Below are 72,089 nucleotides of genomic sequence, written 5' to 3' on the forward strand. Positions count from 1 at the left end.
AAGTCCTGAACCTACAGGTCTCCAGAAATCTTTAAACGGTTCCTGTGACAGCAATTTTTGACTTAGACACTTCAAATTTTAAATTTAGGCTTTTTATATGTCTTCATGACATATTACAATTTCATAAAATCCGTTGCTGTTTACCTGCCGACCGCCAGTTTGAGGCTGGCAGCTGCCAAGAACTGCTGCCCCCGCCAAAATTTATGTTTTGAGATTTCTCTTGATAAACATATTCAAAAAAATACTAGAAAAATTTAAAAAAAAGAAAAACTTTCAGATTTCCCCTGCTTTACCAGTTTACCCTCCAAAAATACCATTAAATCAAGGCTTAAATCCTTGCTATTTTTGTTAATAGAACGTTTTTGGTTGATCAGTTTATTGAAAAGTGCTTAGAAAATGTTAAGATTTGATAATATAATGAGAAATTTTTACATTTTAATTTAACAATAGTTATTTCTTGCATCATATTATAAACAGCTCTCCATGGATATAAAAAGTATCATTATAAGATTCAAACCAGTTTTTTAGCCTGAGATGTCAAAGGCATGGGATAACAAAACTGGTTTTAATCTTATAATTGTTCATTTTTATATTTGTAGAAAACTATGCTAGACATAATTTTTTGGTATGGCTAAGAACTGGTTCTATTCCACAATATCTTCTTTTATAGCCAGCTGAATGTCAGAAAATGTGCTTTGATTGAATTGACTGACGCAAACACCATCATACATGTATATAAGGAGCACACACAAAAAAATTATGGTTAAAATTTCATTAGAGGTGGGGATGGACCATCTTAAGACCAGTCATTTTTTGTAACATATAATGTATGTCTTGTTGAATATCTCAATTACATTAAGGGACAGAGTGTCTACTATACATGGTATTTGGAGCAAATTGGCATGAATTTTGTCTAAGTAATAAGAAATTGATATTTAATCCATTAGTAACGAACCGGGTATTAAAACCCGGTTCTGAAAAATGGAAAAAAAAACGGTTTCCAGTCTTCAAATTTCATCATCCTTTTGTGAGCCTCCCCTTTACTCCGTTCTTTATTGTCCCTGGAGAGAAGTCTCAGATATGGATCTATGATATGGATAATATGGATCTGCCGCGAAAAAAATGTGCTTTAGAAAAACGTTAATAACTTTTTTGTTTTTATAGTTAAGTTGCTGATTTTTTTTGTGAAATCTAATGTTTATTGACAAGTTCATCTATTTGTGAATTCATTTAATTCAAATTATTATTTTTTATATGATTTTTTTATTGTTTTTTTACGCCCTATTAGGACCCGGCTCGGTTTTGGTTTTATTACCCGGTTTTAATTAACTTTTCAACCATTAAATATTTTTTTATGATTTATTATTTTTGAGCCACCCTAATCAGTATACCCTAGTAATCTCTATATGTGTCCTCCAATAGTTTTATGCACTTTTTCTGACATGTATCATCCAATTTTTATATGTTCTTTTTTTGTGTATGTCAGGTTTTAAAACTTCGACAAACAGGCTTTTTTACCCAAAACAGCAGCCGAAACCGGCCGAAACACTAAATTTGAAATAAATTGCTTTGTATATTACTTGTAGCCCTATAGATTACATGAGGTTGTGTAGTTTTCAATTACGGATCGTATCAAAGTTCTAAAAAGTGTTCATCTCACTTAGGCCTTCAAAAATTACATTTTTCATTTTTTTGTCGAAATAACCGGGTTTTTAGGAAAAAGCGGCTTTTAATGCCGGCAAAAAACCACCCAAAACGGGTCAAAATACCCGTTGTGCATTTATGGTCATGCAGAACCGGGTTTTTTTGCAACTTTCCTGTGCATGTCACTAAAGCAAAACAAAAAAATTGGAATTCCATTTTGACCATTATAAAGCTTCCCTGAGATTTTCAGCTCAATCGGCCCATAAAGGTAGCGCTCGGCACTAATGGGTTAAGATAAAATTTGGTCCAGTTTACTAACAAAATAATCTATATTTTTGGGTATTAGAAAATATTGGGTATTAGGATCCAAACATAAGATATTTAAAAAAAAGAAATAATTAGTATTTAATTGTTGAAAATGGAGGTTTAGGAATACCAAAAGTAATAGATTTTTTACGCTCTTTAGATATTTTAATGTATAAAAAATCCTTATCTATAGTAGATACTTGGGCTTTAGAAATAAAAAATACTAGATGTCAAGCAAATGATCCATTTTATTTCAATGAAAAATTAGATAAGAATATTAATCCTATTTTATCTAGAATTATTGAATCATATATAATATTTTCAAATTCATTTTGGCTAAACCATGATAACATAAAAGATATGAGAATTTTTAAAAATAATTTCTTTTGTAATAGTGAAAAACAAATTGTAAGCAGGGCAATTTTTACAGAAACAACATGGGTACGCTATGAAAATGATATTAAGTCAATTTGTTTTGGAGACCTGTTAAATATTGATAATATATGTCTAGATTATAGAAACTTTAACATCAAATCAAAGGTCAACTTCAATTACATGGAATTTTTAAGACTTCGAGGATTTGTTCAGCACAATATTGCTTTATATAGGTGTAAACTTTCAAAACCCCAAACTAAAATCAGTTCACTTTTTTTAAAGCCAAAAGTAAAGTCAAAACATTTTCGTTACTTCTTATCAAATGATGATCAGAGGATAGAAAAGTGTAAGTCTTACTTAAATAGGTATAACTGGGCGAAAATAAGAGAATTTGACATAGAGAGAGAGCGTAAATGGCAAAAAGTATGGACTTTTTCCTTCTTACCAATAAAAATCCGAGAATTCGCATTTAGGTCCATAAACAATTATAACTATTTTAACGCTAATATCTCAAATTTTAGGCTAGAATCTCCAGAATGTACACTTTGTAAGCTGGACCGGAATCTACCCGCACCGAGAGAAACAACACAACACTTTTTTCTGGACTGTCCCGTCACCACAAACTTTACAACAAACTACTTCACAGAATTTCTACAGAATATGGAATTTAATTTCGACTCAAGCTGGCTGTTAGTAGGAGTCCCAAAAACGCTCACCAGTAATATTATTAATGTAGTTAATATTGAAATTACACTTGTGTTATTTTTTATCTTTCAGTCAAGACTGAAAAAAAAGCTTCCATTAAATTCAAATCTACTTGAATTTATTTCCTTTCAAAGAAAATTTTTGTTTAAAAACAAAAATTATAAATTAGGATATGAAAAATTAACAACATTTCAATTTGACCCGGGATAAATGTCATGTTTCGAGTATAGAAAGAAAACTACCTGCAAATGAGGGCATTTTTAAAAAGTGTTTGTTTATTTAAATTCGTATGTAATATATATATACTATACTCTACACTTACAACAAACACACCAAATCTTTAGACACACTTAAGTATTTCACCTCAACTTCATCTCACCTGTAAAATCTACAGGTGGGTATTGATAAATAAAGTGTAGTAAAAAAAGAATGATCCCGAGGATAATTATTTCTTGTGATTCTTAACTTTAACCATATGAATATAAGCCTGTTTTTCATATGGTGACGTTTAGACCTTCAAGAAAAATTACCTCATCCAATAGAGGGTCAGTATACAACCTAAACAATAATCTTGAGGTGGAGCTTTTGGTGATCTGCCCATTAAAGCATTCTGCAGTTTTCATTTAACAGGCCACACTTATTTATCCCTCCTTAACAATTTTAAGTTCAGCTGTGTATCCATTATACACATTTTTATATTAAGGATTAGTACCTATTGACCTAATATTTTTATCATGAATATTATATTTTACTTCTCGATGACGATTATTTTTCTTTCTGGAACTTACTGAAGTTTTATTTTTTTTGTATAAATTGGACATATTTTGAGAAGATATTATGTTGAATTAGTATTGACCTAATTTAAATGTACACTTTTTATGTTAAATGGCAAAATTTCTTTCTTTGTATTGCTTACTTCTGCTTTACAATGAACTTACACTTTTTATAAGAGAATATCTTGGATTAGTCCTTATTTAATATTGTTATAATAACTCTTATAATTCATATGTTAACTTTTTATGTATATAGTTAAGACAAATAAAGAATCAAATAATAATAATAGTATTTAATTAATAATTTTGTATTTTCAAGATTCTGCCAGTTTGATTTATTATCTGTTGAATATATACTTTGTAACATGGAAAGAAAACAAAGTAGCTGGGTTCGTTGTGACTTCACATTAACTTTTCTCCTATGTCTAGCCCCTGGGGGGCTCAAACCATCTGAGGCTCATTTCTTAACCCAGCAGGACAATTATTAACATTAACTTAACCTAATAAACCCAAAATAACCTAATTAAAAAAAGATGAAACTCGCTACTTCGTTTTCTCCTATGATCCTATATATTGAACAGTATCATGTTGTATTTTTCTATATTTTCTATATTATTATATATACTTATACTGATTTTTGAAATAAAAATATTGCAAATATAATTAAACCCAACCCAACATATTTAGTTTTAAGATTCCAGTTTCTATCCAAATCTCTTACATGAATACATTTGCATTTTTTTATACTAAAACCTGATCTAAACATAAAGTATCTTTAGCTGTACTAATCTTATTTTATATATAAAAAAACTATCAAATTGCCAGGATATTTTAATTTTTTCCCCTTATTTCCAAAAATATATTGACTCCTGTGTATTACTTATGAGATTTTTTTATATATTATATATATTAGCTTGTTATATACAGATATATTAATCATTATAACATATTGATTTAGTTTGTTAATTTGTATCAATTCAAATCTATAAATTTTCTTTTTTTAAATTTTTAAAAAGTGATTTTTTGATACAAGGTTAATCTAAAGCAATATTTTAAAAAATTATAGATTTGGATACCTTAAACCTTATGATTATTAACATTTATTACAATGGATAAATTGTCCTTGAAATATATCCAATAAAATTATTAGCATTCACTGCTTTCATTATATGATCTTAATTATCTTTTAATTTTATTTACTTTGTATGTCTGTAATGAGTTTATAATTTTTTTTTACTAGCTACTTATTTATTATTCTGGTAATGTTATAAAAAGTTTTTTGCTTCCTCTTTATTTTATATGATATTTAAAAAAAAAGCGTTTTTAATTTCAAGAAAGTTTTTACTTTTATCTTACATGAGTTTTGTCTTCTATTTTTACTTTTGACCTTTTATTGATAAAAATAAAAATAATCAACCTGGCATGAGTTGTTTGTTTTAGAATATTACAATTCTTACAGATACACAAAATGTCCTTTCAAATCTGAGTAAAATTAACATTAAAAATCACTAAACTTCTAAATAAAATAAAATATATATACCAAGAAATATTATGAAATTTATCAGAGGGAGAGGGGACAATGGGCTGTTTGTTACTCTAGTCCACAAAGTTTTACAATAGCATTTTCATATTAATTTATTTAATATTTCTGGGGAATGCATTACTGAATCTTTTATTTGTTGGTTTATTGAGTTGAGTGTTCAAACTTTTCAACCACTAATTTTAAACTAAAGAAGGGGTAATTTTGTGTGCTTTTATTGGGGATGTACAACAATATATTGGCCATAGTCTTATCCCTTTAGATCCCTGGAAATTTACTCTTGATTATTCATTGAATAATGGTTAACAGGGTAACAAAAAAGTAAGTTTGTCATTAAAATAAAAAAAAATTAATAATAAATATTTTAATTTATATTTATTTATATGTATAAATTTTTGAGGCCATATTTATTTTGATGGGTGGGTGAATAAAAGTAACATTATCATTATATGGTTTCCCAGGATATTAAAATAGAAAAATTAAAAGTTTAAAACAATTTTGTTAGCCCCAAATGGCTGAAGGCCCTGTCATTGTCTTATCCCTTTGGATTCCTACACTTACAGAAACAGACACACAAATAGACACACACACAAGGATTTGTACAAGGTCATATAGGGTAATGTCCTTAACCCTTACAGATCGGGCCCCTATTCCCACCTTAATAGATCGGGGGGGGGGGGGGGGGGGGTCATATTGACCCCCCCCCTCTATCTCGGCTTCTGTTACAGATAAAGACGTAAAATTTTTTTCTGGTGGTTCATGTGTATTTTTAGAGAAAATTACTTTTTCTAGTCATAGCAGTCAGGCCGCTCCTTAGCCGCTTGTTAGCGGCCAGCCGCTAAATTTTAAAACAGCTGTAGAGCGGCCAATTTTGCAGCTAGGATGACCAAATTTTAGGACGAACTTTTATTTTTCATAACAAAAAAATTACTTTTTCTGATCATCGCCAAAAAACGGCAAATAGCGGAAACCGCCATTTTCGGCGGTTACGGTGGTAAAACGGCGGTTGGCGGCGCCAATTAATATTTTTATCTGTTTATTATTGCTCAAGGACTTAACAAAAAAATTTATAGGTCTCTAGCTGTAATAGAAGCCATGATATTCATGATAAATGTCTGTAGTAAAAGCCGGACAAAAATCGGTCATAAAGTCGGTCAGGGTGCGGTCAAACGGTCATAACACCACTTTTCTCATAAGGTCATTGATATCTCAGTATTCAACAAAAAAATTTTAGGTTTCTATCTTATATACAAAGTCATAATGTAGAAATTAAGAATTATTTAGAATTTGTTTTTAATTTTGGTGCTACCCAACCGACTTTGACCGGGCACCACGACCGACACAGACCAGATATCCTAATAAAATCAACTCTTGCCTACGTATAATTACTAAACTTAAAAAGTCACAAAGTCACAACTCTCTATCTTAACTACAAAAAAAATGACATTGAAAAAATAGAGGGGGGGGGGGCAATATGAACCCCCCCCCCCGATCTGTAAGGGTTAAGAGAAAGGGGACAATAAGCTCTATATTACACTGGTCTCCAAAGTTTTATAGTTCTTATTCATTGGCTTAACAACTTTGGGGGCTTTATTAAGTTGAGTGTTTAAACATTTCAACCACTAATCTAACACTACAGAAGGGATAATGTATGCTACATATACATAATCCTATAATTTAAAGTAGTAAGGATATTTTTGTCTTAAGCTAAAGATCTCTAATATTGCTTGTCCAGAGTAATTTTGCTTTTCAAAGAAGCTCCTTTTTTTGGGGTGGGGTTATTTTTTTTCTAGGGGCGATTTTTCTAAGGAGGGTGCTGATAAAAAAACATCCTTTTACTTTATATTTGGATTACTTTTCTTTAAGTCTAACAGTTCAATGGAGGAAGGGGACATTGGACTATAAATTATGGTAGAACTCACAGATTTATAAAAATGCTTTTTCATTCATTAGCATTATGTATTTAATCAAAGGCAAGAAAAGGTTGGCAGTAATTAGACATCCTACTACTTTTATATCAGGATAAATTAGAATATGTGAATTCCAAAACTTGAAATACAAGTAAAACAAAGGAAGTATATAAAAAGACATGCTTGCAAAAATACCCAGGGAGAGTGGGGACATACAAAAGAAAATTTTGTCATTTGATGCCTTGAAAACTTTGGGTGCCCTTATTCAATTTTTCTGCCAATACCTATTCATTGACAAATGTCTTATCCCCTAAAATCCCTGAAAAATACTAGTACACATACACACACATACATGAACACAACAAATCATATTCATAAAGCAATGCATAATTTAAAAATAGTTGGTAGATTGATTTCAGTGATTACAGAGACATGTCTTGTCTTATATATAAATGTGAACCTATTAGATATTTAAAAATTTAGTAGAGCAGCTAATACAATAAAATTAGAGCATGTTAGGTTTATATGTCTGTTTGTCTACATTTCTCAAGCATTCTTTATGGTTTTTTAATTTGATGATTTTAAATTCTGGTAAAGCCTATAGGGGGGAAGGTACATTAGAATATACCTTCATTAGTAAGTATCCAAAGCTCTATAGGCTCACTTTGGGTACTTTTATTAAAAATAAATAAATTAGTTATATAAAACTATCTTTTCAACCAATAATTTTAATTTGAAAAATGATAATTTTGTTATTCATCATTGGGGATGAACAACATTTTATTGTCCATTATCTTATCCCTTAAGATCCCTGATTTAAAGTAAAGGTCAAGATCAAGTGAGAAAGTTGTTTTTCATGTTCTCAACATGCAGTTGTTTCCAGGGAGGGAGGGGACATCAAGCTGTTTATTACATCAGTCCTCAAAGTTATAAAATAAGGTTTTCTTTTTTGAAGCTTAAGAAATTTGGGGACTAATTGAATATTAATTGGCTGGTTCATTAAATTGGGTGTCAAAGCATTTCAATTATTAATTGTAATCTACAGAATTGGCAATTTTGTGTATTATCATTGGGGATATACGTTTTTTGGCTATTATCTTCCCCTTTACATTCCTGAGTTGTTTCACATACAGATACTTCCTATATCCTAAAGTAACAGGATGTTTGTGTATGTATCTCAAGTAAGAACCTGTAATTTTTGGGGAAGTTAATCTTTGAACAATGGCATGTTTTAAGCCATTTTTTGTTGGGAATTTATTGTCACAAACTAATGAATTATGTAACTTATGTTAAGATTGAAATATGAATCTTAAAAATTGATTAATTTTTCAGAAATAATTATCATAAAAATAAAAATGAACAGATTACGATTAAGTGTTCTGTGCTTATGCAGCTTTTTTAGCTGTGCATTTTCAGCTTCTTTTGCCACAGAAGGTATTTGATTAGTTACTTTATAGAAGAAAAAAATAAAATTTATTACCAGTTTTAGTTTTTAAAAACGTGCAATCCCTCCCCCTTCCAACTAATATTAAACTTTTAAAGAAAAATGTTTCCAGTATGGTTTGAAACCAATTAATATGTGCTGGTTCTAAGACATACTGAAAAATCATGTATCATTTCATATTATGACCAGTTTTCTACTAAATTTAAATGTATAATCATTACCAGTTTAGTTAGTCCATGCCTTAACAAAACTGGTTTTAATCTTATAATTTTACATTTTATAATATTTGGGAGGTTAGATTAGAAACATATGGTTTATATGATTTAGCTACTCTATAACTATAACAGGAAAACTCTTTTATTATTTAGTCAAATATTTGCATTTATTTATGTTTCATTTGAAAGTCTGATTTTAAAAGTTTTTATGAATTATTATTTCAATGCCTAGGCATAATTACTTAATTACAGCTAAACATTGCATTGGCTTTTTATCTGTTAATATTTAGATGAAGATAAACAAAACCAGAATGCAGAAGAGCAACAGGAAATTTCCTTATTCTGAAAGTGGACCACAATCAAAACTATATGAACAATAAAATTCTATTTTTGGTTAGGTTAGGAAGATAATGAGTACTGTAAAAATAGGCACCTGCAGGAATAGAGTTTATTCAGAGGGTTATAAAGCTTTATTATTGAATTATAGTGTGTTTTGTTAAAGGAAACTGCTGAAAGACTGCCAAGAGTAGACCCAATATCCAAAATTTGAAGCCTCCAGCTTCAAAAACAAAAAAGTTATAGACATTTCAAAATCACATTTTTAGTAGGGTAGGGCCGGATATCCGGCCGGATACCGGATATTGAAACTATCCGGCAATAAAATTTTTTATATTTTACAACAAAAATCTCTGTTTTTTTTAATCTTCAATGGTTTTCATTTTCTTATAATTGAAGCTAGAAGAACAATTTTTTCTGAATATGTTTATCTTTATGTAAATTTTATATTAGAAATCACAAAACATAAATTTTGGCGGTGGCAGCAGTACTTGGCAGCTGCCAGCCGCAAACTGACGGTTGGCAGGTAAACGGCAACGGATTTTATAAAATTGTAATATGTCATGAAGATATATTAAAAAGCCTAAGTTTAAAATTTGAAATCTTTAAATAAAAATTTGAGGTCACAGGAACTGTTTAAAGATTTCTGGAGACCTGGAGGTTCAGGACTTGCAGGATTATACATGGAACCTGAAATCGACTTGAACACCTATATTACATATGAGGATGTACGACTATAGGATATTTTAGTATTAGAAAACATGAAATGCTTTGTTTAAGTAAAAAAATATTTTTACTTTTTACCTGAATGACCTTACCAGATTTGCTGGCATCCTGTGCCCGCCAGGAAGGAGGTATTAAAAAAATTTCAACTTTCAGTTATGTGTTATACCCATATTTTATACACAGAAAATAGGATAGAAAAAAAAACAGAGGGGGGGGGGGGCAGGCATTCAACGCAACCTCCCCGCCCATCCTCCAACCATTAGGGGTTGATATTGCAGATTGAGGGTAGTAATAGTTAATTAGATTTATTTGCTAAGAAGAAAGATCATTAAATAGTTACTTAATTTTTAAGTTTTAACCTTAATTTTATCCTATTATATAAAGTAGTAAGCTTTTTTTGTCTGTAGCAAAGGATCTTGCTAACCGCTGAACCGATATGGTTCACTTTAGAGTGAAGCTTCTTAAAGGTCCTAGGATGGTTTTAGGCTGTTTAATTTTTATGAAAAAGTCGTTGTAAGGTTTTAAGTTATTTTTCTGCACTTTCATGTCCCTTCTAATAGCCCTAGAAACTACGGACGCAGCCGCTAGTGTATAATATAAAACACCAGTTTATGAAGAAATTTTTTTTAGCGGGTATAGTCCCTTTCGTGGCAACGCCCCTTAAGGAGCGATTATTCGTATTTTTACAGTAGCTTTCCTCCTCGCGGGAAACTCTAACCTTGCTGGGCCAATAACCTATTAAAAGCAATTTTAAAAATACAACGAATCGCTCCTTAAGGTGCGTTGCCACGAAAGGGACTATATCCTTTTTTGATACTTATATATGTAGTAATTTGGCCGGTTATCCGGCCGGATATCCGGTAATTTGGCCGGATAGCTGGATATTTGCCGGATATCCGGCCGGTTACCGGATATCCGGCATTTGAAATCAGCCGGATACCCGGTATCCGGTATCCAGCCAAAAAAATATCCGGCCCAACCCTAATTTTTAGTACTATGAAAATTTTGAAAGTTTTTGATTGCTAATAATAGAATTTTCATTATTAAAATGCGTCGCCTAGAAAGCAAATTATAAGCTTATTTTTGGCAGAAACTTAGGATACCAGTAACTGATAACGTTTATCCAATAAAAACACTCTTCTTTATAGTCAAAATCATTCAAAAAAATTCAGTTTATATTGCATTGTATTAAGAATACTGTAGCGTGAGAATGCCAGCCTCTAGGATTTCCAGCCAATCAGAAGCCTGAGTCTACGCTAAGTCTGCTGAACAACCAATCACAGCTGAGCATCTGTATTACTTTCATTAGTTTAATTTTTTCCCGCTATGATTTTACACTTTCAAACGCAATTCAAACCGAATTTTTAAAAGACATTTTGACTATAAAAAGGGGCGTTTTTTTGCAATAATGTTATCAGTTACTGGCAGTCTAAAATTCAGACAAAGATAAGCTTTTAATTTTGCTTCCAGACGGCGTAATTTAATATTGAAATTTTCTTTTAGTACATTGAAAACCTTTCAAAATTTCCATTGTACTAAAAGAATCATTTTGAAATGTCTGTAACTTTTATGTTATTGAAGCTGGAGGCGTCAAATTTTGGGTATTGGGTCTACTCGTGGCAGGCTTTAAGCAGTTAAAGCGTGGTATTTCTTGTAGGGTTCCTTTAAGATGTTTATGGTTATCCAAACTACTAAATTATCTGCTTTCTTAAACAACCAGAATATGTTTAAATGTATTGCAACTGAGAAAATTCAAGTTACCAAAAGGTGAACTTGAACTTCTAACAAATTTAATGTTAATACTGAGTTGAACGTCTAAAAATTTTAATGTTAATACTGAGTTATGACACCTTCTAAAATTATGGGGTTGGGATCTCTGGCTCACTCATCAGTTCAAGTGAAATTACCTATCAACAGAGTAGCCTCTGGATAACCTCATCCTTTGAAGATTCAAGGAAATTGAATTCGACTCAAACAGAATTGCATAAATAACAATTATCTATAATACAAAGTAGAACAATGTCTGTCTGTCTGTTTATTTGTACCAAAGGATCTTGTTAATGCTGAACTGATTGGGTTCTCCTTTACAGGGTAGCATATCATAGGTCCTGGGAAGGTTTATAACTCTTTTCTTTGAGGATGGGACACCCCAACCCCCGCAAAAATATGAAAAATGGCCATCCCCCCCCAAAAAAAAATTTCTTTTTAAAACTAAAACTAAAATAGTGGGGTCGTCTAACTCCTCACCAAAAAAATAATTTTTTTTTTCATTTTTCTTTTAAATCTAAAATACAAAATATTACCCGCGACCATGGCTCAACACGTAGCACATCCGCTCGTCATCTGGAAGGTGATAGGTTTGAATCTCGGGCTGACACTGCGTCATAACTAAAGACGTTAAGAATGGTTCCTACTCCTGGTATGTCAGATGCGCGACATAAATAATTAGAGTAGGGGGAATGCCTTGGCCCAAAACAGGCGCAACTCGTTACCATGCACAGTTGGGACTTCTCAGACAAAGGTTGTGCATCACAGAGAGTTGGTTGTCTGTTGGATGTTACTTAACCTAATACCCTTGGGTGTTTGGACAGAGAAGGGTGAGCAACAGTCATCCTTAGTTCTCCTGGATTGCTGGACCAGGACCTAGACAGTACACCAAGTTGACAAGGTCCTGGACTTTAATCCCGCCCGTACGAGGTAATCTAGGTAAATACAAAAAATTAGGTTGATCAAACCACTTGGGGCAAAGCTCCTAGAGGCTAGTGGCGAAGCGGCTAGTCCTTAAAATAACAGGATGTCTGTTTGTCTGTTCCAAAAAATATTGCTAACCGCTGAACTGATTGGGTTCTCCTTAACAGGGTATCTTCTCATAGGTCCTGGGAAGGTTTATAACTATTTTGGGGGAAGGTACTATCACCCTTCCAAGAGAAGTTAGGTTAGTCCAATATATTGGTTAGATAAGAGCAAAGTGTTAATCTCCTGAAGGGGAAAATACAATCCTGTTTTACAATATTACAATGTAACCAGGAATGCAGTTACAATAGAATGGGACCCTGTCAGTCAATCAGCAATCTACAGACTCAAGATTATTCCAGTGGGTCATGGCAAAAATGAGAAAGAAATAATTTTTGTAATAAGGTAAAAATTTAATTTTTTGTGACATTTTTTTCTTGTTAACCACTATGTTGATGTAAAGTCTTCTGGTATCCTTATAATAATGTAACAGGATGTCTGTCTGTCTGTGTGTACCAAAGGATCTCGCTAACCACTGAACAGTTTGGGCTCTCCTTAACAGGGTAGCTTCTCATAGGTCAAGATTTATAACTATTTTGGGGGAGGGTAACACCACCCTCCCAAGAGAAATCACAAAAGATTTTTTTTTATGTTTCTCAATTTTAAGAAGAGAGTTCAGCGCAACATAAACGTCAAACGTCAAACGCCATAGACTAATTTGAAATATAAAAAATTATCTAAGATGCCATTAGAGGCCTCTAGGGGCATAGCCACTAGTGTTCAAATAAAGTAATGTTATGTTATAAATCAATCTATGTTATATTTTATGTTATCCTCTGCAACTGTTGGGATCAATAACCCAGAAAGTTTCATAATTCTTATAACCCTAACCAAAACTAGAATAGCTATATAGTAAATCTATTTCAATTAGGTACCTAAAGTTTGATTTTTCAGGGAAACACGCCACACAGTGTATGACCTGACACCTGGAAATACCTATGATATACAAGTTTATAGTATCTTTGCTGGGAAAGAAACACAGGTTAGAATATCTGAAATTACTTATGATGTCCAAATGTATCTTTGCTGGAAGAGTATTACATGCACGTTTATCTCTTAATGGGTACCTATGATGTAAAGTAGTAAAATGCAAGGAGAGCAACATAGTTTGTTTGCTGAATGAACCTATGATCTACAAGGGTACAGTATCTTTATTGTGAGAGAATTAAAAGTTCATATATCTGTAGGCAACTATTATGTTAAAGTTCATGTAGGAAGATCACAGTTTATATACCCAAAATAATCATAGTACAATATATTTTTTAAAAATTTTCTCATGAAAATAACTAGGAATGAAAAGAAATACCTTTATTTTTGTATATTTTGATAAATAACAAATCTCCTTTCTTTCTTACATAGTGTACATAACTTGTATTTTGTCAATAGGTGAGACAGATGGTATGGACATATTTTAAATCTACTGAGGAATCCAACAGTCAGAATAGAATACCTGCAAAATTTATAGTTTTGTTTAGGTAATATAAATATGTATAACAATGTATCTACTCTATAACTAGGCTTTTCATACTGTGTCTCATGATTTTCTCACCTGCTAAAGTAATAAAGATTGTCTTTTAAAAACAAAGCAATAAAAATGTCAATAATCTTAATTTTATTTGAAATGTTAGGGGTAGTTTATTCATTGCCATTTTTGAAAATATAGTACTTATTGTTCTCTTTATGTTTCTAAGCAGTAACCTGGGAAGTTTTGTATTACAAAAACTTTCTTCATATGTATTAAATAAATGATCTTTTTATTTATAGAAATGAAACAACTTTAAATGTTGTATGGCAACCTCCTTTCCAATCTGATGTCTATTGCAACTATAAAGTATGAAGCTTTTAAATTAATTAAAGAATATGTATTGCAAGTTGTTAAGTAATAATTATTCTAGATGAATGTTAAAATTTGTTAAAATAATTTTTTCAAAATTTAAAACTCCTGCACAATATATGTAAAATGTGTCCAGGTATCAATCTATCCAGCAGATGCAGAACATTCCACCTTTGTTGTAATGAAGGAAGGAAACCAGAAACATTTAAACCCAGATGTGGTATCCTTTACTGGATTGGTTCCAGGCAGACTTTATAATATCAGGAAATATTTTCTTTGTCATACATTCAATAGATTTTATATTGCTTGATTTACTCATATGCAATATGCGATTGATAGTGAGTTAACTTTGCTTGAATTATATGTTACAATGTTAACCCTTAACGGTTGGGGGGGGGGCGTTGAACGCCCCCCCATCCGGTTTTTTCTATCTCATTTTCTGTGTGTGAAAGATAAAGAGCCCAAACTGCTTGACTTTTTAAGTATGGGTATGACACATAACTGAGAGTTGGAATTTTTTGAATATCTCCATCCTGGCGGGCACAGGATGCCAGCAAACCTGGCAGGGTCATCCAGGTAAAGAGCAAAAATATTTTTTTGACTAAAACAAAGCATTTTATCATACCAAAATATTAAAAAATCCTCTAGTAGTACATCCTTATATAAAATAAAGGTGTTCAAGTCACTTTCAGGTTCCAGGTATGATCCTGCAGGTCCTGATCCTCCAGGTCTCCAGAAATCTTTAAAAGGCTCCTGTGGCCGCAATTTTTGACTTAGAGACTTCAAATTTTAAACTTAAGCTTTTCTTACATGTCTACATAACGTATTAAAATTTCATGAAGATCCGCCGCCGTTTTCCCGCCGCCCGCCGACTACGGCGGCTGGCAGCTGCCAAGTACAGCTGCGGCCGCTGAAATTTATATTTTGATATTTCTAATGTAAAATTTACATAAAGATAAACATTTTCTGGAAAAAAAAATTTCTTCTAGCTTCAAAAATAAGAAAATTACAGCCGTTTGAAATTTTTAAGTAAAAAAGACCTAAACACAAAGGTTATTAAATAAAAGGGTGAAGGAAGCGAAAATTGACTTAGACTTATAAAAGGTCGGAAATTCATTATCAAACAGGGAACTTGCACAAAAAAATTTAGCCCTCTAGCTCTAATAGGAACTGAGATAATAAGGGGGGGCGTTGAACGCCCCCCCCCGACCGATTAAGGTGCGGCAAGGGGCCCGACTGTAAAGGGTTAAAGTAGACAATTGCTTTTTATATTGGGTTGAGAAAGATTTGTAGCTTAACATTTTTCTAACAGATATAAATCTTTTAAAGTTACACCTACTGCTGCTAAATAATGATAAGAAAAAAAAATTACCATTGTTCCTGATTTATTTATAGCATTAATATTTTGTAATTGCATTTGTTAATGCATGTAATAGCAATTTTAATAAAAGTAAAGTAAAACTGCTAAAGAATAATTTTGAAGGTTAATTTAGGTTAGGTAAAACCAAGTTAGGTCATAAAAATAATTTATGAAAATTCTGTTCTTCCTTATTGCTTAATACTATCATTACATTTTAGTAAGCAAACAATATCAGAAAATTGTTCATCTGAGTCAACAACTGAACTACACAGAACTGTACCACTGAGACCCAGCAATGTTACCTTCCATCCTGATAAGATAACGTCATACAGCTTTGAGGTTATGTGGGATGTTCCTGACGAAGTGACTGAGTTTGATAGGTTTTCTGTTTCTATCATTAATGCAGGGAAAGCTTTTAAAGTTATAGGTACAAAAAATGTTTGTATATTTAAAATTTATTCATCATAATGACTTATAACTAAGTAACATAAATCAATTTTGATAAGTTGTGTCAGCAATTTCATAGGCATGTTAATATATTCAAAAAGTATATTTTTTAAGTATATTATCTATTGGTGCTGCATTGTTTAATTTATTTTAAGTTTTTAAGTTTGTTTAAATTTATATAAATGTTCTAAAATGCAAACATCTAAATTTAAAGTTCAACTAAATCAAAAACACATAATAAAATAATAGATAAAAAAAGTTATTATTTAAGAAAACCAAGAGCCTTTGGTAGCCAAATTTGAAACCTTACAACCAAACCAAACCTATGAGGTAAGAATTATGTTTTAAATAATAAAACTTAGTAAATATTTAGGATTTTTGTCTTGATTTTGCAGCATTTGAGAGAAGTTGTTTTAAGAAAGATTTTTTTAAAAAGAGAAAATCAGTTCATTTTTTATTTATTTTAATGAACCCTATGATACAATCTTAGTCAAGTAGTACATTCTATTAGTTGTTTCTACTAGAGTTCCATATATTTATATCTAGGTCGAGTACAGACCCACTCAGGACAAATGGTATCCTTACCAACATTTGGAAGTGTCACCACTAGAACTTACATATTTATATCTAGATTGTAGTCCAGACACACTCAGGACAAATGGTATCCTTACCAACATTTGGAAGTGTTACCACAAATACTTTGACAAATGGACAGAATCAGATTAGTTAAATAAAAAACAACAATTTAGTTGATGAAAATTCATTTATAATAATTTTTTTGTAGGTTATAAATACCACTATTAAACTATAATTACCAAAAAACTGTAACAATCAAATTGTCTTTAATAAATTCTGTAAAGAACAGCTTTTATTTAAATAAAATCAATGAACTTTTTTTATACATATCCAATGTATTGCATATTGTGACAAAGGTAAATATTTTGTTCTTGATCCTATAGTACCAAATTATGTTCTATTTCAACAAATCTGTTGTTTTATTTCAGAATAATGGAAAAGAAAATCTTTAAAAAAATATTTTTTACATCAATAACAAATAGTGTTTTAATGAATGTTAATTTTCAATGTTTATATTTCTTATTTATTTTTTAGCACATACATATATAAACTATACTAACTACATAAATATTTTCTTATTCATTGCCTTTAACTTTAACTTTAACAGGAGTTTTATTGAATTTTGAAGACAATGGCAGTGATTGATGCTGGCGGCGATTTTATTGAATAATCTAATAGTCATATAGCTAGTTTGCTTCCCAGTTTTTGAAATTCAATAAAATCTTCGAAATTGACGATTTTATGTTAATTTTTTTAAAAATAAGAAAAAGTCCGGATTTATGTGGCGCACCCTGTATTTAAGTCAGAGATTTAATATTAATTTAAGATAAGAATTTCTTTTATAATTCTTTAACTATTTTATCTAGATTTTATGAATTTCAATGTAGATCAGAAAATTTGTCCACTATAGTTATGGATCTTTGCAAGATTAATGTTGAAAGTGAAAAAGGTATGCAAAAAATAATTTATGATTAAATACATATTATTCTATTATTTAGTTGAAGTCAAACTAAATAAATTTGATCTTTGAATGGATTTCTGTCAGAATGGAGATATTCCAAAATTTTTGAGTTTATTACATTGTACATATTCATCAATTGTAAAAAGTAAGTCAGTTAACCCTCTATCTTTGGATAGTAAAGCCGTTTTGGGTTAAAGAAGCAAATATCTCTACATTAGCATCTAATTAATAATAAGATTTATGAATAATTTTTTGCACATGTTTTAGTAGGTGTTGCAAGATTAATACTTTCAAATATTACTCATAAGGAAAATCTTTATCATTAAATGTTTTTAAATAAATTTTTAAAATTTTTACACAGTGAGGTTGGGAGGTGGTGCTGTTATAAGGAAGGAAGAAGGAAGAAATTGATAAAATTATGCAGTTTTTTCAAAAGAGTTTTATAGATGTTAAAAATATCTGGGGTAAAGTTTTTCTTTAAATATTCAAAAATTTATATTGTAAAAAATTAAAGCCAATGGTTAAATTCTTTACTATTATAGCTGAGATATGTGTAAAGGCCTTATTGTCTTGTGTCAAATTAAAATCATTCTACTTTTAGAATTTTCTCTAAAATTTGAACACTCTAAATTTGGGTTTCATTTTTTTTCAAATTAATATTATGAGAAGATTGACTAATATTTTTCTAATAAGATTTGAACTTTTATAGGAAGATATCATTAATAAAACATTAACCCAAAATTCATGTGAGATAGGTACTATCTTCTTTTATCAAAGGATATAAACTTTCTATATTACTGTAGTTTACAAATATTGTATCCAAGTCAAAATCAGGTAAAAAAATATTTCTTTTGGGAAAAATTTTAAATAAGACAATGATAATTGTGATATTTGTATTTTTTTTATTTTAAACACTATTTTCCAAGTATTTCATTTTTTTCAGTTCAACTTGAAATTTTATTGGAAACAGGAGCTGAAACTCAACTATATGCAGGACCAATAGCTTCATCTTTTTTAAGGTTTTACTTAATTACTACTATATTAATATTAAGTCAGCTTTGCCTACATGTTTCATTAAAATTTTCAAAAACAAATATTTGTTTTTATTGTAGATATTGTTTTACTTTGACAATAGATACTTTTAGAAAAATTCTTAAGATAGAAAAAAGTTGAGAAGGTTGCACCTAATCACAAAGTAAAATTATTGCTGGACCAATAAAATATAAATAAATAGTTTCTTAGATTAGGAAGATAGTTCAAGTATTGGGGGTTAGTTGTTAAAATAGTCAAGGATTTGAATTCTATATCTGTGATTGTTTTGGCTAATTAAATTGTATATATAGTAGTTAATAAATACAGATTTTGTTTTTTAGAGGTTTCTCTGGAGGTTATAACACAGACTTCAACCTTGCTACTTCTGACCCTTTTGCTAAACAATGTCCTGTTTCTAAGCCATGCAATGTTAATGGTAATTAGTAACACATTTTTTTTCAATTTCAAATATTCATCCTATTATTTGTCACCTATTTGTAAATGATTTTCTGTGAAGCTATTTATGATAGATTAATGATTTAATGTGAAGATTCCCTAAACTAATAAGGAGCAGTATACAATTTACTTGGTGCATTGGTCTGTCAGTCCCGCTAAAATATATAATATGTATTTATATTTTAACATATGTGAAAAGTTTTTTGATTTTGTTTTATATGTTCATAAGTTCATAAAATTGCTTCGTCACTATGTTCATCTATGACTCGTTTTGGGCTTTGCTACAAATATTGTAATTATTTTTATTTCCAGGTAAATGTTGTAAATATGTGAGGAGAGGAAGAAGATTAGTTTGCCCCAAAGATTGTGATTAACAAATTCTGTATCAGCATATTATAAAGCATAATGATAAATATTATGATTGTGTATATAATATCAATAAAAATATTTGTATGCATATATATTTTTGTATGTTCACAGATGTTAGATAAAATGTAAGTATATTGGTTGCTTTTTTTTTGTATTTCAAAGTCATGATATTTTGAAAAAACTAAAGCCAATATACAAAATTATATGTATTAGATAATCATATTACCACCATTCCAAAACAAGCAATTACTTAATAAAGGTTATTTCTCATGGATCTTGATAAATAAGACAATGGACAATAAATTGATGTACATCCCAAATGATGCTGAACAAAATTACCCATTCTGTTGTTAAAAAATCTGATGGAAAAGTTTGGACAATAACCTTTGGAGCTTCATCAAAAAAACTCTCTAATAAGACGACATTTATTAATATTTACACTTACAAATATGAAGTTATCTCCTTTTTTCATTAATTTTAAAGTTTTGCTTTCTGGGACAATTAGGTCTAATAATTAAACAATTTTGATGTTGTCATTTGTGTCCAACCTAGCATTTACAAGATAAAAGGGAGGGGAGATTATCTTGACTTCCCATTTTTAAAAGCGTAGCTTTTGTATAATTAGGGTCAGTCAGTCCGTCCAAGACAGACAACTTTTTTCGTTAATTTAGGCAAGTTAGAATTGTCCTATCTATTTTAAACTTTGCATGCTGATTACTGTAGTAGTTAGGTACGATTTAGAAAGCGTAGCAACTCTATAATCATTACCAGAATTTCCTTACGTCCATTTTAAACATGTTGATTCTCTACTTTTTTAACAACAAATTTTTGTGTGATCTAACTATCCGATTGATATGATTTTTGGTATATTGATTCCTGGGACAAAAAATTACAATATTATAAGCAAAGCAACTCTATAATCAAGTCCTAAAAATGTAAGTATGTCCATAAACATTATCCTGTATTAAGCAGTTAACAAATTTACTTACAATTTTGCTTCGACTCTTATACATTATATTCTGATTATTTAGTTCTGACACTACAGAAGTGTTAATGTCCGTTTTGCCTACAGTTTCACTGCTTCGCTTTTATGGATGTTGTCATCCTTGTTGAGAAAAAAATCCTTATATATAAGAAACAGGAAGACTTTCTCTGTGTCTGTAACTCTATTATCGTTACTATTCTTTACTAATGATATCTTTTTCAATGCTGAAAGAACAAAAAAACAATAAAAAACATCAATATTTTTAATTGAATAGATAAAAAGATCTTTTATGGTGTGTACTAGCGGCTAGTATAGATTATAGATGCATAGATTAGAGGCTGTTTTTCTTCAATAGCAGCTGAGAAAGAAAAAAAATAAATAACTCTCGAAAACAACTAAAATATGTAAAAGAAGAAAAGGATTAGATACAAGAAAGACAAAGAGATTATATGCTGGGAAATAGGGATAGGACAAGGACATTGGAAAGTTTATATTTAGTCCCCAAAGTTTTATAATAATTTTTCATAGTTGTTTGCTTAGCAACTTTTTACGATTGTTTTGTTCATTTAGGTCCAAACGTTCAACCACTAATTGTAGAGGATAATTTTGTGTATTATCATTGGGGATGAATATAAATTTATCGGCCATTGTCTTATCCCTTTAGATCCCTGGGACATGAACACAGTCCATGAAAGTTTGTTGTCTTGTGTCTGGTGTGCAAATTAAAATTGATGGAGACCAAAAGGGGGTTATTTTGTATATCAACATTGGGGATGTACATAAATCTAATTAGCGTTGTACAGCAAAATTAATCATTTTTTTATCTATTGTCCCTTCCCTATATCCCTGAATAATATGTCAGTGTCTTGACTTGCAGAGAGAGGTGGGAACATTGGGTTGCTTATTACACAAGTCTCCAAAGTTTTATAATATAATACAGTATGACCCACGAAAAAGTATTTTAGGGTTTACAGCCCTTATTTCTCAATGTATCATCAAAAATAGCATATATCCGTGTTCTCTATACATTTCCACACAAGCATATATAAAAAATTTAATTTTACCTCCATTAACACTAGAGATTTTTAGAGCTAGAGTTTTGAAAAAGTGACTGAGAAAAAGGTTTTTTTTTTGTTTCTCATAATTTTTGGATGGTTATATTATGTCTTTATGATAACTGAAGAATGACATACAAAGAAAAAAAAGTTAACTAATTATTTCTTATTTATTCCACCAAAAAATATCAATTTCTAATGGCAAAAAATACTACTGAATAAATTGATTATTTGCAAATTTCAGGCTATTTACTTACCCTTATTTATGAAAAGGATTAATTATGACAGTTGCTCCGCCCCCTTTTCTGACATCTAAATCACTTGATAGGGGGTTAATTAAGCTTTTTAGACTAAAAAATCATTATGTTGTAATTTTATTTTCTTCATAACTTTTTTGTTATTTAATTTAGGATAATAAAACAAGAACAATTTTAAAGCTATATTCATGACAATTTATTTGGTTTTTTATTCTAAAAAAAATTTGCCTGATAAGTAAGTTTTTAAAAATATCATTAAACTAAAAAGAATAAAAAAATATGTGTAAAAAAATGCTTTTAACTTAAAATCTAAATTTTTTATTTCATTTTTGTATAAAGTTTCTGCTAGTAACTAAAATAATAGGATTTCTATCTTAATTTAGCTGAAAAAGTAATTTCATGTTAAAAGTTACTTTTTGCTCAGTCACTTTTTCAAAACTTCAGCTCTACAAATCTCTGGTGTTAATGGAGGTAAAATTAAATTTTTATATATGCTTGTATGGAAATGTACAGAGATCACGGATATAGGCTTTTTTTGATGATACATTGAGAAATAAGGGCTGTAAACCCTAAAAGATACTTTTTCGTGGGTCATACTGTACATATTCTTATTCGTTGGCTGAACAAATTTGGGGACTTTTATTAAATTTTGATTGGTTGGTTCATTTAGTTGAGTGTCCAAACGTTTCAACCAATAATTGTAATCTACAGAAGCAGTAATTTTGTGTAACATAATTGGAGGTGTACATCAATTGATCGGCTATTGTCTTATCCCTTTAGATTTCTGGTACATGAACACAGTCCAAGAAAGTTTATTGTCTTGTGTCTGGTGCAAATTATAATTGACGAAGACCAAAAGAGGATATTTATGTGTATCATCAATTGGGGATGTACATCAATTTATCAGCCATTGTCTTATCCCTTTGGATCCCTGAGATATGTTACAGTCCAAGAAAGTTTGTTGTCTTGTGTCTGGTGCAAATTAAAATTGATGGAGACCAAAATTAGATTATGTTGCACCAAGGATCTAAAGGGATAAGACAATGGCCAATAAAAAGATGTACATCTCTAATAACGATATACATAATTACCCTTGTATAGATCTCGATTATTGGTTGAAACGTTTGAACACTCAACTTAATAAACCAACCAATCAGCATTAAATAAAAGTCCCCAAAGCCGACGAATAGGAAAACAGTTATAATAAAACTTTGGTGACTAGTGTAATAAACAGCCCAATGTTATCTCCCTTCATGGCTTAAACCCCTAGAATGACGTAAGAAGCTTCCCATGCAGCCATTCGTATTAGTCCAACTGTTACAAAGATCTTTAATTCAATAAAAGACAACAGGGAGGGAGGGGGCATTGGGCTGTTTATTACACTAGTCCCCAAAGATTTATAATAATGTTTTCTTATTCGTTAACTTTTACCATGGTGACTTTAAAAAAATTATTATTGGTTGATTTATGAAGTTGAGTGCCCAAAAGTTTCTATCAATAGTTGTGTTCTAAAAGGGGCAATTTTGTGTATTATCATTAAGGATGTACATAAATTGATCGGCTCTTGTCCTATCCCTTTAGATCCCTGGTTTTTATCAGTACATTTTATAAAAAAAAATCACCAAACCTATACAAATTCTAAATAAAACTAATATATAGTCAATACATTCTACTTTATAAAAGATTTACATGGATATAACAATGATAGATTTGGTAGTCTGACTCCCAAGACTGTAATATAAAAATAAAATAGCCAAAATCAATATACATTATATACTTTACACCATCCCCTGCCATGACAATGAAGGAATGCATTGACCAATAGCTGATGTCTATATTTTCAACCTAAACAACAAATATTCTCCTATCACAATTCCATGTATAATCAAAGATTTCCTGAAAATTTAATACCAATTGTTTCAATAGTTACAGAAGAACAAACAAACTAACGGAAAATTATATGATTGAGATGCTACGCGGTATCTAATGAATTTTACACCCCACATTAATCCCATCCAGGAATCTAATGGGATAAGACAATGGCTGGTAGATTGATGTACATCCCCAATAATGATGCACAAAAAGTATCCCTTCTGTAGATTACATTTAGGGGTTAAAACATTTGGACGCTTAAAGAACCAACCAATCAAATTCAATTAACGTCCACAGTGGTGTTAAGCCAACGAATAAGAAAATATTATTATAATTCTTTGAGGACTAGTGTAAAAAACAGTCCAATGTCCCCTCCCTCCATGACATTAATTTTCACCCCTATTTGATCACTGTTCTCTCTAGCTGTGTATATAAAAAGCCCTTAGAATTAATTGATACCATTTTAATGGTGATTAAAGAGACCCTTTTTAGCTGATCCAGTAAGTATTTTTATAATGTTCTTTTTATGGTATTTTATCAAACCAGTTAAAAATTAACTATTTAGTTCTTATAATCGTAAACCCAGGAATCTAAAGGGATATGACAATGGCCAATAAATTGATGTACATTCCCAATTATGAAACAAAAAATTAACTCTTCTAGTGATTAAAATAAGTAGTTAAAACAATTGAACACTCAACTTAATAAAACAACCAATCAAAATTCATTGACGTTTCTAAAGTTGTTAAGCCACATCGAATAGGAAAACGAATAGGACTAGTGTAATAAACAGCTCCTCATTCCCTCTGTCATTAACTTAGTAAAATTGCTCTTTTAATAGCTTAAATAATCTGCAATTTTAAAAATGTTTTTCTTTGTAGAAATGCAACAACACCTTTAGAAAACCTTTAAAAAAACCCTTTCAGAAAGGTTTGTTTTTAAGGAGTCTTTTGTTTCAAATTTAGAAATATTATTTACCGCAATATATTTAAAAAGTTTTCTGCTGATATTAAAATTAGAAAATATAAGATTTTTGTTTTGATGTTTGTGGAAAATTGTCTGCAATATGATAATATACATGATTTTCAACATGGCAGATTAGGGATCTAAACCAGCAGATAATATTTAGTTTTGAAGCCAAAGTTATTGAGATACCATTCTTCCTTAATTGTAACTAATGGTTATATGAATCAAAGTTTGAAATCAATAGGGCATTTCTAACAAAGAACTAATTATTATGGATGTATGGGCAGATGGACAGGCCAACCCTAATTATGGAAAAGCTTTGCTTAAAGATTAATAGAACACAACTTATAAAAATATGTTCAAAGGGGAGCAAAAGGTAAAATTGATTGATTATATTAGAAACCAAGTTTGCTTCACAGTTTGTTAATCATTGGATGTATTCCCATTTATAACAAGGTTGAGAACATCCATAAAAGCGAAGCTGTGAAACGGTATGACAGATGAAATTAACTCCTTTAGAGTGCAAAACTTTTAAAATACAGAATACTGTTTAAGGACATACTGATATTTTTATTACTTGATGCTTAGCTTTAAACATTGTATCTTATTGTAATAGGAATCAGTACACAAAAAATCAGATCAATGGGATGATTAAATCACATAAAAATTGTTGTTAAAAATTAAAATTAACATGTTTAAAATGGACGTACCGATGTTCTGGTAACATTTATAGAGTTGCTACGCTTACTAAATCATACCTATTTACTACAGGAATCATCATGCAAAGTTTGAAATGAATAGGACGATTCTAACATGCCTAAATAAATGGAAAAGCTATCTGTTATGTATAGACAAAACGACCCTAATTATAGAAAAGCTTTGCTTTTATTAATTTCCCCTCTCCCTGACAAAACAATTAAATATGTATAAACAAGATCAATACAGCGCTGCTAACGTAAAATCAATTCCACAAAAAAAGTTCTCATTCTAATAAGTAAAACACTTTCTTGTATTCATTTGAAACTGATTATTTTCCGGTGGATTAGAACCGGTTCTTATCCATAAGAAAAACTATGTCTAGCATTGTATTATATCCAGTTCACTATGAATATAAAAATGTACAATTGAAAGATAAAAACCAGTTTTTTGGCCTGTTCCTTTGGCATCTTGGGGTTTAATCTGGTTTTAATCTTATAATTGTACTCCATGAAAAGCTGTTTATAATACAATGCAAGAAATAACTATTCCATTATGACTTTGAAAAAACATGTATTGTTTTGTATTATTGACAATTTTCTATAAATAAAAAAATGAAATTTTATACAAGAAATTTAGAACTTCATTATGAGATGTTTATCTAATTAAAAGTTCATGCTTTAACAAATAAACAATGCAATAACAAAGTAAACTAAGATGAAAATTAAGAGTAAATTTATAAACAGTAATAGTGTTAACTCATACAAATCTCTTTAAACAAAAAATGGTTTAGAATCAAAATAGTTTGTAGAAATACAATGTTTACTATCAATATTATATTTAAAAGCCACTTTTTTGTATCATTGGATTATGAACAGTTCTGACCCATACTAAAAATCATGTATTGTATCCTTTTAATGACTACTTTCTATGAATACAAAACAGGAATCATTGATATTTTTTTTTTATTTCAACATCATGAATACTATGGAAAAAATGTATTTTATTCATTTATTTTAATTAGTTGCATTGTATAAATATCAATCCTACAATATCAAAGTGCGAAAGTTTTTTAACAATATTGTATTCAATATTGATCAAACTATATAAATAATTATCATGTAAATTAATAATTAACAAGAACATTTATCAAGAAATCTAGATTTATTATTATTTGTAAATACTAATGTGTTAGCAAAAAAAATAAAAGCATATATAATGAAAAAAAACATTAAGAAAAAATCAAATGATCAAATCTTAGATTGTTTTTAAAAATATTCCTGATTTTTTATTATAGTAGTTATTCTATACTTTTGGTAAGTAAGTATACCCATTCATCTTTATTTTTAAGGATTATCTGTTTTTTTTTCATAAAATCTAAGATTTCTGTCTTAGGTAACCTTTTGTATCGTTTCTTATGGTTTAATATTTTTTGTTTCATCATAATATATTTATAGTACAAATTAAATAGCTAAATTTCAGAGATCTTATGGTATTAGACAATGGACAAAAAATTTATTTACAATCCCAATAAACCCTTACATAAAATTTTGGTTGGCAGTGTTAGTTTGTACCAAACAATCACTCTTTTTAGGACATTGATTGTGAAAATATGCTTATTACTTAACTTACTAATATAATTTACAGTCTAATACCTAACCTCTCTGATTTTGAGAAATTATAGCTAGATAAAAAACTCCATTTTTAACAAACCTTCCCGATATCTTTTTAACAATTTAGGTGTGGATTTTTGAAATATTTCGGGATCTATGTATATATATATATGTATATATAACAAGTTATATAAATTAGGGATCTAAAAGGATAAGACAATGGCCGAATTATAGATGTATATCCCCAATGATGATACTCTTTCTGTAGATTATAATTAGTGGTTGAAACATTTGGACACTCAATTTAAATGATAGTTACCAAAGTTATGAAGCCAACGAATAAGAAAACTTTGTTTTGAAATATTTGGGATTAGTGTAATATATAAATACACAGTATGCCTATTTTAAAAGCAAAGCTTATTTACATTTCAGAAAAATATAGAATTCTCTAAAGATAATTTATTGTGTGTTTTAAAAAATAAAATTGAAGATTAATTAATAGCAGGGCAGGGCAGCCGCACATAAGCCTTAACTTTAAACCTGCTTGCATTCAAAAAATGAAATTCTGAAAAGATAAAAAGGTTTAAACATTCAGCTGAATTTCAATTGTATCTTATGACGATTTTAAAAAGCGCGGCTGCCGAGCCCTGGTTTCTGGGTCTATCCTCCCCCCTCCTTTTTTTCTGTGATGTCCTGAGAGATTATACATATACAAAATATATGCTATTCTATGTCAATCTACACTAAAACCTCTTTTAGAATTATAGAGTAGCTTCGCTACTAAAAAGATACGTTGTTATATGTCTACTCTAAAACATCTTTTATTTGATTAACCCGAGGTTTATATATAGAATTATGTTGTTATATGTCTACTCTAAAACATCTTTTATTTAATTAACCCGAGGTTTATATATAGAATTATGTAGTTATATGTCTACTCTAAAACATCTTTTATTTAATTAACCCGAGGTTTATATATAGAATTATGTTGTTATATGTCTACTCTAAAACCTCTTTTATTTAATTAACCCGAGGTTTGAAGAAAAGAGGAAATTATTGAATCTCTGTCATAAATTTTACAGAGTTTTTGCAATACAACTCAAGACAATGGATAAATTAGTGTACATTGTTAAGCCAACAAATAAGGAAACGTTATTATAAAACTTTGGGGACTAGTGTAATAAACATCTCGTTATCTCCTCTCTTTCTGTAATGAACTAGCAGATGTGCCTAAAATAGCGTAAAACCAGCCATAAAACCTATGTACAGCTTCCCTGTAAAGAAAATATCTCAAATTTGTTCAGTGATTTTTGAAATGGTAAGCTCAGACATAAAAACCTAATTACTTTATATAATAGTACTAGTGGCTATGCCCCTAGTATCTAGGGGCTTTGTATTCGTACAGGTAGAAAAAGAGGTGAACATAGACTAAACCATCACACGGCTCATAGGTAGAAAATGAAATGGAGAACTCAAATCTGTCCAGTGGTTATTTAAATCTTAAGATTCAAACAAAAAAACCTACTGCTTTATATCATCAAAAAAAAAAAACAAGGAAGACCACTATTATGTCCTTAAGTAGCGCAACAATAAAATAGTTACATTTTCATTTTACAACCTTTCTAACCCCCCCCCCCCCCCCCCCCTCCCTCACCCGGGGATCTTAGAAGTCAATGTACATCCTAATTATTTCCTTCTGTATATAAAAATTATCGATTTACAAGTTTTGGCAATGCTTGTTTGAATCACTCAAGCAGGATTTGACAACAATACCCAAAATACTTGTTAATAAAACTTTGGGTACCATCACTGCTTTACAGAAACACCCAATCTTGATGTAAGTGCACGCAAGGTAGGATTAAGCTGAATTTTACTCAAATTTGTTTAGGAAATTAAGGTCATTAATTTTCATATATGCTCGTCACAGTATATTCAATTCATTTTTCTAAATTTATAAGTAACTACATAGATGTAATTAGTATGTGTGGTTGAACGTAAGTTTATATAGAGGCCTCTATGGGCTAGGCTTTATATAAAAGTAACAGGATGCTTGTGAGACTCTCTGTGTGTACAGAAGTATCTCAAAAACCGCTAAAACGATATATTGATGTACATTTTCACTGATGATACACAAAATTACCTCTTCTGCAGATTAAAATTAGATGCTTAAACGTTTGAACACTCATATTAATGAATCATCCAATTAAAATTCACTAAAGTCCCCAAAGTTGTTGCGCCAACGAATAAGATAACGTTATTATAAAACTTTGGGGACTAGTGTAATAAACAGCCCATTGTCCCCTCTCTCTCTCTTGAATGTTGTCACTCTTGTTTAAAGTTTTCCTTTACCATTTGTATTTATATTTTCCCTTATCTAAAATATATGTTAAAAGTTTATGAAACTTATGTAGGGACATGTAATCTAAAAATCATGGATGTACACATGGATCTGAAAGGATAAGGCAATAGCCGATAAATTAATGTACATCCCTAATGATGATTCACAAAATTACCTCTTCCGTAGTGTAAAGTTAGAGGTTGAAACGATAAAAAACTCTACTACAAAATTACCCCTTCTGTAGATTAAAATTAGTGGTTGAAACGTTTGAACAATCAACTTAATGAACCAACCAATAAAAATTCACTAAAGTCCCCAAAGTTGTTAAGCCAACCAATAAGAATTCAAAATTAAAAAAATTTGGGGACTAGTTTAAAAACAGCCCAAATATATACTTTTAAATAATTGTCCATATCAATGTAAATATATATGCTTTAAGTTTTGAAATTTTCTGCTGGAAATCGTAAATATTTTTATGTTTATTCAAAAAAGCCAAATACTATTTTAAAGCAAATGCAAAAATAATAAGTTTCTAAGCATATCTTGTCTAATAGGTAACGCCACACTATATTTGACATGGATCATGGGAAGAAAACAAAGTAGCTGGTTTTGTCGTATTCTTACATTAGCTTTTGATAGGTTATATTCGGTTAGTCTAATGTTAATGATTGCATCGCAGGTTCTAGTGTGATCTAGGGGGGATATACTGTGGAAATGCAATGAAACCCGCTACTTTGATTTTTTTCCATGATCCGAATCATCATAGCGATTTCAAACAATTCATAGACTAATTCAAATATATTTTGACATTAATTCTAAATTTGTAATAACTTAGAAACTAGGTAGGCAGCTTTATTTACTACTTTTGTGTAAGAATTGTACAGTATTGTAGAAACCCCCGAGATCTGTGTGTATGAAAATGAATAAAGAAAAAGTTTTTGAATAGAGCTTTTATAAAGAGATATCATATGTAATATAATGGATATAGTATATAGGTGGATATATGCTTTCATAAAGAGAGATATCATATGTAATATAATGGATATATGATATGGGTGGATGTATGCTTTCATAAAGAGAGATATCATATGTAATATAATGGATATATGATATGGGTGGATGTATGCTTTCATAAAGAGAGATATCATATGTAATATAATGGATATAGGATATAGGTGGATATATGCTTTCATAAAGAGATATCATATGTAATATGATGGATATATGATATAGGTGGATATATGCTTTCATAAAGAGATATCATATGTAATATAATAATAGATATAGGATATAGGTGGATATATGCTTTCATAATGAGATATCATATGTAATATAATGGATATAGTATATTGGTGGATATATGCTTTCATAAAGAGAGATATCATATGTAATATAAAGGATATAGGATATAGGTGGATATATGCTTTTATAAAGATACAAATATGTAATATAATGGATATAGTATATAGGTGGATATATGCTTTCATAAAGAGATATCATATGTAATATAATGGATATAATATATAGGTGGATATATGCTTTCATAAAGAGATATCATATGTAATATAATGGATATAGGATATAGGTGGATGTATTGACAGTGGAACTAATATGGACCTCGTTTATTGGTCTGTTCTTTCATCTAGTATGATAGGGAAGGGTATGGGGTATGGTGGATGGGGGTTAAAGTAATTTTTGTCAGCTGGGAGTATGACTTTATTAGAGTAAATAAAAATCTGGTGCAACATCCAAGTAATTGTATATCGATTTGTTTAATATTAAGTAGGAATAGAGAGAAATATACATAAATTTAATTGTGAAGGGAGGGGACATTGGACTGTAAATTATACTGGTACCTGGGAGGGGAGGAAACAATGGGCTGTTTGTTTAGTCCCCAAAGTTTTTATATGGCTTAATAACTTTGGGGACTGCATGCTATCGCATATGAGATGTCATAAAAGTTTTGAGAACTATATGTCATCTATTCAGCAGAGAGTAAAGAGAGAAAGAGATGTAATTTCCAGGGAGGGAGGAGACAATGGGCTGTTTGTTTAGTCCCCAAAGTTTTTATATGGCTTAATAACTTTGGGGACTGCATGCTATCACATATGACATGTCATAAAACTTTTGAGAACTATATGTCATCTATTCACCAGAAAGTGAAGAGAGAGAAGTAATTTTCTGGGATGGAGGAGACAATGGGCTGTTTGATTAGTCCCCAAAGTTTTATAACATCGTTTTCTTATGCGTTGGCTAATAACTTTGATTGGTTGTTTCATAAAATTAAGTGTCAAAACGTTTCAACCACAAATTTTACTCTACAGAAGAGGAAATTTTGTCCTATCCCTTAGCTCCTTGGGTAATTTTACTTGATTCAAATTTGGACCACAAACATACCTTTAGGTGGTTTCCATTAAAGTGACTATTCGAGCACAGAACCCCTCCCTTCCATGAACTATGAACACTAGAAAATCAATAAACCATCCAGTATTTTTAAAATTTATTTTAAACGTTAGAGGGGATTTTTGTGCTCTACTAGGCACTTTGAGGGAAATTACTGAAATCTTGAATAGGAAATCAGGATGTCATCATTTATAAGTAGCGAAGCGCAAAAAAGATAATTATATGGAAAAAGCGAATTAAAGAGCATTTTTTATAGTCAAGAATATATTTATTGGAAAAAATCACAAAACCTTGTATATGTTTATTTTTTATTTTTTGATATTTATGTTGTATATGATAACTGACAGAGTGATGGTCAAAGTATATTATATATTACTAGCGGCTACGCCCCTAGAGCCCTCTAGGGGTACTTGAGGAGGAGAGAGTCGAATTTAATAATTCAATTTCTTATTTTAGATTTTAAAAGAAAAAGTAAAAAAAATTTACGTTTGATGTTTGTTTTTCGTTGAACTCTCTTTCTAAAATTGAGAAATTTAAAAAAAATTTAATTTCTCTAGGGAGGGTGGTGGTACCCTCCCCCAAAATAGTTATAAACCTTCCAGGGACATATGAGAATCTACCCTGTTAAGGAGAACCCGATCGGTTCAGTGGTTAGCGAGATCCTTCGCTACAAACAAACAAACAGACAGACAGACAAACAAACAAACAAACAGACAGACATCGTTCTACTTTGTATTATAGATATACTGGACGTTAAGAAGAACAATGGGAAATTTAATTCTGATACTAAAATATACCAAAATTTCGAAAATTAAACCAAAAACACCAAAGATATGAGGTAAAATGGGAAAATTATAAAAATAGCAAAAACTGTTTGAAAGCAATTCGACCTCTAAGGATGTTTATGGTTAATTATGCTTCATTAAAAGGACAATAATGGCACCCCACTTAGTGTCTTACAGACGGATTGACAGACGGAAAGATAGACAATTGGAATTGTAGACTAGCTTCGCTACTGAAATGAATATTTAAAGCTAATTTTACTACATGTAAGGTTTATTTCTAATTTTAAGACATTGGAACTTCAAATTTAGTGTTATAAAAAAGGTAGAAAGGGTTTTTAAAACCCACCAAAGATTGTTAAGTTTTGGAACAGTTTTCAACATATTAAGTGTTCACATAATGCAACATAAAAAAAAAGAATATTATAGCACCAGAAAATATAATATAATAGGCTAATACACATCCCAATGATGATAACCAAAATAACCCCTTCTCTACATTGAAATTATCTATTGAAAAAAATAGTACTTTACCAGTATGAAATACAATAATCAAAAATTAAACAAAAGTACCCAAAGTTTTTGAGCCAATCAAAAAATAAGATAACATGTTATAAAACTTTGGGTACCAATTTAAAATTTTTTGGCAGTTTTGAAGGGATAACTTAGTCCAGAAAAGGGGGATTAGTTAAAAGTTAATCCAAACAAACTCACGAATTTTACAAGTCCTTAAACCTTTTTTGTTAAAGAAAGGACAAATGGATTTTTTTAGCAAAGTTTTTTTATTCAGTAAGGGAGGGGACATTGGAATATAAATCACAATGGTATCCAAAGTTTTATAACTTAGTTATCTTATGCTTTGGCTCAAATGAATTTTAATGAATATTGATTGGTTGGTTTCAAAGTATTTAATTTTTTCAACCAATAATTTGTATCTAACATTATTGGGAATGTACAATAGTTTATCGTCAATTGTCTTATCCCTTAAGGTCACTGCTAATTTCTGTTTATGTCTTTACTACGAATGCGCTCCTAGCATCTAGAGGCTCTGTATTAGGGAGGGGACAGAGAACTAGCCTAAAACCATTAATATACCAAAACTGTAAATAAAAACTAGACTAAACTGGGACCTATGTTAAGCTATGTGGTTAGCAAGTTCTAAATGGACAAACACACAATCCCTCACTATTTAGATACTAAGGATAATGTTTTATTATTTATTTACGTATATCGTATTATAGACAACACTTCTCAGATATTTTAGTGAAAAATTAAAAGATCTAAACCAGTTTTATTAACAAAACTGATTTTAATTTGAGATTTTTTTTTATTATTCTTGGAAAATTTTATGTAATATGATGCGATAAATAACTATTCTTAGACAAAATTACTCCATGTTTGAATTTTTATGATGATTTTGCGGAATTTAATCCTCTTTTACAGATCTTTATCATGTTCGTAAGAAGTGTTTTTCCATTTTAACACATGTTTTTCTTTTTTTAGAAAAGATTATCTTCATATGATGTAAATGTTTGTTTGTCCGACTGTTAATCTGTAACAGAATGCTATGACAACGAATTAGGCAATATGTGTTCAAATGTACTGTAAAATCTCAGAAACCTTTAGATTAACTATTATATTGTTTCACAGCTGCTTATTGTCTGAGCTATTTTTAAGTCACAATCTTATTACCCCTTCTAATTTAGAGGCTATTGACGAAACCGTTCTTTTAAAAAAAGGGTAATCATTTTTGCTATTTGATATTTGTTTACTTTTATTATAAACACCTTATTAAAGTCAAGAAGTTTTCTCATGTGAAAATAGATTTTTTTGGGGTAAATATTTTGTCGATAGATGATTTATAAAAATCAATTAATTTTTAGTAGCAAAGCTACTCTTTAATTAATTACACCAATAAAAAAATATACTTTTTATTAAGGCAATATAGATGACGTAATTATTCTCCAAAATCGTGGATCTAAAGAGATAACACAATTGTTCACATAATTATACCTCTGTAGATTTCAATATAGGGTTGAAAGTTTAGACAGTGAATTTCCATCATTTTAATCAATATAAATTTTGTATTTAAAAAAAAATTTAGTTAGAAAGGAATTTTATTTTAAAAATTGTGGAACAATAAAAGTTTGTGGACAACTTAAAGTTTTTTTTATGTTATGAAAAGAAAAATTTCTTTTGTTGTTTCAAATTTTTAAAAGCAAAGGTTTTTAAATAATTGTTCTATCCATCTATCCATATGTCTGTAAAGGTTAGCTTTCGTGAATTTAGACATTTTAGAATTACCCTATCAATTTCAACTTTGCATGATGATAAGAAAAAATCATAAAACCACCACAGGATCATTAGAGTAGAATTCAGCGGTTACCCAGATCTTAAGCTCCAGGCGGACAGAAGGACGAATGCATAGTCATCATTCTAGATATAATAGATAACAGTTAACCGTTTTTTTATTCTCGCTATTATTAAATACCTACCAAAGCTACTCTACTTATGACATAATCGTTGTAAAAAAATCTACCAATACTATATTTTTTTTATCTGATATAAATATGTTGAAAGTTTTGAGAAGTATTTTTAAATTCCTAAAGTTTAAGAAAACTTAATAAATTCCTAGAACTATTTCCTAGTAGTCAAACATATTTTCATATGTAGAACACGAAGATTGGGGTTAGGATTGTTAACAAAAATTTAAATGAGAAAAAGAGGCCTTGCTTCTATTATTCAATTTTTTCAGAGCTATTTCAAAGTTACCATCCACTAAAATCTGCCTTGGACAAATAGGAAGCTTTTCTATAAAGAAGAACCAATTCGGTCCGGTGGTTATTGATATCATATCAAACACAGACAAACTTTATACATTTTTTATACTTTTATCTTATTTAATATCTTAAATTTTTGCATGCTGTAATTATTATCAAGAAGGAAAGGAGCTAATTTCATTGACTATTGAAAAAATATTGAGGCAAATTAATTTTCTTCAGATGCATAATCCCTCCTATTATATATTACAGAAAAAAAAACTAAATTACCCCTCCTGTAGATTAAAATTAGTGGTTGAATCGCTTGAACACTTAATTGAATAAACCAACAAATCAAAAAGTACCTAACGAATAAAAAACGTTCTTATAAAACTTTGGGGACTAGTGTAATAAACAGCCCATTGTCCCCTCTCTCTCTCTGAATAAAAACTCAAAGTTGCAGGGCAGCAGCCAATAAAATAATTTGCATGAAATGCATGGGCAAAAAATCCGCAAAAAATGTTTGCAAAAATCTGGTCAGAAATGTATTTCTGTAGAATACCAATGCAAAAAAATATAATAGGTGTGCATACGTTGACCACAAAAAAATATTGCTGCAAATAGCGCAATAAAGTATAATACACAGAGAGAGAGGGGGCAATGGGCTGTTTATTACACTAGTCCTCAAAGTTTTATAATGGCGTTTTCTTATTCGTTGGCTTAACAACTTTGAGGACTCTTACTGATATTTGATTGGTTGGTTCGTTTAGTTCAGCATTGAAACGTTTCAACCACTAGTTTTAAATGTACAGAAGTGGTAATTTTGTGTGTCATCCTTAGGGATGTACATCATTTTATCGGCCATTGTCTTATTTCTGAAAGTTATTTTGTTTTGTAGGAACTCCAAATTACTTTCTTTTGAAATTGACACATTTTTCTGTGTAAAGATTTCTAATTTAGCACCAACTTTAGCAGGGGTAAAACTTCCAGAGAGGGAGGAGACAATGGGCTGTTTATTAAACTAGTCCCCAAAGTTTTATAATATCACTTTCGTCTTCGTTTGCTTTACAACTTTTGAAAATTTATTAAAGTTGAGTGCCCAAATGTTTCAACCACTAATCATAATGTAACAAAGGGATAATTTTGTTTTTAAACATTGGGAAAGTAAAGTAAATTATCGGCCTTTGTCTTATCCCTTTAGATCTCTGGTTAAAACTTCTCATTTGGTTGGGAGCCCTAGTAATCTCAAAACGTGTAAGTAAGCAATTAACATTTTTTTTGGCTTACTTAAATGTGCCATTGTGCCATTTTTGTGGTAAATTACTGATAAGCCATAAAGAATACTAATTGCTTACTTATATCAGCATTCTACAACAATTTGGTCTTACTTGTGAGATAAAAGAGGGTGGAGTAAATAAATACTCAGTCATTTACAGTAAAAGTGGCTTATATAAGTTGAAGTTAAGAAAAAGAAGGAGGAGTAATAATTAATCCCTTCCTTCCTGTAAGCAGTTTATGAAAAACAGAGAAGATTTGGCTGATATAAGCCAAATAAGCAACAAATGTGATTGATTGCTTATAAGTAATTTATCCAAAAATTGCATGATTTGGTATATAAGCCAAATAAGCATTTATTGTGATTGATTGCTTGTAAGTAATTTATCAACAAATTGGATGATTTGGTATATAAGCCAAATAAGCATTTATTGTGATTGATTGCTTATAAGTAATCTATCAAAAAATTGTATGATTTGGTATATAAGCCAAATAAGCATTTATTGTGATTGATTGCTTATAAGTAATTTATCAAAAAATTGCATGATTTGGTATATAAGCCAAATAAGCATTTATTGTGATTGATTGCTTATAAGTAATCTATCAAAAAATTGCATGATTTGGTATATAAGCCAAATAAGCATTTATTGTGATTGATTGCTTATAAGTAATCTATCAAAAAATTGCATGATTTGGTATATAAGCCAAATAAGCATTTATTGTGATTGATTGCTTATAAGTAATCTATCAAAAATTTGCATGATTTGGTACATAAGCCAAATAAGCAAAAATTTTGATTGATTGCTTATAAGTTATCTATCAAAAAATTTTATTATTTGGTATATGAGACAAATAAGCAAAACTTTTAAATAATTACTTATAAGTACTTTATCAAAAAATTGTTTGATTTGGTATATAAGCCAAATAAGCAGAAATTTTGATTGATTACTTATAAGTAATTTATGAAAAAATTTTATGATTTGGCATATAAGCCAAATAAGCAAAAATTGTCATTGATTACTTATAAGTAATTTATCAAAAAATTGTATGATTTGGCTTATAAGCCAAATAAGCAAAAATTTTCATTGTTTACTCATGAGTAATTTATCAAAAAATAGCTTGTTTTGGTAAATAAGCCAAATAAGTAAAAATTTTCATTAATTACTTATAAGTAATTTATCAAAAAATAGCATGATTTGGTATATAAGCCAAATAAGCAAAAATTTTGATTGATTGCTTATAAGTAATTTATCAAAAAATTGTATTATTTGGTATCTAAGCCAAATAAGCAAAAAATTTGATTGGTTGCTTATAAGTAATTTTTGAAAAAATTGTATGATTTGGGATATAAGCCAAATAAGCTAAAAAATTCATTAATTACTTATAAGTAATTTATCAAAAAATTTTATGATTTGGCATGTAAGCCAAATAAGCAAAAAATTTCATTGATTACTTATAAGTAATTTATCAAAAAATTGTATGATTTGGCTTATAAGCCAAATAAGCAAAAATTTTCATTGATTACTTATAAGTAATTTATGAAAAAATTGTATGATTTGGCATATAAGCCAAATAAGCAAAATTTTTGATTAGTTGCTTATAAGTAATTTTTGAAAAAATTGTATGATTTGGGATATAAGCCAAATAAGCTAAAAAATTCATTAATTACTTATAAGTAATTTATCAAAAAATTGTATGATTTGGTATATAAGACAAATAAGCAAACATTTTCATTGATTACTTATAAGTAATTTATAAAAAAAATTTTATTATTTGGTATATAAGCCAAATAAGCATAAATTTTAATTGATTACTTATAAGTAATTTATCAAAAAAATTTATGATTTGGTATATAAGCCAAATAAGCCAAACTTTACATTGATTGCTTATAAATAAATAATGAAAAAATTGTATGATTTTGCATATAAGCCAAATAAGCAAATATTTTTGTGGATTACTTATAAGTAGTTTATGAAAAAACTGTATGATTTGGGATATAAGCAAAATAAGCTAAAAAATTCATTATTTACTTATAAGTAATTTATCCAAAAATTGTAATATTTGGTATATAAGCCAAATAAACAAAAATTTTGATTGATTATCAAAATATTTTTTAATTGATATATAAGCCAAATAAGCAAGAATTTAGATTGATTGGTATACAAGCAGGGGTGTATATTCTGCACAAGATTCATTTTTTTCTCTTGCTTCAAATTACCTCCCTCCAAGTTTTTTCCACTAAGTTGGGGGGAGGGGGCAAAATGAAAATAATATTTAAAGAACTCTATATTTTATTCATTTTCCCCCTCTCCCACATATTTTTTATTTTTTTTTTTCACCAAGAAGGGGAGGAAAATGGAAAACTGTTTTTAGTTCTCTTAATTTTACATTTTTTCCCCCCAACCACTTATTTTTTATTTCTCCAATCCCCCTTTTAGCAGAGTAGTTATGCAGAATATGCATCCCTAAATATTTTTATTGATTGCTTATAGGTAACTTATCAAAACATAGCATAATTATGTAAATAAGACAAATAAGCAAAATATTTCATTGATTTCTTCAGGGGCGTCCAAGCTTTTTATTTTGGGGGGGGTAAAATGGCGCACAAAGCGCGATGCAAATTTTTTTTACCCCTCCCAAAATCTGTTGGCAGGGGTAAATTTAGTTTACCCCCCCCAAAATTTACCACCGGGGTAAAATTTTTAGGGGGGGAAATTTAAATTTTATTAAATATATAGTATTAAAAAAGCGCGCGAAGCGCACAAAATTTTTTTTTATGAGAGATTTTTTATTTTGAAGGGGGTATTTACCCCCCCAAATAATAGCCCCTCCTAAATGGTTGGGGGTGCCTATGGCACCCCCAGGGTAGGGGTAAATTTTAAATGGGGGGGGGTAAAATGAAAAAAATTTTGGGGGTGCCTAAACAACAAAGATATTCAGTAATAATTTTAAGAATATCTAAGTTGTTATAAACCGTAACATTAAGTTAAAACTACGCATAAAATTGAACCAAGCCAAACTTTATTGCAAAGGAAACTATGAAAGATTATCAAGGTTGGACTTTTTTTAGGTTTTTAAATTATGTACATGTATTTTCTTCTTAGGCGAATGTACGGGACATACGTAAAGGCCCTTTTTATAAGATTATTAATATTAGAACTTAAATTGGATTAGTTTTTTTTATTGTATCGTATTATAGACCGCTTTCTGTGGATATTAAAACAAAAAAATATGAGAATAGAAACAAAACTGGTATTAATACGATGTTATATGCAGTTCATTATGGTTGAGAAACGGTTCTAATCCACACTGCGAATTTTAAAAGAAAAAAAGTTGACCCTTAAAATTCCACCTTGAAGTGATACTTTTCTAATAGTTTATAGTCCACTAAGTCGTAAGCAGTAAAAATTAAAATCCATTAAGTCCCTTCTAACGAGATATTGGCAACTTTTTGCACACATTTTCGCAAACGGCAATTATTTCCTTTATTTGGAGTTTTGGTTAATAACATTTTCATAAAAGTTTTCAGTAATAATCATTTAAGATCCATTGTTGAGAAGAAATGACTGAAAAAGTGTGTTTCCATGCAAAATAAGCTTAAAATCTAATGATTTTAAAAATTAGCGATTTAATAGTAAAAAAAAAATATTTTTAACTTTTTGATAGCCTGAATATGTTTAATTTAGTTTTTTTATATAATCTATTCTTTAAAAAGACAGGCATATTCTTTCAGATTTGAAAAAAATTAAAAAAATTAAAAATCGGAATTAATCAAAATTAATCTATAGCCTTTAAAAAATACTTTTGATATTTTTAACCTATATAATCAATAAAATCAATGGAAAATAAAATATTTTTATAAAACAAACTTTTGGAAAAGGTTTAAGATAACTTCATAAAAGTAGCATTTAAGTAGAATATTTTTCTTGTCTTTTAAAAAAATGCAAATTAAACATAGTTAACGACTATTTAATTAGCAAGAATGGTAATAAAATATTTCAATAACTGCTTAAACCTTTTTGTGGCCATGTTATTTACTTAAACAGAAATTCTATTTTGTCAGAATTATAAAAATAATGAAGTATTTTCAAAAAAGCTTGCAAAATAAATGTAATTTTATCAAACTTCCTCACAGTTTATAGAGGGTATTGTTGTAAAATGTTAATTATCAAAATAAAATCTTCAATTTACAACGTTTAAAACACCTAAAAGTAAATTCTAAGCAAAATTAGATTTATTTCCTAGATTTAGAGTAGCTGCGCTACTTAAAAAAACATCTAGTATTAAAACCAATCAGCTGATCAAATTGCTATAGACATTATTTGTTGGGTTGTTATTAACTGAAACATTTATTTTCTTTTTAATTCTAAAACGATGCTTGCCATGGTAAAAACGCTACGCCCCCAGCAATCATTATGGGCACTAGAATTTAATCCCCTCTATTTTTTAATTTAAGTTTTACAAAAAAAAAACAAGGACCACATCTGTTCAGCGGATAACGAGTTCCTTTGCTAGAGACAGATATACATACATCCCGTTATTTCCATATAAGGACTAGCGGCTACGTACCCTTAAATCCTCTAGGGACACTTGGGGATAGGAAGGGGAGGGAGGGGGGGGGGGGGTGGAGAGTCGCAACTACACTTAAGATCATAGTTTTTCAAAAATTTTAGAGGGTTATTTTTGTTAGGAGCAATTTTATATTGTGGAGGTACCCTTTCCCAAAATAGTTATAAACATGGCCAGGACAAATGTATAAAAAGCTTTAATGTAAAGAAAAACCATATCTGTCTAGCAGTTAGCGAGATCCTTTGAGACAAATAGATAAATAGACATCATGTTACTGTTATATAAGGATAAAAATCAAAGACACCCAAGCTTTTTTGGGATTCAAATTAAAAAAAGAGTTATGCGACAGGTTTGTGGGTAAAATGATGCACGGAGTATCAAAATGCAGTTTCACACTAACTTGAAACTTATATTGTGGGATCAGAACAAAAATTTTAGTATTATTTTTTTATGAACATTCTTCTTATTAATATTTTTGACAAACTGAATTTGTGATATATTTTTATTCATGAAAGTACCCCCTTGCAAAAATTTCAAAACAAACTAACATGCTAAAATTTATTGGGTTATACTTTGATCATTGTCAAAATAAAACATTTATGACAACAACCATTAGTAGCAAAGCACAAAAAATCTTGTAATGGTCAAATGCACAAAGTGAGAGCAGATGTTAAGTTTTCTTAACAAATACAAATTAGAGGAGAGAATATGTAATATGTCTTTTGAAGCATGACCAACAGACAGACAAAAAGGCATTGTAAAGAATAAATGTCAAAAGAATCTTCACTGAATATTTCAGCTGTCTCCAATAAGACCTAAGAAAATTACATTTTCCCCTTAGTGTTACGGACTAACTAACACACAGAAAAAGTGAATTATAGAGTAGCTTCACCACTAAAGATTTGATTCTGAATAGTATTAGCTCAAACACCCCCTCACTCCTAAACAAAGCAGCTTCACATTGCTGAAATCTAATATGAATTATCATAAACATTAACAGTCCTTTTAAAGAAGATTGTAATTATAGAGTAGCAGCACTTAACTACTTAACTATAATTAAAGAAGAAAGTTATTTGTAGATACAAATTTATTTAAATATGCTCTGATGAAAATTCAATTGTAGCTCTCATTAGAAAATAAAATATTAATAAAAAATAAAATAAAGGCAGCCGTTAGTAATATTTAAGTAAAAAAGGACCTAAAAACAAAGGTTGTTAAATAAAAGGATGAAGAAAGCGAAAATTTACTTTGACTCACTTATAGTCGGAAATTTATTATCAAACAGGGGACATACACAGAAATTTTAAGACCTCTAGCTCTAATAGTGGCTCAGATAATAGGGGAGGGGGCGTCGAACACCACCACCTCACCCCCGACCGATAAAGATGCGGCAAGGGGCCCGACTGTTAAGAATTAAGTAAATTATACAATATGACATTTAGTAAAATTTCAAACAAATATTTTTTCATTAATTCATTTATAAAAATCAATATTATAAATATGAACTCACAAAGAGACGTTGTATGTTATCATAATACATTTAGTCTGCTATGTAAAACAAAACAAATTTTTTTCTTCTTTCATTGCAGGGATGATTCTGGTACAAAAAAAAAACAAAAAATAATAAATTATTTTTAATTTAATTTGATATTACCGTACAATATTTTTTTATATACATAATTTAAGAAATATATTCATAACATCTTCACCTGTCATAAAGACGACATATAAAATCAACATCCTGATAAGGATATTAAAGTTTATGTTAAAATTTTCAAATTCATTTTATGCTTAAGAAGGAACGAGAAGGAATTGAATCTCAACATTAACTTGTTATTTTGCTTGTATATTTATCATATTTGTTTACAGTTTATTGGTAAAGTTTGGTAATACTTTATTTCGAGTCTATCATGCAGTGTCCAGCTGATTCTAATCGGTTTCCCTACTGGAATATTAATTTATAGCATCGTATTATTGTCAGCTTTCCGCAGATATCATAATGAAAAATAATAAGATTAAAATCTGGTTCAAATTTTATGAATTTTTCAATTCTCGTGGAAAATGGTCTGTAATATGATTCTATCCTTATTTTTTTTGGTATGGTTAAGAACCGGTTCTAATCCAGCGGATATTAATCCGTTTCGAAGCCATACTGGAAAATCAATTATACATTTCAAAAGCAAAGCTTCTCTATACTTCGTGTACGTCTGTTCGTATGCCCATATCGATTTAAATGTTTGCTTTATAACGAGGTATCAGAATGTTCATACATCTATATTGATTTTTAACCTTTTTGACAAAAAAACCTCAAAATTTGATGCAGATTTCAAATCTCCCCCTAACTTTAGAATTCCGGAAAACTTATATATCTTAATGCTTATTTAGTTATGCCACTCTTATACAATTGTTAATGTTCATTTCAGAGCTTCGATTTTATGAATGTTGTTTCTCTGATATCTATCAGGGATCTAATGGGATAAGACAATGGCCGATAAATTGATGTACATCTCCATTGATATTTGATAATTCACAAAATGATGACTTCTGTAGATTACAATAAGTAGTTGAAACTTCTGGACTCTCAACTTAATAAACCAACCAATCAAAGTTTAATAAAAGTCCATTATCTGTCCCATTTTATTCAAGTCAGAATTTAGTTCATAACATTTTACGTCCATTGTTCCATCACTGTAGATATATATACTAATATATATTTAAAGTGATTTTTTTTATATTGGACACCTGTTGTTTCCAGTATGGCTTTGTAACCGATTAATTTCCGCTGGATTAGAACTGGTTCTCAGCGATGTATAGCATCTTATTACATTAGAGACAAATTTCCCAGGAATATCAAAAAATGAAATTATAAAATTATTACCAGTTTTGTTAGCCCGGGCTTTCGGCCTCTTGGTTATGTAATCGGTATATCCCTGCATTTTACTTCCAATTTACTATATTTATAACTAGCGGCTGTGCCTCAGCTAGGACCTTTGCCTTCATTTAACAATTTCTTAGATTATTATTATCTTATTGTAATTATCCGTTGTATTTATTTGAAATTGGCATTGCCCTGTATTCCATTAAATCACGGATATCAAGGGATAAGGCATTGGACGATAAATAGATATACAATCCCAATAATGAAAAAAATAACACCTTTGGAAAATTCAAATTATAGGTTGAAAAGTTTTGAACATACCAATCAAATTTCAATAAAAATGCCTAAAGTGTTTAAGCCAACGAACGTGGTTAAAAACTTTGGGTACCAGGGCAATTTACAGCTCAATGTCCCCTCCCTCCCTGTATAAAACTATATTTTACTTTCCATTTATTAATTACTAGCGGCTGTGCCCCTAACAAATATGGGTTGTATACTCACTGGAATAAGGAAGGGTATACAAATAGCCTAAAGCCATACCAATACTTATTCAAAAAAATAAAATAGCCTGAAACTATCTCAGAAGCTATAAGAAGCTTCACAGTAAAGGAGAACCATATCAGTTCAGATGTTAGCGAGATCCTTTGCTACAGAAAGACAGACATACATACAGACAAAGATCCTGTTACTTTATTTATGACCCCTCACTTCCTGTTACTTTATTTACGACCCCTCACTGTCCCCAATTAGTTTTTTAAAAATTAAAAAAAATTTCTAGGGGCGATTTCTCTTGGATGGATTCCTACCAGGACCTATTAGAAGCTACCCTGTAAAGGAGAACCATATTGTTTTAGCGGTTAGCGAGATCCTTTGGTACAGACAGATAGACTGACAGACATACATACATACCACCTCAAGACCTATAGGAAGCTTCACTGTAAAGGAGAACCATATCGGTTCAGCGGTTATCAAGATCCTTAGGGACATACATACATACAGACAGAGTTCCTGTTACTTTATTATAAGGAATACAAATAAAATAGCCTAAAACCATCTCAGGACCGATAGGAAACTACCCTGTAAAGGTGAACTATATCGGTTAAGCGGTTACCGAGATCCTTCAGTATAGACAGACAGACAGACATACATACAGATAAAGACCCTGTTATTTTATTAAAAGTAATAAAAATAAAATATCCTAAAACCATCTCAGGACCTTTAGGAAGCTTCACTGTAAAGGAAAACCATATTGGTTCAGTGGTAAGCAAGATCCTTCGGTATAGACTGACAGACATACATACAGAGAACCATATCGGATCAGTGGTAAACGAGATCCTTTGCTACAGAAAAAACTTTCTATTTTGTATATCGATAATATCTATTCTTTTTTATATTGCTCTATGTTTTATATTTTTATTATTCACTTGCGGTTGCGCCCCTTTTAGTGTAAGAAGGAGGCAGAAAAATAACCTATACCATCTAGAGGGTCAAATCTTAACATGAAATAGCATAAAACTATCCCAGGACCTATGTGAAGCTTCCCTTTAAAGGAAATTCAATTAGTTTAGTAATTTATGAAATCTTTAGCTTCTTAAAAAAAACCTTACTACTTTATATAATAGGATATAACTAGCGGTTTTACAAACAAACCAGATTTTTTTTTATTGGTTCAGTGTTAAATGTGTGTGTGTGTGTGTGTGTGTGTGTGTTTGCATGTGAGCGTGCGTCCTTTAGGTTTGACTGTGGTAGCGTTGCGGTCAAAACAGGTAGTAATCATGTATCCGTTTGAGGGTAAACACTTAGTTAGCATTGTGTGTGTGTTACAACAGTTAAAATTATTAGAGTATTAATAACCATCAATTCAAAGTTTGGAGTATTTTAAAACAAATTAATAATTATCTAGGATAATGCTGTTAACATTTTTAAATTCAAATATTAAATATGATTGTTTGAATTCCAATATGTTTACATAGCAATATTTTATTATTCACATTTTTGAGAATCGATGTATACAAACAAACCAAATACCAAGCCATATTAATTATAAGGTAGGGTGAAGTAAATAAACAAACATATTTCAGTATGTATTTCAAATCAAAATTTCCTTCTGAATGAACCGACTTTTATGCATACTGAAAAATATGTATTATTATGTAGACAATTTCTAAGGTATAGACCCTTTCGTGGCAACGCCCCTCAAGGGGCGATTCGTCGTATTTTTAAATAGCACTTTATAGGTTATTTTAGTTTAGGTTAGGTTAAATTGGGTTCGGTGATTGCTCCGCAGCCCCCCACAGGGGATATAAGTAGGAGAATAGCTACTATGAAAATACGAAGAAGCGCCCCTTAAGGGGCGTTGCCAGGAAAGGGACTATACCCAATTTTCTAGTTAAAACGAAATTTCCAGTATGGCTTTGAAATCGATTAATATTCGCTAGATTAGAACTGGTTCTCAGCCACACTGAAAAATTATGTAAAGAATCGTATTACAGACAGTTTTCCACGTATCTTAAAATAAAACTCATTAACCTAAAACCAATTTTCTATGCATAGGCACCGCGGGTTGAAGAAAACTGGTTTTAATCTTATAACTTTTCATTCTGATATCCGCGGAAAGCTGACTATGATACGATGCGATAAATAATTATATTCTTTCTTTTACACTTACATGGAAACTTTACAGTATACTGGTAGTAATATGATTTTTTAATATTCATGGAAAATTGTCTGTAATACGCTGCTTTACATATTTTTTTAGTATGGCTAAGAACCGGTTCTAATCCAGCGGATATTAATCGGTTTCGAAGCCATACTGGAAAATGGATTTTTTAATATTCAAAAGCAAAGCTTCTCTACAATTGGGTTCGGTTCGTACGTCCAAATTGGTTAGCACTATTACTGTGTTCGTCAATAACGGCCTCTCATTGGCTAAATTTTTTTTGTTACGTCATAATCAGTCAGACACTATTACTGTGTTCTAAATCTAAGCACTATAACACTACAATCAAGTCCCAAAAATGTAAGAATGTCCTTAAATAGTATCATGCTCCTTTCATAGCTTTGATTTTATAGGTTTGTCATCCATGTTTCTTTGATATTTATCAGGGATCCAATGGGATAAGACAGTGGCCGATAAATTGATGTACATAAATTTTGATAAATTTAGGGATTTTGATTGGTTGGTTTTAAACTTATTTTGCCCAAACTTCAATCAATTCAATTAACGATTTAAATCCACATAAGGGGTAATTTTATTTATTATCATTGTCTAATCTCTTAAGATCCCTGAATTATACACTACTCTTAAGGGTGGGATTCATCTTCGATTTTTAAGTAATCACCTAGGGTTGTTAGGCGAAAAAAGTAATTATGAAACTTTGGGGACTAGTGTAATAAACAGCCCAATGTCCCATCCCTCCCTGAAAAAAAACTCGTTCATTGGTCAGCTAAAACTTTAAAATTTTAAAACTGTAGAATTAGATCTAAATGTTATATTTTTTATATAGTTTAATATTAGATTCAATTGACTTTCATTGTCCTATCCCTCTCTGAAAACATAAAATTGTTTGTAAAGTTGGTAGTGCTAGCACAATGAAAGATTAACTATAATACCCATTTATCACACTATTGCATTATTGTAAAGACCTGTAGATTAAATTAACTTTGGAGAAATGGTCAAGGACAATGGAAAATTAATTTTTGCCAAACCAAGCAAATGTTGCACTACGTTTTATGTAAAACTAGCGGCTTCGCCCCTAGCCTCTAGGGGCTTTGCCTAAAGTGGTAATAAAAAAAAATTTTGGGCGAAATACGTAAAAGGACCAAGGAAATCTTTCACAAGAAAAAAATGGGGTGTGGTTGATTTTGGGGGGGGTTGGGGGTGTCCCACCTCTCAAAAAAATAGCCTAAAACCACCACAGGACCAGTAGGTATATTCCCTGAAGAGTAGAATCCGATCGGTTCAGTGGTTACCGAGATCTTAAGGGACGCACGGACGGACGGACGGACAGACGGACAGACAGACAGACGGACAGACAGACAGATATCGTTCTACTTTGTATTATAGATAGGTATTGTTATTAACATACCATTGTCCTCTCCCTCCCAGATAAAGTTTAACACATATTTTACGTTCGTAAACCACATACATGGCCTATAAATTGATGTACAGTACATCCCCAATGATGACTTACAAAATTACCCTTTCTGTAGATTAAAATTGGTGGTTGAAACGTTTGAACTTAATAAACCAATCAAAATTTAGTAAAAGTCATAAAAAATGATAAGCCAACGAATAAGAAAACGTTATTATAAAACTTTGGAGACTAGTGTAATATACAGCCCTTTGACCCTTCCCTCCGTAATAACCACGTCGCCCATTGGTCAGATTAAAAAGTACACTGTCCCCTCTCTTTCTCTCTAGAAAACGAATAATAACTAAAAAAAAGCTACTTTACAATTCACTTCTTTGTCTGTCATTCAGTCTGTAACTTAATTGATTTTCCAGTATGGTTTGGAACGATTTATATCCGCTGGATTAGAACCGGTTCTAAGCTATGCTGAAAAATCATGTATCGTATTGTAAAATATCCAGTTTTATACAAATTTAAAAATGTACAATCATGATATTAAAAACAGTTTTGTTAGCCCGTGCCTTTGGTCATTTTGGGGTTAAAGTTTATAAATTGTATCTTTCTACATATAGTCCGTTATTGCGTCCGTTATTTGTCTATTTTTTCAAAACTATTTTGACACGAACCTTTTTACATTTTTTTTGAGCTAAGAATTTTGTTATTAACATTTACTTGTTATAACTTAACAAATATAGGAAATTGGCGGGGGGTTTTATATAGAAATGTTTGGAATACGAACTTAAATAATACTCAAAACGTTTTTTTAAGTGATGCATATATTTGAGCATGGGAGGTGTCATTAGACCATAAATTACACTGGTACCCAAAGTTTTATAACAATTATTGGGGGCGGATAGTGAGATCCTTAGGTACAGACAGACAGAGAGACACACACAGATCCTGTTATTTATAAAAAAAATGATATAGAGCAGGGTTATACAATATACATGATCAAATAAATAATATTTTTTTTATAACATCGCATTATAGTCAGCTTTCTGCGTATATAAATATGTACAATTATTAACACCATTTTTTTTATTTTTAATCTTTTAATTGTACATTTTATATTCGTAGAAAACTGACTATGATAATTTTTCAGTATGGCTGAGAACCAGTTCTAATCCACCGGATATTAATCGGTTTCGAAGCAAAACTGAAAATAATTTTCCAGTTTGGCTCCGAATTTAATTTATTTCCGAGGGATAAGAACCTGTTTTAAGTGGGACTAAAATTTAAGTTTATCGCTACCAGGGATCTAGATATGACAATAGCCGATAAATTGATGTACATTCCCAAAAATTCCCCTCCTGTAATTTACCATTAATGGTTGAAAAGTTTAGACTCTATACTTACTTAATAACCTAACCGATCAAAATTCAGTAAAAGTTCCAAAAGTTGTATGATAACGTTTTCTTATTCGCTGGGTTAAACACTTTGAGGACTTTTATTTCATTTTGATTGGTTAGGTTATTAATTAAGTATAGTAGTGGTTAAACCAACTAATCAAAATTTAGTAAAAGTCCCTAAGTTGTTAAGCCAACAAATAAGAAAACGTTATTATAAAACTAATGCACTAATGCGATTCTATACATAATTCAGTATGACTGAAAACCGGTTCTAATCCAGCGGATATTAATCGGTTTCGAAGCGTCTCTAGTCCTAAAAGTGTAGTATGTCTTTAAACAGTATCATGCTTATTTAGTTCTGACACTCTACAATTGTTCAGTACAGAGCGTTGATTTTATGAATGTTTTCATCCTTGTTTTTCTGATATTTATCAGGGATCTAAAGGGATAAGACAATGACCGATAAACTGATGTACATCTCCATTGATAATACACCAAATTAAAACTTACAACTAGATTACAATTAGAGGTTAACACGTTTGGACACTTAACTTAATCAACCAACTAATCAAAATTCATTAAAGTCCCCAAAGTTGTTAAGCCAATGAATAAGATAACTTTATTATAAAACTTTGGGGACTAGTGAAATAAACAGCCCAATGACCCCTCCCTTCTTGGATATTTCTACTCTCATTTTCTTTCTGTTCAATTTTATTATTGGCAGAATTAAGTTCATAACATTTTTCGTCAATTGTTCAATCCCTGTTTGTTTATATATACCAAGGGAGGGAGGGAACATTGCAATGTGTATAAATAAGGTAGGGGTATAGTATGACTAGTAAAATACTGTTCAGTATGGCTTCGAAACCGGTTAATATTCGCTGGATAAAAACCAGTTCTAAGTCATACTGAAAAATCATTTATTGTATGGCATATTATAATTTTTTCCATGCATTATTTTTAAAATATTTTTACTCTTACAATTGTACATTTTTAATTCCACGGGAAGCTGTTTAGTGTTTATAATACGATGCTATAAATAACTATTTCAGTGTGGCTACGAATGTAATTTTTCCCTCTTGATTTAATAGGTTTTGAGTCATACAGAAAAAAATGTTTTGTATTGTAGACAACTATCAAAAACATAAATTTACTTGCAAGATAACTGTTTACAATATGCGCAATTACAATTATAAAACGGGAACCCATTTATAGATTAAAATAATCGGTGGAAAAGTTTGGACACTGCCTTTTTGTAGACACACCATACCCAGAGATGTAGGGATCATTGAGCAGTAAATTACATTGATACATTGGACTGTATTTACACAGGTACCCAAAGTTTTATTACCATTATCGCTTATATTTAGCTTAAAAACTTTGGGTACTTCTATAGAATTTTGATTAGTTGGTTCCAGAAAAGTAGTGCCCAATCAATAATTTTAATCTACAACAGAGGTAATTTTATATTCAGCATGGCTTTGAAACCGATTAATATTCGCGGGATTAGAACCGGTTCAAAGCCATACTGGAAAAATGTGTAATGCATTATCATAGACGTCCAAGTTTTTTTTTTTTGGGGGGGGAGGTAAAATTTTTTTAAGGGGGGGGGGGTAAAATTGCGCGCGAAGCGCGCCGGAAATCCCCCCCCCTTAAATTTTTACCCCGGGGGTAAAATTTGCTTGGGGGGGGGGGGGGGTAATTACCCCCACTGAAATCTGTTGGCAGGGGTAAATTTTGTTTACCTCCCCCCTAATCTACCCCCGGGGTAAAATTTTTTGGGGGGGTAATTTAAATTTTATTAAATATTTAGTATTAAAAATGCGCGTGAAGCGCGCTGAAAAAAATTTTTGTTAGAGATTTTTTATTTTTGTGGGGGTATTTACCCCCCCCCCCCCAAATTGTTTTGGGGGGGTAATTCTAGACAATTTTATATGAACATTAAAATGAAAAATATAATATCAATGCCAGATAAGTAAGCCCAGGACTTCGGCCCCTCATGTCTAACAAAACTGGAATTGATCTTTTAATTTATAAATTTACTAACCGCAGAATGCTGTCTATAATACGATGCAGTATAACTATTATCATAGTTGGGAATGCATTGCAATTAAACATTCATTTTCTTATAGCAATAAAAACTGGAGCTTTCACTAAGGGAACTTTGTTGAGCACTGAAACCCTGAAACCTTTGAAATTCAAAGGACAACTCTAACATGCCTAAATTAACGAAAAGTTATTGACGGACATACAGACATAAACAAATGGACAGACAGAAAGAAATTTATGTAATAGTTGTTTATCGAATCATATTATAGACAGATTTCCGAATATAGAGAAATGTTACATTAAAATTATTGTTTCAAAGTACCCAAAGTTTTAAACAATCAAACACAACATAGTGGACCAGTGTAATTTACAGTCAAAAGTTCCCTCCCCTTATATTATTCAATAATTAATATTCAATATTTCTTTCTGTTTTAAAATTTATTAAAGCTTTGTAAACAAAGGAGAGAGGGGACATTGGACTGGAAATTATACTTGTCCCAAAAACAAATCTGTTGTTTGTTGTCTAAAAAACTAGTATGTTTCTTTTTGGGTTGTACAAACCAACAGTGTCTTAACCTTTCTACTAAAAAAGTGTAACCTACAAAAAAGATTTATTGTAATTGAGGTGCTTACATAAATTTAACGTCCATTGTCTTATCTCCTTAGATTCCTGGTAAGATCAAATATTTAGTCTATAATGAAAAGAAGGATAGTTCAATCCATTAAAGGGAGGGAGGGGACCATGGGCTGTTTCATACACTAGTCCCCATAGTTTTATAATATTTTTTTTCTATTCGTTTGCCTAACAACTTTGGGGATTAGTTGATTCATTAAGTTGAGTGTTCAAAAGTTTCAACCACTAATTGTAATGGAAGATTTTTGTTTTATCATCGGGGATGTACATGAATTTCTCGGCCTTTATCTTATCCCTTTAGATCCCTGCATTAAAGCAATAATAGATAAGAAACAATTTTTTATTTTAATTTCGTCTATTGTCACATCCCTTCACGATCCATACAATGCTCTGGTGGGCCTTCACTTCTGCATATTGTTATATTTAAAACAAATAGTTTTGCAAATTAGTATAAGACCATACATATTTGAATAGAATTTTGTTTGATGAAGGTAAATATAAATGGGAAGACTAAGTAATAAACTATGGTCCTGAATATTCTATCATTTTGACGAAGGTGATGATGCACTATCCTATCATATAAAGTAGTAGCGTTTTTTGTCTATCCCAAAGGATCTTGCTAACCACTGAACCTATATTAGTCTCCTTTACAGTGAAACTTCTTAGAGGTCCTAGGAAGGTTTTAAACTATTTTTGAGAAGGGTATCTTCACGCACCCCCAAACAAAAAATATTTTTTTACTCTTTTGAAACTCAAATTTAAAATAGACTGAGGTTGACTTTTCCCCCTCCTACCCCTAGATGCTTCTAGGGGTGTAGCCGCTAGTTAATTATCATAAAGAAAGACAAAATAACCCTTTCCTTTGTTATATATTTCAAATACTAACATTTAAAAAATAAGCAAACAAGATCATAGGTAGGGCAACAATAACAATTCAACCTTTATAAATCTTTATATTTTTAGTAGCGAAGCTACTCTATAATTCACTTTGTCCGTCCGTCCGTCAGTCCATCAGTCCGTCCGTCAGTCCGTAACGCTATGGGGGAAATGGGATTTACTCAGCTCCTATAAAAGAAAGAATGCTGAAATTTTTTGACAACATTCCCATCAATAAGGAGCAGAATTAAGGATAAAACATCGATGGCGGTGGGACCGCTTTTTAGCAGGTTTTAGGCTATTTTTGTATTTTTCACATTTTTCTCAATATCTTCTGTGTTTATGATTTTTTCAAAATTTTTTCAGTTATAGATATCTAAATTAAATTTTCAGTCCTTTAAAGAAACCAACTATGATGGTCGGACTGCCTTTAAGCAGGTTTTAGGCTATTTTTGTATTTTTCACATTTTTCTCCATATCTTTGGTGTTTATGGTCCGATTTCCAAAATTTTTTTAGTTATAGATATCAAAATTAAATTTCCTGTCCTTTTAAGAAAACAACTATGACGGTCAGACTGTCTTTCAGCAGGTTTTAGGCTATTTTTTTTTCATTTTTCACATTTTTCTCCATATCTTTGGTGTTTATGGTATAATTTCCAAAATTTTTTCAGTTATAAATATCAAAATTAAATTTCCTGTTGTTTAAAGAAAACAACCATGAGGGTCAGGCTTCCTTTTTGCAGGTTTTTGGCTATTTTTAAATTTTTCCATATCTTTGATGTTTATAGTCCAATTTTCCAAATTTTTTTAAGTTAAGGATTTAAAAATTAAATTTCCTGTCGTTTTAAGAAAACAAGCATGGCAGTCAGACTGCTTTTTAGCAGGTTTTTGCTATTTTTATATGTTTTACATATTTCATCATATCTTTGGTGTTTTTGGTCCAATTTTAAAACTTTTTTTGGATATCAGTATCAAAATAATTTTTCCCATTGTTATGGGCATCTTTTATGTTAATTACTTTGATTGTCATCATTATACAAAATAAAACAGGGTTTTGTGCTTATTTTCTCCAATAAATCAATTAATAAATACACTTTAAATCTACTTGTATGTATTACCATTTATGATTTTATTTTTTGTGCTTCGCTACTTATGGATGTTGTCATCCTTGTTTTCATAAGAAGGGGAGGGTAAAAAAAATTTGCGGCTCGCTTTGCGCGCCATTTTACCCCCCCCCAAAAGTGAATTACCCCCCCCTTAAAAATTTAATCCCCCCCCCAAATAAAAAGCTTGGACGTCTATGGTGGTTGGACTGCTTTTTAGCAGGTTTTAGGCTATTTTTGTTGATTTCACCAAAACTTTGGTGTTCATAATCCGATTTTCAAAATTTTTTTCGTTATAGATATCTAAATTAAATTTCCTGCCCTTTAATGAAACATCTATGGAGGTAGGACTGCCTTTTAGCAGGTTTTTGGCTATTTTTATATTTTTACATATTTCCCCATATCTTTGGTGATTATGGTCCAATTTTCAAACTTTTTTAAGATGACAGTATCATAATAATTTTTCCTATTGTTCTGAGCATCCAGTATGTAATTTACTTTGAACATTTGTATGTCAGTCATCATACAAAATAAAATAAGGTTTTGTGTTTTTTTTCTCCAATTAATTCAATCTATTCTTGATTTTAAAGAATACTCTTTCTTTCTACTTGTAGGTATTCCCATCCACAATTTTTGTGCTTCGCTACTTATGGATGTTGCCATCCTTGTTCAATTTTTTACTTGCACTTCCATATTTCTTCTTGTAAGTCTGTATGTCTGGACTAGCTAAATGTCCATTTGTTTGTATGTTTATCTGTATGTCCAACAATCTATCTGCATGTCTGTCAGTCTGTATGTCAGACTGTTGTCAGTCTGTCTGTCTGTCTATATGTCCAACCATCTCTCTGTCCATCTGACTATCTGTCTATTTTTTACTCTATCCATTTTTCTGTCTGTCTATCCATCTGTCTTGAAGTCTTTCTAACCGTCCATCTGTTTGCATATCCATCTGTATGTCCATCTATCTATTTGTCCATCTGTCTGTCCGTCTATCTATTTGTATTTAAACTGTTTTTCTGTCTGTCTGTTAATCTTCTGTTAAGATTAATTATTTTTTAAGTAGTGCAACAATAACAATTTACACCTTTGTAAACAAAGATAATTATATCAATAAGTAGCACAAAAAAACATTCTATACTTTTTAAACAAAAATAATTATTTTATAATTAGCACAAAATAACATTCTATACTTTCTTTAACAAGAATGATTATTTTATAAGTAGCGCAGCAATACTAAGGTATACAATAAGTAGCACAAAATAACATTCTTTACTTTCTTAAACAAGAACAATTATTTTATAAGTAGTGCAAAAATACCAAGCTATACCTTCCAATACAAGAATAATTAGAATATAAGTAGGGCAACATAACAAGAATACCTTCTTAAACAAGAATATTAACCCTAATAAATTGGGGGTAGGGGGGGGGGGGAGTTTTGAAAGTATATCTAAATGTCTGTTGATTTGTCTGTCTACATTTACATCTGTCTGTTTGACTGTCTGTCCATCTTTCTGTTTATCTTTCTGTGTAAGGTAAATAAATACTTTTTTTAATTTTTAGAAAAAAAGGCATCAAGTTTTCAATTCCACCAATTTAAAATATTTTTTCAATGCTTTCATGTCATTTTGTCTGGTTTTTGGGACATTTGTCTGTCTGTTTGTTTGTTAGTTTGTTCATTATGTTTATTAGTGTGGGTTCATATTGGCAATTTATCTGACACCAAAGCAGGAACTTGAACTTGATTTTTATAACTACAATACACCTCTGGATTTTTTTGATTCATCTTAAGTCTAAAAACTGTTGGTTACCACACATTCAATTGAATAGCTATTTGTGAATTGTCATAAGCTCTAGTTTTTGGATACGTAAGAACTATTCCTGAGCTAAGTTTAGTATAGGAGCTATATGGTAAAATGTTCCACCATACTTAAAACTTTTCAACTTTTTTCTCACATTTTCAATATAGCTCCTAAACTACAAATAGCTGAAAAAACTGGTATTCAAGGCACAATAATAATCAAAATGTTTAAAAGTTTCCTTATAAAAGTTCTACCCTAAATTAAAATACTTTTTTTGAAATTTATTCAGGTTTATTAATAAACAGGCATTGGAATATTATTTGTCTCTTTATTTGATATATTTTATTAGTATTTATTGTCATTAAATGTTGATAAAAATTCTTGAATGTTTAATTGGAAATTGTTAAGAAATATTTTTATGTAATCCTATTTAGTACATTTGAATATATTTTGTTTGTCTGTAATTATTTTTCATTAGATTACTTCAGTGAAGAACATAAACTTATCACCTGAAAAAATAATAGGGGGCATTTAGAATCACTTTAAAAATAGATTGTTGTTTTTTTATTCAGTCTGTTGTTAGAGTGGTTTTGCTGGAACTCTTATAGACTTCATTTAATCAGAAACATCAAATTAATTTATATCAACTTGAATGAATTTTTATCACAGTCTTTTGTATTATAAATAAATATATAAAATAATTTTTAAAAATGTTTGAGCAATTTTATGTGAGGTGTTAGTAGCTCAAAAGAAAGGTAAGTAAACATAAGATAGCTGGTGTTCAAGCACATATTTTTACAGTAAAAAGGTTGAATTAAAGAAAGCATAAAATAAATAAATGGATGACTTAAGTAAGCAATCAACCCCAAAAATGGCTTATTTAAGTAAGGATTTTGCAACCAAAATGGATGATTTAAGTAAGTAATCACCCCAAAAATGTCTTATTTAAGTAAGGATTTTGCAACAAAAATGGATGATTTAAGTAAGTACTCAACCCCAAAAATGGCTTATTTAAGTAAGGATTTTGCAACCAAAATGGATGATTTAAGTAAGTAATCAACCCCAAAAATGTCTTATTTAAGTAAGGGTTTTGCATCAAAAATGGATGATTTAAGTAAGCAATCAACCCCAAAAATGGCTTATTTAAGTAAGGATTTTGCAACCAAAATGGATGATTTAAGTAAGTACTCAACCCCAAAAATGGCTTATTTAAGTAAGGATTTTGTAGCAAAAATGAATGATTTAAGTAAGCAATCAACCCCAAAAATGGCTTATTTAAGTAAGGATTTTGCAACCAAAATGGATGATTTAAGTAAGTAATCAACCCAAAAAATGGCTTATGTAAGTAAGGGTTTTGCAACAAAAATGGATGATTTAAGTAAGCAATCAACCCCAAAAATGGCTTATTTAAGTAAGGATTTTGCAACAAAAATGGATGATTTAAGTAAGTACTCAACCCCAAAAATGGCTTATTTAAGTAAGGATTTTGTAGCAAAAATGGATGATTTAAGTAAGTAATCAACCCCAAAAATGGCTTAATTAAGTAAGGATTTTGCAACAAAAATGGATGATTTAAGTAAGTAATCAACCCCAAAAATGGCTTATTTAAGTAAGGATTTTGTAGCTAAAATGGATGATTTAAGTAAGCAATCAACCCCAAAAATGGCTTATTTAAGTAAGGATTTTGCAACAAAAATGGATGATTTAAGTAAGTAATCAACCCCAAAAATGGCTTATTTAAGTAAGGGTTTTGCAGCAAAAATGGAGGATTTAAGTAAGCAATCAACCCAAAAAATGGCTTGTTTAAGTAAGGATTTTGTAGCGAAAAAGGAAGATATAAGTAGGACATTAATCACAAAAATGGCTTGTTTAAGTAAGGATTTTGTAGCAAAAATGGAAGATATAAGTAGGACATTAATCACAAAAATGGCTTGTTTAAGTAAGGATTTTGTAGCAATAATGGAAGATATAAGTAGGACATCAATCACAAAAATGGCTTGTTTAAGTAAGGATTTTGTAGCAAAAATGGAAGATATAAGTAAGCAATCAACTACAAATATAGCCTAAATGGCTGAGAAGGGATTAAATTTTGAGGAAAAATAATCCAGATTAAAATCTTAATCTGTAAGACATTTACGTCAATAGCGTCCGATTTGGCTGATTCTTATCAGCCACCCTTATTTTTGGGGATTTTTAGGGGTTTATAGGGCAATAATAGTTCTTCGAGTAAGCAATTAACCTACGAAAATGGCTCGTTAGTCCGACATGTCCGATTTAAGTAAGCCACTTTTGTTGTAAAGTGCGGACTTTTCCGATGTGAGCACGTCCTACTTAAATCTGACAAAAATGCTTATATAAGCACAAAAAGAGGTAAATTGCTGAGACAGAGATTACTAGGGGAGTGTAGCTACTAAACAATTTTAATTAGCAAAATGTAGTGCCGCAGTAAAACTCTTAAGATAAACACAAGAACCAAAAAACGCGAATCTCGGCAAAAAAAACTTCACATAATAGGAAATATAGAGGGGAATACAATGCCCCCCCCCCCCCCACCCTCTAAAAAACCCACACCATTATGACTTTAAAACAAATAAGATACAATCAAAGGGTTGTTTGAATTTTAGTAATTGTTAGACCGACAGACATACAGTAGTAAATTTGAATTTATTATTTTTCAGTAGTCTCTTTTCTAAAAATATACATACAAAGCATTATACAGTGTGTTTTTTTTATGAGAACTTTTTTGAAAGCAATTTCACCCACTTATAGTTATCAGAATTTAATGATTAATGTCTTATTTTCTTCGTTTTTTATAACCATTTATAGAACATCAAAAAAATATTTCAGTTTTTATTAAAAAAGTAGAGTAAAATAAAAAATTCAAAACCTAGGTGTCAACATCTAAAAATGGTTTTAGCGCATTTTTCTCATGCTCAAATCTTTTACCCTTTGCAAGAATGGCTGCAAAACGCTTCAAAGTTGAGATACAGATACTTTTGGGGACATGTAATAGAACATATTAAAGTTTGAAGGCCATATCTCAACCAAAGAGGGAGCACTGGCCCTCCAAAGTGGACTACTGAAAATCCAACTTGTTTCTTGCAAAGGGTAGAAGATTTGAGCTTAAGAAAAATGCGCTAAAACCTTTTTTAGATGTTGACACCTAAGTTTTGAATTTTTGATTTAACTGTACTTTTTAAATAAAAACTGAAATATTTTTTTGATGTTCTAAAAATGGTTATAAAAAAAACAAAGAAAATAAGCCGTTAATCATTAAATTCTGATAACTATAAGTGGGATCAAATTGCTTTCAAAAAAGTTCTCATAAAAAAAACACACTGTATTTAATGAATATGTCTAAAGAATATACTACCAAAAAAACATTAATTCACATATTTCTTTTGGATATAAAAATCCTTGTTTTCTGATTCTTTATTTGACTTTTATGTCCACTTTGCTTTAATAAAATCTCCCTTTGGTTTCAATACTAAATTTAATCATTTTTTTCTGGGACTTTTCCATTTTTTGTCGCAGGGCGATACAACCTCCTACCCCCCTCCTCCCCCATCGAAATTTTTATGAATAAGGGTGGATACAGTGGAAAAATATATACCCCCAATTATGAAAAACAAAATTACCCTGTTTGTTTATTAAATTAATGGTGAAAAAGTTTAAGTAGTATTGCTATACAACTTCAAGATTTTTAAAAGTACCCAAATTTTTTTTCTTCTGCAAGTTTACTACAAATACCAATAGGAGAACCAAATCGGTCCAGAGGTTAACCATATAATAAAACACAGAGAAGAACATAAGTTTTTTGAGAATAAAAAGAAATATTTTGAGGGAAGATATATAAAAATAAAGTTAAATTGGTACCCAAAAAGTTCTTAATTGGTTATAAAAGGAAAGTATAATGTTTTTTAATTATGATACCAAATTTTGATATATATTGAATTAGGGGGGCTATAGATTGGGGCCTAAAGAAAAAATAAGGAATATTTTCTTTTTTCTTCTATTAACATATATTTCGTTGACCAGGCCCATAAGATTTAATTTCAATATTTGTACAGATTATCTTTTATACTTTTTGAGAAAAAAATTGTTGAAACGTTTGGGCACCTTTACTTTGCAGATACTAATCATATTTTCACTTTAATTTTAAGCCAACGAGTGGTAAAAGTGTTTATTAAATTTGAGGTTCATCACAATTTAAGATCCAATGTCCCCTCCCTCCAAATTTTAGTGGACATGTAACTTCACAAAATAGTCATGAAATGGTTATGTATAGATGGCAGATAATAAACAAAAAAACAAAAATCTTTTCTTATTAGGTGATATGTGTAAATTCATAGGACCTTTTTTTCTGGATTACAGTTTATTGTCCTTCTTCTAAAAAGGCTGATGATAGTATTTTTCCCTTTTATAAATTGTTTGAATTTTCCACATAGTTAAAGTAATCATTTGGAATTTTCGATAAAAACATTGTCAGTTTAAATTGTTAAATATTGGATCCACATCTCATCAGTGATCTAAAGGGATAGGACATTGGCCGATAAAGTGTTGTAATCCCCAATGAATATACAGAATATTACCCTTCTAAACGTGAAACACACACTCAACTTATTAAACCAACCAATCAAAATTCATTGAAGTCCCCAAATTTGTTAAGTCAACGAATAAGAAAACATTGTTATAAAACTTTAGGGACTAGTGAAATAAACATTCCATTGTCCCCTCTCTATCTGACATTTCATTGCGAAACAAGAATGATAATATTCATAAAATTGAAGCTTAACAAATCAGACGGTCTGACAAACGAACATTTTTAATTGTAGAGTAGATCAAAATTCTAGATTAAAAAGTTTGGACACTAATAGTGTGTAACCAACCAAACAGTTTTTGGGCAAATAAATAAGATAAAGTAGTTAAAGAACTTTGGGTACCAGTGTAATTTACAGTCCAATGTCATAGGGATTTACTGGGATAAGATAATTTGGTGTAATCCCTTCTGTAGATTAGTGGTAGAAACGTTTGGATACTCAAATTCCAAATTCAATTGAAATAACCAATAAACATTCATAAAAATTGTTGAGCCTTTGAATGAGAAATCGTTATTATAAAACATTGGGGACTAGTGTAATAAACACAGTCCAATGTCCCCTTCCTCCCTCCCTGACCGATAACAAAGTGGGTGGCCAGTTTTATTGCCTATTTCCATCAATATTTAACTCAGGGAGGGAGGGGACATTGGGCTGTTTATAGCACTAGTCCCCAAAGTTTTATACTAACGTTTTCTTTTTGTAGGCTTGACAACTCTTTGAGAATTCAAACTTTTTATCAAAACTCATATGTAAAAAATATACCTTTATAAAATATGTTTTTTAAAAGTCAATTGATTAAAGTTTAAACTACTTTCTATTGAAACTCCAAACAAATAATAAAAAAAATCCCCCAAAATCAAAGTGAAAATCGTTGAGCATTTTTTGAATTAATTGATTTTCTAATTGAAATCACATCCTGATATTAATTAGTGACTTTTGTTTGGTGTTTTTTCAATACTACTTAGCTTATCTGAAAAGCTAAAATTATATATTTATACTGATAAAATAATGTACATATCCAATGATGATACAAAAAATTACTCCTTGTCTAGAATCAATAAGTAAATAAAACGTTTGGACACCAATCAAAATTTAATAAAAGTCCTCAAAGTCGTTTATCAAACGAATAAGAAAACTTTGGGGACATGCGAAATAAAAAGCCTATTTCCCCTCCTTCTCTTACTTAAGATGCATTAAAAGGTATGGGGCATTGGGAAGTCGACCCTCCACATTAAAGTTTAGTTTTAGAAAGAAGTAAAAAAATAAGGAGGATAACCTCCCCCAAATCCACCCTTGGACCTATAATAAGCTTCAGGGTAAAGGAGAACCATATATATTCAGCGAGTAGCTAGATCATAACAAACATAAACACACACATTTTATTACTTTTATGTAATAATAGGATGTTTTTTTGCTTGTTTGTATTTATACCTAATAGCCTATCAATAGGTTAAAGTATTGAAGTGTCATGACCCGTTTTCATTGTCTTTTTATTATTCACATTCTTATTTTTACAATACACAAATAAGGAGAACCATATCGGTCTTTTAGTAAGCAAGATCACAACAGACGAACATCCTGTTACTTTTATGCAATAATACATATGATTTTTGCTGGATTGTAGGTATACTTAATAGCCTATCAATAGGTTAAAGTATGGAAGTGTCATGACCCGTTTTTATTGTCTTTTTATATTCACATTCTTATTTTTACAATACACAAATAAGGAGAACAATGTCGGTCTTATGTTAAGCAAGATCACATCACACACACAATCATTTTGTTACTTTTATGTAATAATAGGATGTTTATCTGTTGGTTTGTAATTATACCTAATAGCCTATCAATAGGTTAAAGTATGGAAGTGTCATGACCCGTTTTTATTGTCTTTTTATTATTCACATTCTTATTTTTACAATACACAAATAAGGAGGACCATGTCGGTCTTATGTTAAGCAAGATCACACACACACACATCCTGTTACTTTATATAATAGGATGCCTTTTTTCTGTTTGTTTGTATGTATACCAAATAGCCCATCAATAGGTTAAAGTATGGAAGTGTCATGGCCCGTTTTTATTGTCTTTTTATTCGCATTCTTACTTTTCCCATAGATAAAAATAACAGGGATCTTAAGGGATAAGACAAAGACCAATAAATTGGTAAACATCCAAAATAATGATAAATACAATTTCCCGTTTTGCAGATTAAACTAACTTCTGATAAGAAGTCACTAAAAGCCGAAAAATATTATCTTATTATAAATAGGCATTTACCGCATCGTATTATAGCAGCTTTCCACGAATATTAAAATAGAAAATTATAAGATTTAAACCAGTTTTGTTAACCCCGAGGGTCCAACCAACAAGTGTCAAACATCTCAACCAATTATTTTATTATACAGAAGGGGTAGATTTTGTTTATTATCATTGGATGGACACTATTTTGTTTAATTAGTAACAAAATAAATACAAATCTATAGTATTGATCTTTGGAAATAAATCTTGAACATTAGATATAACATAGACAGATGGACCAACAGATGTATATTCAGAACTTTTTCGTCTGCTAGCAAATTGTTTTCTGCTTCTTGGCTCTGTTAATAATTCCGACACTATTCTCAAAGACCCAATTGAGAGTCGGCACAAGGTCTTTGAGATGGGGACATATAGTTATTTAAACCCTTCCCTCTCTAGTGTTTTACTTTAATAATAGAACAAGGATTTAAGTGAAAATAACTAACAATGATGACAACATTCATAAGTAGCGATGCACAAAAAAAACATCAGAGATGGACAAACGGACAAATTGAGGTATAGAACAGAAGTTCACCTATCTTAAAAAAAGAAAAAAATATTTTTAAAAAGTATGTGGGACAGCAAAAAGTGTCATGTGTGACGTCACTTTAATAAGTCTAAATGGGAGGGATAATACAAGTAGTTGGAAACCCCTAAAAAAGAGGATGATAATAGAAGTATTTTTATGACGTCACTTCGATACTTCCGCTGACCCAAGTGTGTCCGACAGACCTTATTCATTTTTACAGGGAATCATCACCAAATAATCAACTGTCTTATCTTCAATAGCAGCAAAGAAACCATTGATGACTGACTGACAGACAAAGTAAATTCTAGAGTATCTTTGCTACTAAAAATAAAACAGGACATACAAACATACAACCTGTTTAAAATTGTGTCTAAGTTAATTCCATTGTTTAACCGCTATTATATTACAGATCTACTAATAGCTATTTGTCAGTTAGAAATAAATTTCATGGGATCTTAGGTGATAAGACAATGGACGATAAATTGATATACAACCCTTCTAATAAAATTACACTTTTTATGAATATAATTTCATAAGTTTTGAATCAACCAATTCAAATTATGAGAAAAGATAACATGGTTATAAAACTTTGGGTACCAGTGTAATTTACAGTCCAATGTCTCCTTCCTTCCTTAAGATTTAAAAAATCTTGAATTTTAGAAGCAAAGCTACGTAATAACCATGCAAGTAGGGAAGGAACATTGTACTGTAAATGACACTGGTACCCAAAGTTTTATATTCCCGTTGTCTTGTTTGTTGGCTCAAAATGGGTACGTTTATTGCTCTTTGATTTAAAGACGCACATAATTTTGGACAGATTTATGTAGAAGCTATGCTACCATGAAAAACTATTAAATAACATGTAAAGAAATAAAGAATTAGTCCTTTTCACAAAATTAATAATCTTTTTGACCAGGCGTAGACGTCTTTTCGTTTTAATTGTTAGTGGACCAAAAACTTTTATTTTAAAATTTAGCTTTAGATAAGTTTTTACCATTGTTTTTTTTTTTAATTTAAGGGGAAAATATAGATTAGAAAAATCCACAAGAAATAGTTTTGGCTTCGTTTTGTTTTGAATGTCTTCAAAACAATAATATTACCCTTTAAAAAGGATAATTTTGTTTATCATAATTGGGGAATAAATTAATTTAACTTCCATTTTCCTATCTCATAAATAAAACTACTTTTACCAATGTCGTCAGAATTCTTCAATAAAAGTACCCAAAGAATATGAGCAAACGTTATTTGAAAACGTTGGGTACCAGTATATTTTTAGGTCCAATGTCCCCTCCCTCCCTGAATTTAACAAAGAATCCATTATCTTCAGACGATATCGGGTTTTAGGATAATTTATATCAGTGGTGTGACAGTAGATTCTTAGGTTAGTACATACTTTAATCAAACTGTTAATTTATAGATTATTGGTTCTTAAAATTTTCCTAGAATTTCTTGGGAACATACCAAACATTCTGATACACATTTTATATCCATGGCTATCTATCTACCTATCTAATATTTTATCTTTCTACATATATCTACTTATCTTTCTTTCTTTCTTTCTACATTTTTATTTATCTTTCTATCTATCTGAAAAGCTCTTTTTATAAAAAAGTATTAAGGGTATTTCATCTGAAGCTTAAGATCTCAATAACTACTGAACCAATTGGGTTCTATATTCTAGGCAGGCTTCATATAGGTTCTTTGATTTTTTTCTTTTTTTCTAGCCGCTCTCTGTCCTTCAGAGTCTCTAGAAGCTAGGGGCCTAGCCGCTAGTTATCTATCTAAAGTAAGATAGATAAACATTAAGATATAAGTTTAGTTCATATATTTGTTGATGTTTTTTAACTTTGGTATTAAGAATGATATATAGAAAAGTTCATCTATTTATCTACTTATGAGAGAAAGATAGATATATTTGATGTCCCTAACTTTGCAAGGACTAACTCTAGGTCAAAAGGAAACTATTTATGTAATTAACATATGTATACTGTTTAACAAGGATTACATCTTTGAGTAAATTCAAATAAATATCATGTTACTTTAGTTATTTCTGCACGATCTATAACACAAAGTAGAACAATATCTGTCTGTCTGAAGCTTAAGATCTCAGTAAGAACACAGTAATAGTGTCTGACTGATTATGACGTAAAAAAAAATTAGCCAATGAGAGGCCACTATAAATTTTACCATTAATCAATAACGGCCTCTCATTGGCTAATTTTTTTTTGATATGTCATAATCAGTCAGACACTATTACTGTGTTCTCTCAGTAACCACTGATACAATTGGGCATTACTCTTCATTACCCCCCCCCCCCCCAATATTTTAAAATTACTTCTCTTTTAAAGTCTAAAATACAAAAAAATGATTTTCTACATTTCCCCCTCCTTAAGTAACCCTAGAGGCCTCTAGGGGCGTTGCCGCTAGTTTGAAATAAGAAGATTTTGTTGTGTCTCTTTACTGTTTGTTGCAAAGCAAGAGATAATCATAAATGCACTTTTGTCCAGGCAGGGAGGGGACATTGGACTGTTTATTACACTAATCCCCAAAGTTTTATAATAACGTTTACTCATTTGTTAGCTTTACAACTTTGGGTACCTTAACTGTTTGTTGCAAGCAAGAGATAATCATAAATGCACTTTTGTCCACAAATATAAGGATAGAGGTTCCAGAACAAACGCTGGAGTGACAAACGTCGGAGTGGACGAACTCAAGAGTGTCTAAAAAAATAAGTTAATTGATTATTTCTATACAGGTTAGGTTAGTTTAAGATATGAAATAAGCCCCCCACATGAGTTAGGCATTAAAAAACCAATGGTTCAAAACAGGTTAGGTTAGGTTAGGTGTCCACTAAAATGTTTGTCACTCCTGCGTTTGTCTACAAATATAGGGGTAGATTATTCTTCAACCCAATTATGGGTTAAAGGTAAGGGTTTTCCTCCTTAACCCTTACAGATCGGGCCCCAATTCCCACCTTAATAGATCGGGGGGGGGGGGGGGGCTCAAAGAGCCCCCCCCTCTATCTTGGCTCCTGGTACAGATAAAGACGTAAACATTTTTTCTGGTGGTTCATGTGTGTTTTTAGAGAAAATTACTTTTTCTAGTCATAGCAGTCAGACCGCTCCTTAGCCGCTTTTTAGCGGCCAGCCGCTAAATTTTAAAACAGCTGTAGAGCGGCCAATTTTGCAGCTAGGATGACCAAATTTTAGGACGAACTTTTATTTTTCATAACAAAAAAATTACTTTTTCTGATCATCGCCGAAAAACGGCAAATAACGGAAACCGCCATTTTCGGCGGTTACGGCGGTAAAACGGCGGTTGGCGGCGTAAATTAATATTTTTATCTGTTTATTATTGCTTAAGGATTTACTAAAAAAAATTATAGGTCTCTAGCTGTAATAGAAGCCACGATATTCATGATATATGTCTGTAGTAAAAGCCGGACAAAAATCGGTCATAAAGTCGGTCAGGGAACGGTCAAACGGTCATAACACCACTTTTCTCAGATGGTCATTGATATCTAAGTATTCACTAAAAAATTTTTAGGTTTCTACCTTATACACAAAAGTCATAATGTAGAAATTAAGATTTATTTAGAATTTTTTCTAATTTTTTTGCTACCCAACCGACTTTGACTGGACACCACGACCGACACAGACCAGATATCCTAATACAATCAACTCTTGCCGACGTATAATTACTAAACTTAAAAAGTCATGAAGATACAGCTCTCCATCTTACCTACAAAAAAAATTAGATTGAAAATACTAGAGGGGGGGGGGGGCTCTTTGAGCCCCCCCCCCCCCCGATCTGTAAGGTTTAATTTATTTGGGAAACCAAAAATATACTCGAATTCATACCTCCCCCCCCCCACTCAAAAAAAGTCCCCTTCAAGATTTTACTCCTCCTCAAAAAGAAACTAAATTCTTGATTTTGATTATTATAGCTAGCAAGTTAGTGACTTTATATTAATTGTATACTCATTGTCCTCTTCCTCTCTGAGTTTTGGCAAAGTATGTTTATCCTCTAACTTGATATCTTGTAATCTACAAAGGGTTAATTTTGTGCATCATAACTGGGGAAGTCCTCTATTTATCAACCATTGTCTTATCCCTTAGATCCATGAGTATTGGCCAAGTATGTTTATCCTCTAACTGGATATCTTGTAATCTACAAAGGGTTAATTTTGTGCAGCATAATTAGGGAAGTACTTCAATTTATCAACCATTGTCTTTTCCTTTAGATCCATGAGTATTGGCCAAGGATGTTTATCCTCTAACTGGATATCTTGTAATCTACAAAGGGTTAATTTTGGGGAAGTACTTCAATTTATCAACCATTGTCTTTTCCCCTAGATCCATGAGTATTGGCCAAGTATGTTTATCCTCTAACTGGATATCTTGTAATCTACAAAGGATTAATTTTGTGCATCATAATTGGGGAAGTACTGTAATTTATTAACCATTGTTTTATCCCTTAGATCCATGAGTATTGGCCAAGTTTCTTTATCCTCTAACTCTAATAAGGGTTGATTTTGTGCATCATAATTGGTCAATTTATCAACCATTGTCTTATCCCTTAGATCCATGAGTATTGGCCAAGTATGTTTATCCTCTTACTGGATATCTTAAGAACCAAGGATCTAAAGGGATAAGACAGTGGCCGAAAATTTGACAAAATTACCCATTCCGCAAAGTACCAATTAGAGATTGAAACTTTTAAACCAACCAAATCAAAATCAAAATCAAAATCCAATAAAAGCCAATGAATAGGATAAAGTTATCATAAAACTTTGGGGACTAGTGTAATAAATAGCCCAATGTCCTCTCCCTCCCCTAACTGAATATCTTATTAATAATGGAACATAATGAGAGAGAAAATGGGCTGTTTATTACACTTGTCCCCAAAGTTTAATGATAACGTTTTCTTATTTGTTGGGGACTTGTAGTGAATTTTGGTTGGTTTATTAATTTAAGTATCCAAACGTTTTAACCACTAATTGTAATCTACATCAATTTACAGGCCATTATCTTATATCTTCTTTTCAACCTATATTTTATATAAAAAGAAGGGTTAAATTTGTTTATCATCATTGGGGATTTACATCAATTTATCGGCCATAGTCTTATCCCCTGTAGATATATGCTTTGAGTAAAAACGTTCCATTGCGTATGTGTGTGTGTGTATGTCCAATTGCGTGAGCCTGTGGGTCACCACACACACACACACCCAGTGCAGGGTGTGTGTGTGTATGTCCAATTTCGTGTGCGTGTGGGTCACCACCACACACACACCCACAGTGCAGGGTGTGTGTGTGTGTGTGTATGTGTGAAGACATTCTTTAGAACTGGATTTCATTTTACCCCCCAAAAAGGGATATTTTGGTCTTAGTGACAAACAATGGAGTGGACACTTAACCTAGCCATTTTTAAACCATCTTAATGGTTCTTTAAAAGCCTATTTGTATATTCATATATCAAACTAACCTAACCTATTTTATTATTTAATATTATTGACACTCCTGCGCTTGTCCACTCTGACGTTTGTCCACCCTGACGTTTGTCACTCCTGCGTTTGTCCTTTAACCAGGATTTTTTTACGGAAGATTTTGCCTTGTCAAATATCTTTATGTTATTAGTTTGATTTTAAAACGCTTTGTGTCTCTAATCAAAATTCAAAATAATAATAAAAAGAAATAACCCTTTCTTCAACTAGGAGAAATTTTTAACACAGTTCACGTTTTCATCTTAACCCATTAGTGCCGAACCGGGCATTAAAACCCGGTTCCGAAAAATGGAAAAAAAAACGGTTTCCGGCTTCATAATTGCATCATTCTCAGTATGAATCCCCCCTCTACTACCCTGGCTTTCATTTCCCCCTGGAGCAGGCAGTTTAGCTTACTTCCGTTTGCAGGTATAGCTCAACAAAATTTGAAAATCATGAAAATTCAAAATACCCCTTCTAACTTTTTTGTTTTTATAGTAAAGTTGCTGATTTTTTTCGTGAAATCTAATGTTTATTGACAAGTACATCTATTTGTGAATTCGTTTTATTCAAATTATCATTTTTTATATGATTTTTTTATCGTTTTGTTACGCCCTATTATGACCCGGTTCGGCTTGGCCATAAATACCTGACAGTTTTAAAACCCGGCTCGGTTTCGGTTATTATTACCCGGTTTTAACTTTTCAACCAATAAAAATAACAGTTTACGTCATTAATAAGGGTTTGAGCCACCCTAATAACCCTAGTAATCTCTATAGGTGTCACCCAATAGTTTTATGTTCGTTTTCTGATATGTAACACCCAAATTTTATATGTTCTTTTTTTGTAGTGTGTGTCTTTTAAAACTTCGAGCAACGGGTTTTTTTACCCGAAAACGGCGGCACCTATAGCCGAAACACTATATTTGAAATAAATCGCTTCGTATTATATTTGTAGCTCTATAGATTACATGAGGTTGTGTAGTTTTCAATTTCGGATCGTATCAAAGTTCTAAAAAGTGTTCATCTCACTTTTGGCGTTCAAAAATTACATTTTTCGATTTTTGGTCAAAATAACCGGGTTTTTACAGCTAAACCAGGTTTGAACGCCGGCGGAAACCGCCCAAAACGGGTAATAATGCCTGGTTGGTATTTATGGCCGAGCCGAACTGGGTTTTTTTGCAACTTTTCTGTGCACGCCACTAGAGCAAAACAAAAAAATACGAATTCCGTTTTGACCATTATAAAGCTTCCCTGAAACTTTCAGCTCGATCGGCCCATAAAAGTGGCGCTCGGCACTAATGGGTTAATTTTTAATTATTTTGAAAAACAGAAAGAAGACCTAAATTTACAGAAACAATAAAAAGGGTTAAAAAAGCATTTAATTTAAATATTTTATCTATAACATTTTTTGTAAAGCAATTATTAAAAATGTTCTTTCTCTAAAATTTTTAGGGGTGTTAAAGTCCCATTTGAACTTACTGGTAGTAATTATAGAGTATAAGTCGTACTTACCTGTTACTTAAATGTCTAAATTAATGGAAAAAACTTTCCGTTACAGACAGACCGACCCTACTTATAGAAAACCATTTTTTCAAATTTCTCTATAGCAAAGTATCCTTATACTAAAGTAACAGGATGTTTGTCTGTCTGTGTGTCTGTACCGAAGGATCTCGCTAACCGCTGAACCGATTGGGTTCTCCTTAACAGTATAGCTTCTTATAAGTCCCGGGAAGGTTTATAACTATTTTCTTGGGGGGTGGGACACCCCCAACCCCCCCTAAAAATGAAAAATACCCCCCCCCCAAAAAAAATTATTTTTAAAAATTCTTCTTTTGAAATCTAAAATAAGAAATTAGGTTATCAAATTCGACTCCCCCCCTCCTCAAGTGTCCCTAGAGGCCTCTAGGGGCGTAGCCGCTAGTAATATATATAATGATAAAAATTCTAGTTTTATAATTAACAACCTTCTTCCCCAGAGCGAGAGGGGAAAATGGACTGTTTATTACACAAGTCTCCAAAGTTTTATAATAACGTTTTTTTTATTCAACTTTGGGGACTTTTAATGAATTTTGATTGGTTGGTTTATTAAATTGAGTAATTTTGAGTAAGAGGTAATTTTGAGTATTATCATTGGAGATGTACATCAATTTAAAGGCCATCGTCTTATCCCTTTAGATTCCTGTTTCTTCCTACACATATTTACCGGCTACTAAAGGCAGAATAATATATAGAAAGATTGATTTATCATACTTAAAAATTGATCAGAAATCTTAAGGGATAAGACAAGGGATCTAAAGGGATAAGACAATGGCCAAGAAATTGATGTACATCCCTATTGACAATACACTAAGTGACTAAATACCCCTCCTGTAATTTACAATTAGTGGTTGAAACCCTAAGTACCGTAAGTTTTTAGGCAAATATAGATTAACAGGGTTATAAAACTTTGGGTACTATTGCTATTAACAGTCCACTCCCTTTATCTGGCTAATATTTGCTTAATGTCTGGGGCGGGGTTAGACAGAGAGGGAGGGGACATTCGACTGTTAATTTCACTGGTACCCAAAGTTTTATTTTAACCATGTTATTCTGTTCTATGACCAAAATATTTTGGGTACTAGAATTAAATTTTGATTTGTTAGTTTCCAACTAGCAGTGTCTAAACTATTTAACCAATAATTTTGATATGCAGAAGGGTTAGAATTGTGTATCATCATTTGGGAGTGTACATCAATTTATCGGCCATTGTCTTATCCCCTAAGATCCCTGCAGGAGGGATAAATCATTGGTTGTATGATTCTAATTAACCTTATGTCTGACACCACCACCACCCCAGGGAAATCCAGGTACCCAAAGTTTTATAAACTTATAAACTTTGGGTACTTTTATTAATCTTGATTGGTTGGTACCAACTACGTGTGTCCAAACTTGTCAACCAATAAAGTTAATCTAGTTTATCATCCATTGTCTTATCCCTTAAGA

The 72,089-nt window shown here is 30.8% G+C and overlaps 2 protein-coding genes and 1 long non-coding RNA gene across 3 annotated transcripts; all 3 read left to right on the forward strand.

Moving 5' to 3' along the window:
• The first annotated feature begins 11,643 nt into the window (after window positions 1–11,643).
• Window positions 11,644–15,480, forward strand: LOC145324632 (tyrosine-protein phosphatase 10D-like). The gene is made up of 6 exons (XM_080167212.1): window positions 11,644–11,741; window positions 13,002–13,112; window positions 13,662–13,749; window positions 14,154–14,242; window positions 14,532–14,598; window positions 14,738–15,480. The coding sequence occupies exons 1-6, from the start codon at window positions 11,644–11,646 to the stop codon at window positions 14,909–14,911; spliced, it is 627 nt and encodes a 208-aa protein (XP_080023338.1). The 3' UTR covers window positions 14,912–15,480.
• Window positions 15,475–17,264, forward strand: LOC145323992 (uncharacterized). Its single transcript, XM_080166632.1, has 3 exons — window positions 15,475–16,388; window positions 16,680–16,738; window positions 16,955–17,264. The coding sequence occupies exons 1-3, from the start codon at window positions 16,304–16,306 to the stop codon at window positions 17,132–17,134; spliced, it is 324 nt and encodes a 107-aa protein (XP_080022758.1). The 5' UTR covers window positions 15,475–16,303; the 3' UTR covers window positions 17,135–17,264.
• Window positions 17,265–18,633: 1,369 nt separating this feature from the next.
• Window positions 18,634–19,825, forward strand: LOC145324384 (uncharacterized). The gene is made up of 3 exons (XR_013881266.1): window positions 18,634–18,964; window positions 19,319–19,413; window positions 19,746–19,825. It is a non-coding gene; the product is annotated as an uncharacterized LOC145324384 (long non-coding RNA).
• Window positions 19,826–72,089: the final 52,264 nt, after the last annotated feature.

Source organism: Acartia tonsa, chromosome 7 (assembly GCF_053477335.1).
Source record: "Acartia tonsa isolate MP-2025a chromosome 7, ASM5347733v1, whole genome shotgun sequence".
Classification (NCBI taxonomy): domain Eukaryota; kingdom Metazoa; phylum Arthropoda; class Copepoda; order Calanoida; family Acartiidae; genus Acartia; species Acartia tonsa.

What these genes read in the sequence shown, in the direction of transcription:
- LOC145324632 (XM_080167212.1), top strand. Translation starts at nt 11,644, where the DNA reads ATGTTTATGGTTATCCAAACTACTAAATTATCTGCTTTCTTAAACAAC. An exon ending in TTGCTGGGAAAGAAACACAG is followed by an intron (nt 13,750 to 14,153) that starts GTTAGAATATCT and finishes TTTTGTCAATAG; the next exon opens with GTGAGACAGATGGTATGGAC. An exon ending in AAATTTATAGTTTTGTTTAG is followed by an intron (nt 14,243 to 14,531) that starts GTAATATAAATA and finishes TTTTATTTATAG; the next exon opens with AAATGAAACAACTTTAAATG.
- LOC145323992 (XM_080166632.1), top strand. Translation starts at nt 16,304, where the DNA reads ATGTGGGATGTTCCTGACGAAGTGACTGAGTTTGATAGGTTTTCTGTT. An exon ending in GAAAGCTTTTAAAGTTATAG is followed by an intron (nt 16,389 to 16,679) that starts GTACAAAAAATG and finishes TTATTATTTAAG; the next exon opens with AAAACCAAGAGCCTTTGGTA. An exon ending in AACCAAACCAAACCTATGAG is followed by an intron (nt 16,739 to 16,954) that starts GTAAGAATTATG and finishes ATTTATATCTAG; the next exon opens with GTCGAGTACAGACCCACTCA.